The 57,092-nt window shown below is 41.4% G+C and overlaps 1 protein-coding gene and 4 pseudogenes across 5 annotated transcripts; all 5 read left to right on the top strand.

Moving 5' to 3' along the window:
• Nucleotides 1-4,545: 4,545 nt before the first annotated feature.
• On the top strand, nucleotides 4,546-8,432 carry LOC113009562 (TBC1 domain family member 2A-like; annotated as a pseudogene).
• Nucleotides 8,433-17,552: 9,120 nt separating this feature from the next.
• Nucleotides 17,553-21,438, top strand: LOC145419324 (TBC1 domain family member 2A-like; annotated as a pseudogene).
• A 10,256-nt stretch (nucleotides 21,439-31,694) lies between these two features.
• LOC113017591 (TBC1 domain family member 2A-like) lies at nucleotides 31,695-34,130 on the top strand (annotated as a pseudogene).
• A 9,867-nt stretch (nucleotides 34,131-43,997) lies between these two features.
• On the top strand, nucleotides 43,998-51,192 carry LOC113031730 (uncharacterized). Of its 5 annotated transcripts, none has more exons than XM_080305246.1 (5): nucleotides 43,998-45,033; nucleotides 46,091-46,171; nucleotides 46,899-47,056; nucleotides 47,482-47,539; nucleotides 48,478-51,192. In XM_080305246.1, the coding sequence occupies exon 5, from the start codon at nucleotides 49,037-49,039 to the stop codon at nucleotides 50,024-50,026; it is 990 nt and encodes a 329-aa protein (XP_080161372.1). In that variant the 5' UTR covers nucleotides 43,998-45,033; nucleotides 46,091-46,171; nucleotides 46,899-47,056; nucleotides 47,482-47,539; nucleotides 48,478-49,036; the 3' UTR covers nucleotides 50,027-51,192. The 5 variants fall into 5 exon arrangements, with proteins under 5 accessions (XP_080161372.1, XP_080161365.1, XP_080161363.1 ...); XM_080305239.1 differs by having other exon boundaries at nucleotides 46,091-46,178; nucleotides 47,485-47,539; XM_080305237.1 differs by having other exon boundaries at nucleotides 46,091-46,178.
• On the top strand, nucleotides 50,321-53,933 carry LOC145420623 (TBC1 domain family member 2A-like; annotated as a pseudogene).
• Nucleotides 53,934-57,092: the final 3,159 nt, after the last annotated feature.

The raw sequence follows: 57,092 nt of genomic DNA, 5'->3' as shown, positions 1-57,092 counted from the left end.
CATGCGTTCTCGGCGGCTCTAGTGACCCTCGAACTCTCGGCTAGCTATCGAGGTGGTGGATAACATACGTCTCCCCCACAAGAGCACGAATCTACAACTTTTCTACTACTGGTTTTACAAGGCGTACACGGTAAAAACATTATGCTGTTATTTGTTAAGCACTTGTGCATCTTGTGAAAAGAAATAAGTGGCTGAGATGGATGTCATATGTGCTATTGATATTATTTTACTCGTTTCTAGTTTTCACGGTGCTCCATGATTGTGAGAGGAATAAAAAAGAATTGTGGACATCAGTACGAAGCATGGATTCTTTTGACCAGAGTAGATACACTGGTCCCTTGAATATACTAATCTTTTTGAGGTGGGTGACTGTTCCTGTGTATTTACAGAAACAATGGTTGTGATAACCTCAGCTGTTTCAGAGGGTGACTGTTCGTTGCTTTGCGCACTTTTAAATCTGTACACAATGGTTTGTTCCCTTTATGTGTTCTGAGGTTTAAACAAAGATGTACTAGATGTATTATACCGGTCCCTCGAATCTACAAATCTTTTAGATGTGGATGACTGTTCATTTTCATCTGTGTTTACAGAAACACTGGGTGTTGGAACCTCAGTAGTTTCTTTTTGGCTGACAGACTCTGGAGCTGTACAAGAGGAATAAAGAGCTGCAATGCTTTTGTGAACCTGACCTGGGAAGGGAGAGAAATATATTTTTGTTTTGTTTTTGTTTGTCTTCTTGTTTTATTTGATTCCTTGTGGGATTTGGATCCAACAAGTAAAGTATGCATATTATGCACACACACAAACACACATGCAGCTATTACCATTTCATGTATTCTTGAATAAAGACATTGATCTGACACATTTAAAATGCAGCCAATTGTTTTTATTGTTATATTATTAAGAAAAAAGAAAAGGTGGGGTTGGGGGGATGTAAAGAAGAGCTTAAAGGAAAGGGCTAGAGGAGAGAAAACCCCAACAATTAGCAGGGCATTTTTTTACTTGGACAAATTGTTAATAAAGTTTCCATATCTGTAACAATGATGACAGTATAATTGTTTATAAACAATTATATTGACAATTATATGTGTCCAGTATGTTGGCTCATTTTCTTTTACTTTTTGCATTTGAAAATAAAAGTTGGGCTGATTTTGACACCATTACAAGAAGTGTTGTTAATGATTCTTTTTGAATTAAAATCAGGTTACCACAAATTGTTTTTGAATTTAATTTAATTTGAAATGATTGTCAGTGGGTAAACAATTCGTAATGCAAAGTCAGAAACATCGAGTTATTCTTGTACTGCATGCTTGCAATAAATAAGTTGTCCTAACAGTCAGTCAAAGGAGCTTGGAAAGAAAAGCGTCTGGACTTCTTTGAGTTGAAGTGACTGATATATATATTTTTTATCTGTTTGTTTTGTTGGTTTTTGTTTTTTGCCCTTTATCACCATTCCTCTTCCCTGCTGTTTTTCTTTCCCTCTTTCTTTCTCCCCTTTCTTTCCCCCAGTCATGTCTGTCCTATGTGTAGCAAGTGAAAATAAAATAAACAATAAAAACAAAGGTGAATCAAATAGACCAATACGGCAAGGCCGGGATGGTCCATTTGGTAAAGTAAATCCGTTAGTTATATTTAACATAATGTTAAATGGCAACATTCTGTTTACAATGTTACCATTTTACATTGTGTTAAATGGTAACATTCTGTTTACAATGTTACCATTTCACATTGTGTTAAATGGTAACATTCTGTTTACAATGTTACCATTTTACATTGTGTTAAATGGTAACATTCTGTTTACAATGTTACCATTTTACATTGTGTTAAATGGTAACATTCTGTTTACAATGTTACCATTTTACATTATGTTAAATGGTAACATTCTGTTTACAATGTTACCATTTTACATTATGTTAAATGGTAACATTCTGTTTACAATGTTAACATTTACATTATGTTAAATTGTAACATTATGTTTACGATGTTACCATTTTACATTATGTTAAATTGTCAGTAGGCCTGGTACCGGAACCGGTACTGGACCCCCTTTTACTTTCAGCCATCAGAAGAGGGTACACTGTGGTCATAACAATACTCAGACTGTAGCATTTAAAGGTCCCAAAGTGTACCAGGAAAATATCCCCCGCACGATTACACCAGCAGCCTGAATTGTGAATGTGAGGGAGGATGGATCCATGCTTTCATGTTGTTCACTCCAGGCTGATATAAAAATGATATAACTAATACTACTTCTACTAATAATGACAATAACAACATAATAATAATAATGTCAAAAATACCAGTAATAATAATAACAATAACAACATAAACAACAACATTACTACTAATAATAATAAAGATAAACAAATGTATTAAAAAATTAATAATGATAATAATAATAATAATAAAACTGATCATAACAGTAACAATATCAATCATAACAACAACAGTACTAACAACAATAATAACAATAACAATGAAGGTGTTGCTGCAGATCTGAGTCCCGACTCTGCTGCCTTTCTAGTGCGGCAAAGAAAGTAAGAAATAGAAAAAGAAAAACACAAATAAACTGAGTGTGAGGGTTTTTCTACAAGTTACACTGAATATTTGCACAGACATGCTGACTGTTTGCTGGGAGACGTCACCTGTCTTTTATAGAATAGCAGGTAAGCTGTTCTCTGCCGCTGCTCACACACAGACTCACACGTGGTCTGGCAGACCAACTCGTCATCGTACGTGAGCCGGCTGTCTGTGACGTCGTCTCTTCCGCTCATCTGGTGAACGCCGTCACAGACGTAATGTCCTGAGAGGAGAAGGCGCACTTATTAACGTCTCATAAACTTTCAAAGTTGACCTGCATTCAGCACATGTGTCTGAAAGCACCCACTCACCGCTGTAAGCTGCGGAGCCCAAACGACTGATCACGCTGACCAACAAATAGCGAGCAGTTTCCTGGGAGAGGGCAGCGGCACCACCCGTTAGCTTAGAAATGGGCTCCATCCATACTTGAAATGAACGGTGTGCCTTTTCCCTTACCTCTTCAGTAAAGGCTGTGTCCTGGCTGATCACCAGCTGCTGTGTCAGAACAATGGGGCTGTTCTTCTTCTCCACGGTGAACGATGGAGTGAACGTAAACCACTTCAGCTGGAGGATCAGCACACTGAAAGAGATGAGACAAAGAGGAGAGGCTCAAAGGAAGACGCAAGGAGGACATGACATGAACAAAACTGACACCGACTGAACTGTGGTGGTTTGAGGCCTTTGGGGACCGATTTGAGGTTACTCACTTTGGCAGGTTCAAGAACAACAGCTCCTCTTTGATCTTCTTAGCTCCGCACTGGCATTCGTAGTCCAACAGGCCGCCCTGCAGCAGGGAGCAGGAGGAACAGGTGCATTAGAGTTAAACTCTTTTACAGATGAATTCACATATTCGTGGGAGCAAGCCTGTTCACAGAATAGAGTCTAAACGAGCTCTTACTTTCAGACTCCAGCCCCGCCCTTCAGCAGCATCCTGCTGGCTGGCACAACCTTGCCATTGGCTGCTGCCAGGGACTCAACAGGTTAGAACAAAAATATAAATATTATATCTGAGTTCTTATGTGGACCCGCCTTCCAGGCAGAACCTCACCTTCCATGAATGTCCACAGGTTAGCGGCCCTCGCTCTGCTGGTCCTCCAAAGTAAGAAAAAATGAGGAAAAAATAAGGAGCAGACCAAGCAAAAGAGGGTATTTAAAGAGACAGTGCTCTTAAGGTGCATTTTTGGCGAGTTTTATTATCTAAATGTCATTGTGTCACTTTCTTATGAGGCTTCAGTGAACTGAAAAAGCTTCTGGGATGAGAGGCGAAACGTCTTCAAAAAAGTTAAAGAAGTCCGGTTGCTTTTTTCCCCCAAGCTCCTTAGAGTTCTCTGAAAATGGTCAGGTAGAAGGACTGGACTGAAAATGAGTAAAAAAGCAGCCAAAGCCCAAGGAAGTTGAAAGACTGGAAACTATTGCTGAGGTCATGTCAGTGTAAAAAGTTACCTACAAGTCTGGCACCTTGGAAGCAAAACATAAAGAAATAAGGTGTAAGGCCAAAGGTTTGGTCCTGCAGCCAACCGGACCATGAAATATAGAGCACAGGTGAACAAAGTGAGGCAGCAGTTTGCTGATTTCCACCTTGTGCCTTTCATGTTGATCAGCTTAGTAGTTTGCCAGCTTTCTAGCTGTTAAAGACTTTTGGCGAGAGGTTATTCATATTTGAACTCTAATTGAACCCCTCTTTTTTTACTGTTTTTTTGTTTGTTTGTTTTTGGGGGTTTTTGTTGTCTTAGATGGCCTGACTCAGCAGGTGGGGGCAGTTTCTGAGTTTACCTTCGTTCAAACAGTGCAGAAATGGTTTCGCTATGCTCCAGACCGGATGGGTGGTGCAGGACGCCCGATATCCAGCCCCATCATGGAGTAAACTAAAAACAGTAAATAATACATTTAACAAACAAGCAAGCTCTAAATTTAAGCGGAGAGACTGCAGACATAGCCGCACCATTCCAGGGATTTTTGGTTAGCATGAGGGGTCTAGCCAGGACCCTTACTGGATACTGGGTGGGAATCGAACGTGCGACTCCAAAGATGTGTAGTATTACCACTACACTATCCAGCTGCCGCTACACTATCCAACAAAAAAAGTTTTTAGAAAATTTGATAAAGTCTGATGCTTAATATTGTAGGGATATTAATCTCCCTATGATATTAATACGGATTAATAACACAGAGAAGTCATACTTCTGTTATGACAGAATTAATTGGGTAAATTATATTTACAATTGTAACATTGTAAACTTAATGTTACGATTTTACATTATGTTGCAATTTAACATAATGTGAAATTGTAACATTGTAAACATAATGTTACAATTTTACAATTGTAACATCCATCCATCCATCCATCTTCATCCGCTTTATCCGAGGTCGCGGGGGCAGCAGCCTAAGCAAAGAGGCCCAGACCTCCCTCTCCCCAGCCACCTCCTCCAGCTTATCCGGGGGAACACCGAGGCGTTCCCAGGCCAGCCGAGAGATATAATCTCTCCAGCGTGTCCTGGGTCTGCCCCGGGGCCTCCTCCCGGTGGGACATGCCTGGAACACCTCACCCAGGAGGCGCCCAGGGGGCATCCTTGTCAGATGCCCGAACCACCTCAGCTGGCTCCTTTCGATGTGGAGCAGCAGCTGCTCTACTCTGAGCCCCTCCCGGACGGCCGAACTTCTCACCCTATCTCTAAGGGAGAGGCCAGCCACCCTTCGGAGGAAGCTCATTTCTGCCGCTTGTATACGCGATCTCGTTCTTTCGGTCACTACCCACAGCTCATGGCCATAGGTGAGGGTAGGGATTGTAACATTGTAAACATAATACAATTTTACATTATGTTACTGTCAGAGTCGGACGGTGCCCCGACCGGTCGACCTGTGTGTGTGTGTGTTTTTTTGTTCTCCTCTCTCGCTCCGCTTTTTCTCCGCTGCGATTGTTACGCGGTCGCGTAGCAACGGGAGACCTCCGACCCGTAAGTGCTGCCGCTCTGAGCTGCCTACTAAGCCTGGACGCGATCGAGACGGAGAGACGGAAGGGGACACTTCACTGATTCTAGGGAGTTTTGTGGACACACGAGGGGAGACGGGGAGAGGAGCACTGAAGGGACTTGCACTGTGGATAACTGTGGATTGATTTTGGCTTCACTGTAAATAAAGACACTGTTCAACTTAAACGAGAGGTCCGCGTCTAGGTTCGCTAACTCACCACCCTTAACAGCTACAATTTAACATCATGTAAAATTGTAACATCATGTTACAATTTGTAAATTGTAACATTGTAAACATAATGTTACAATTTTATATGATGTTAAACTGTAACATAAAGTAAAATTGTAACATTATGTTTACGATGTTACAATTTTACATTATGTTAAATTGTTACATAATGTAAAATTGTAACATTATGTTTACAATGTTACAATTTGTAAATTGTAACATTGTAAACATAATGTTACAATTTTACTTTATGTTAAACTGTAACATAATGTAAAATTGTAACATTATGTTTACAATGTTACAATTTTACATTATGTTACATTGTAACATAATGCTTAACAGATAATGGTTATCCTCTTTTTATATCATACATCATTGTCTCTGTAGGAGGGTCTGGAGCACTCCCTGCTGAGCCGCTGGGTTCAGTACCTTGCAGGCAGGTCCGACGATGACTTCATCATCTCACCTGAGCTCAAAATTCTGGTGCGTGAAGGCGTCCCTCGGGAGTATCGGCAGAGAGTGTGGCGCTGTTTGGTCCGAGCCAGAACTTTGACAAGCCAAGAGTGCCACACGCAACGCTATCAGCAGGTACAGCTGTAGAGAGAGAGAGTGCTTTATCCGCACCTGAGCACAGGTGGCTCCTCCTTCTTCCTGTTGGGAATGCTGGCGAGCACTCAGTAATCCTGTTCTGTTTCCAGCTGTGTGAGAAGAGTCGGACAGCTCCTAATCCTGCCTCCAGGCAGGTCCAGCTGGACCTTCACCGAACCCTGACGACCAATCAGCACTTCTCCTCGCCGTCCAGCCCCGCCCTCCAGCCCCGCCCTCCAGCAGCTCCGCCGCATCCTTCTGGCCTTCTCCGGGCATAACCCTGCCATTGGCTACTGCCAGGTACTCAACAGGTCAGAACAAAAGTATAAATTTTATATCTGAGTTCTTATGTGGACCCGCCTTCCAGGCAGAACCTCACCTTCCATCAATGTCCACAGGTTAGCGGCCCTCGCTCTGCTGGTCCTCCAAAGTGACGAAGACGCCTTCTGGTGTCTGGTGGCAGTGGTGGAAGCCATCATGCCTCAGGACTACTACACCAAGAATCTGGTGGCCTCTCAGGTCAGCAGACACACTCACCTGCTTGCCTGCTGTGATCTGTTTTAGTGATCAGTGAGGCTGATCTCTGTGAGTCTTTGTGCTCAGGCGGACCAGCGCGTGCTGAAGGACTTCATGGCGGAGAAGCTTCCTCGCCTGGCATCTCACTTTGAGGATCACAACATTGACGTCTCTCTGGTCACCTTCAACTGGTTCCTGGTGGTTTTTGTGGAGAGTCTGCCCAGCGACATCCTGATGCCTCTGTGGGACGCCTTCCTGTATGAGGGTACCAAGGTACCATACACCCGAACACACCATGACAGAAATGCAGACAACACTTGAATGCACCACAGTAGTGTCCATGGAAACAAAAATGATTTTGTTTTCACCTTTAGATGTCTTTATTTACATTTTAGGAGTAATAAGACATTGTTTACTAAGCATGGGGAACTGTCATGTGACATGAAATAGGAGTGGGAAAGCAGATCATTCTAGTAACAACCTCACAGTCTACCACAAGCAGCGTAAATCCAGACGATGAGCGGGACAATGGCTTTGGGCTTGTTTCTGCAATGTGACAAATGCAGCGCAGCTTTTACATCGTTTGTCTCAGGAAATAAAATCACAGTTCAGACACAGAAATATATACCACACAGGGATAAATGCTGACAACAGCTTCAGCCACGTAGATCCAACCCAAAAGTTTAATTTAAACTTAAAGCTCAACTACCAAGTAAGTTAATATTATCTGGCAACTGAGGAACCAAGTGGCTTATTGGAAATCGATCAGAGCTGTAATGAGTAAAGGGCCCAACTGCACCACAACTGAAAGAGTAATTTTATGACTCACCTCCTCAAAGTTTCCAATTAATTGTGTGGCGTGAGTGTCCTGTTATGAAATGCGTGTCTGTGCTGCAGGTGATCTTCAGATACACTCTGGCTCTGTTCAAATACAAAGAGGACGACATCCTGAAGATTCACGACAGCGTGGAGATCTACCAGTACCTACGCTTCTTCACAAAGACCGTCTCCAATGCCAGGTACGCACTCGCCTCCACCCGCCTTAATCTACGAGCTGTTACACTCTCAGAAGTGTAGCGGATGTAGCTGTTGAATCTTTGAGCTTCAAACCCTTTTTACTGAAATTTTGTGAGAAGTTTAAATTTCCCTGATCACAGTAACAACGATTTAAAGATTTTTAAGTATCTGCAGCTCTCGGATACATGTGGTCCAGTCAGTCCAGTATTTCCTGCTCAAACTGCAGTACCTGAAGTATCAAGCAGCATAAAACAGAAACACTCAAGCTGATCAGTTTCCAGTTCCTCTGTGTTGGTGATCGAGTCCTTTCCACCTGCGTGTGTCCATGCAGGAAGCTGACCAGCATCGCCTTCAACGACATGAACCCATTCCCCAGCCGGCTGCTGAGGAACCGGCGAGTGCTCCACCTGGAGCGCCTGCAGGCAGAGCTGCGTGAGCTGGAGGAGCAGCACAAGGAGTTCATCACCGAGAGCGTCGTACGGAAAGACAAAGAGCTCGACGTCATGGTGAGCGAGGATGACGAGGACCTCTGATCACACGGGACGCTTCAGCTGCTCACTTCGAGACGACGATGAGTTTTCCATGAGTTCAAGAGAATTTTACTAAACCGGCTGTTAACTGGTTTCCTTCACACCAAACACAGGATTGTGTCAGGTTCACCATCTCTACTAACACTACAAGGAAACAGACGCATACAGATTTAACTGCATCACATCTCTGAAACAAGCTTGCAGTAAACAAATGTGTACTGTGTTCACGTGTGTAATAAGTCAGGCTGCAGAAATGTGCAGATGTATTTCAGTGAATTCATTTGGATTAATATGTGATAGCTTATTTATTTCATTGCATCTTTTGCTTTATACCTAAAAATGCGTGACATTTCTAAATGTAGTCACATCCCTATGAAACATGGTTGATTATCAGCTGTAGTCACAGCTGGTGATAAAGTAATTAAATGTCCAGCTATTCAAAAATAGGGCATTCTGCACAATGAGTACTTTTTGGTACTTGAAGTATATTTTGATGCTGATGCTTCAGGGCATTGTGCTGCATTGTCGAAGCTCTCTGGGCTTCCGGTTAGAACGACCTCACAGTGTTTTATTTTGATCTGGTGTAAAGTGCATTGTGCAGAAATGACAGCATGATAGTCACATGATAAAACTGACTTTTCTTTTCTTTTTTTTAATTTTACTGGGTGTGCATCTTGTTCAAATGTCTTTTTCAGCATTTGTACATAAATATTCTGTATATAAATATTTGATTTTCATTTATTTTACAGAGTCCTTTATTTTGTTTCACAAATATGACATTCATGTCAAATGACATCTGCAGACTTTATAATGACCAGCAGGGGGCAGTGTATTGCAGTCTATGAGAACATTTACTGAGACCTGTTTCATGCACTAGTTTCATGTCTCATTGAATCCAACATGATGTTGATTTTGTAAATTAAGGTCACATCTTCATCACATCTAATTTCAAAACACTGATCAATTTTTTTTAAAAATGAATTCCATACCAATTGCAGGAATAAAATAGGAATAAATAACAAACGAGAAATACATACAAAACAAGAGAAAGGCACACATGAGAGAACAGGTCACATGACAGCACAGCATTATCTACCCACAATTTGAACTAAATAACAGATAGCACAGGCAATGAAAACAAACGGAAATCAGAATAAATTTAAAAACTTTTATTGATGTTAACTTGAAGTGCTGAATTAGCCCTGTTGTCAGTTCAAATCACTTCAATCTATAGCGCACTTTAAGGTCTTTAGACCTTAAAAAGGAATACACTGCAAGGTAAGCTTGCAGCATCTTACTTTAAGGTCAACTGTGAAACTTTGTGGAAAGCCTGAGACAAGTTGATGAGTCAGTGAAGCGCACTTCCTTCTGATGACGGCTATACTGAGGTGAGTTTTTAAGCATATCCTGAACTTTATTCATTATTAGACTTCTGACACCTGGCAAATAAACTCTAATGCGATATGAGAACATAACAGCAAAAAGCCAGTAGCTGGTACATGAATGGATAAAAATTGGATCCCTCTTATATTACGTTGTTTTGAACCTAACCGCATCCACTGAATTAATGCAGTTTTCAGGACAGTAAAAACAGAGAACTCTGATATACACAATTTCTGATTGCTGATAGTGTTTCTTAATGCAAAATGGGCTTCCATTTAAAATGCAATTGCTTTATGTTCGATCTTTAGCGAAGAAGGGTCATTTTTGATTCTGTGGACAAGGGATGCAAATGGAATGTGAAGGCAACAGGTAGTAGGGTGAATTAGGGTTTCGTGTGGTCTTCAGTGCATGAATTTTATTGCCACTTTATTTCAACTTTTTATTAATGTACTCAAAAGAAAAACAAGAACCACAAAGGAGATTCTTGTGATTCTTGTTTGTGCTATCTGTTTGTGAAAGAAAGCACATTTTACCACATCATACTGTGTTTGCTGCCATTTATTTTACTCGTCCTGCCTGAGTGTCTGGGCTGCGTTTGTCTGTGCACCTTTGTTCTGGCCTTCTGCTGATGGGTTTCACATGCTGGGCTTTCCCTCTTGGTCCACACCCAGCAGCCTGCTGCTGACCACACACAGCCTACAAACTGATCCATCCATGCATCCATCCATGCATGCATGGCCTGGTTATTGTTGAGTTATCACCTCCAGCTCCTTGCTCATAACCAGGTAGATACTGGGCTGGGCCTGATCTCTGAGCTCAATAACAATGACAAAAATGCCAAACACTTTACTCTTCATGGTAAAAAATGTTTATAATACAGTAAAAACTGGATGTAGCCAAAATCAGTGTTTTATATACAGTGTAAGTGAACAACATTGCTACACTGCTGGTGTTTGATTGATAGAGGCTTTCTTTATAAGAACTATGATATCATTTCTTTTGCTGATTAACAGTTTTTATATAATTTTTATATCATATATAGCTTTCAAGAAGCCAAAGATCACTGGACGAAAAGACTACAGACCTGTGGCTCTGACATCTGGTCAGGAAGTCTTTTGAGCGCCTGGTTCTCTCCTATCTTAAGACCCTCACGGCCCCCCTCCTGGACCCCCTGCAGTTTGCATACAGAGCCAACAGGTCTGTAGACGATGCCATCAACATGGCCCTACACTTTGTCCTGCAGAATCTATGCTAGGATCCTGTTTGTGGACTTCAGCTCTACCTTCAACACCATCCTTTCAGACCTTCTTCAAGGATTGCTTTCCCAGATGAATGTGCCTGATCCCATCTGCCGGTGGATCACTGACTTCCTGACGGACAGGAAGCAACCAGTGAGGCTGGGGAAGAATGTCTTGGACTCCCGGACCATCAGCACGAGCTCCCCTCAGGGCTGTGTTCTTTCTTCTATGCCCTTCTCCCTGTACACCAACTGCCGCACCTCCAACCACCAGTCTGTCAAATTAATTAAGCTTGCAGATGACACCACCATTATTGGACTCCTCTCAGACGGGGATAAGTCTGCCTACAGGATGGAGGCTGAACATCTGGTGTCCTGATGCAGCCGCAACAACCAGGTGCTGAATAAGTGTTATTTTCATTTACCACTGGCCCAAGTACATTTTTATTGGCTTGTGAACAAAGCTGTAGTTTTTGTATTTTTAAATATTAACGCAATTTAATTGAGACATTATTTATATTATTTCACTTTCAATGTGAAAAATGCTGTAAAAACGTTGAAAATAATGGTCACCCCTGTTCGCTGCAATGTAAAATAGTACAACTGCTGTCAGCCTTCATTAAGTTGCATCATTTAAACATTTGCATATTTTTATTCAACTTCTGCAGGATGCTTTGATGAAAGACTCCCTTTTCCCAAGTAGAGGCTTTACTAGAGGTCACAGGAACAGCGCTGCTGTTTTGGATGCGGAAAAATGTTGTCTTTCACTCTACCTGAGCTCAGTGTTTCAGTAAGGGCTCCGCCTCATTGTAGCTGACGCTGAAATGTTTGTCTGGGTTGCCATGACAACACCAGAAGTGCATCTGAGATCGTGTCCAAATTCATGGGCTGCATCCTCCTGAGGACTCGGTGTTCTGACAAAACGTCTTACTTTGGCAAAACGTCCTACCGTAAGTAGTTCATGCGTTCTCGGCGGCTCTAGTGACCCTCGAACTCTCGGCTAGCTATCGAGGTGGTGGATAACATACGTCTCCCCCACAAGAGCACGAATCTACAACTTTTCTACTACTGGTTTTACAAGGCGTACACGGTAAAAACATTATGCTGTTATTTGTTAAGCACTTGTGCACCTTGTGAAAAGAAATAAGTGGCTTAGATGGATGTCATATGTGCTATTGATATTATTTTACTCGTTTCTAGTTTTCACGGTGCTCCATGATTGTGAGAGGAATAAAAAAGAATTGTGGACATCAGTACGAAGCATGGATTCTTTTGACCAGAGTAGATACACTGGTCCCTTGAATATACTAATCTTTTTGAGGTGGGTGACTGTTCCTGTGTATTTACAGAAACAATGGTTGTGATAACCTCAGCTGTTTCAGAGGGTGACTGTTCGTTGCTTTGCGCACTTTTAAATCTGTATACAATGGTTTGTTCCCTTTATGTGTTCTGAGGTTTAAACAAAGATGTACTAGATGTATTATACCGGTCCCTCGAATCTACAAATCTTTTAGATGTGGATGACTGTTCATTTTCATCTGTGTTTACAGAAACACTGGGTGTTGGAACCTCAGTAGTTTCTTTTTGGCTGACAGACTCTGGAGCTGTACAAGAGGAATAAAGAGCTGCAATGCTTTTGTGAACCTGACCTGGGAAGGGAGAGAAATATATTTTTGTTTTGTTTTTGTTTGTCTTCTTGTTTTTTTTTTATTCATATTTTGAATGGACAGAAACGTTAACAAATATACAACTGGAATAATCATACTGTCAGTTCTCTGTCCGTTTCTTAACAACAACCAACAAATAAGGACTAACAGTAACTAAGACAAACAGACAAACAAACAAACAAACAAACAAAAAAAAACAAAACAAAACAAAACAAAACAAAAAACCCAGGAGAAACAAAATGATATACCGCCTCCTGGGAAACATCAGCAAAAACAAAAGTAATGGGGGCAAAACACCCAGGTGCCTAAAAACAAAACATAACCTTGACCACTGATGACATTAAGACAATTTCTTCCCTCTACTGACTTTCAAAGTAAAAAAAAAAAAAAAAAAAAAAAAGACAACAACAAAAATACCAATGACACATGAACCCCCCCCCCCCCCCCCCAAAAGAACATTTATCATAATATCTAGGAGACATTGTCGATGTACACCAAAAAAGGACCCCAGACCTGCTCAAAAATGTCTTCTCTCCCCTTAATTCTGTACATAACCCGTTCATATGATGCCATCTTAGACATTTGTTCAGTCCATTCCATGAGAGAACAGGGGCTGGATGACTTCCAGTGCCTAAGTATTATCCTGCATCCAGTTATGAAAGCCAGACGCATCCACAATCTCTGTTTTTTTGAAAGGATAATTTGTCTTCTTGTTTTATTTGATTCCTTGTGGGATTTGGATCCAACAAGTAAAGTATGCATATTATGCACACACACAAACACACATGCAGCTATTACCATTTCTTGTATTCTTGAATAAAGACATTGATCTGACACATTTAAAATGCAGCCAATTGTTTTTATTGTTATATTATTAAGAAAAAAGAAAAGGTGGGGGTGGGGGGATGTAAAGAAGAGCTTAAAGGAAAGGGCTAGAGGAGAGAAAACCCCAACAATTAGCAGGGCATTTTTTACTTGGACAAATTGTTAATAAAGTTTCCATATCTGTAACAATGATGACAGTATAATTGTTTATAAACAATTATATTGACAATTATATGTGTCCAGTATGTTGGCTCATTTTCTTTTACTTTTTGCATTTGAAAATAAAAGTTGGGCTGATTTTGACACCATTACAAGAAGTGTTGTTAATGATTCTTTTTGAATTAAAATCAGGTTACCACAAATTGTTTTTGAATTTAATTTCATTTGAAATGTTTGTCAGTGGGTAAACAATTCGTAATGCAAAGTCAGAAACATCGAGTTATTCTTGTACTGCATGCTTGCAATAAATAAGTTGTCCTAACAGTCAGTCAAAGGAGCTTGGAAAGAAAAGCGTCTGGACTTCTTTGAGTTGAAGTGACTGATATATATATTTTTTGTCTGTTTGTTTTGTTGGTTTTTGTTTTTTGCCCTTTATCACCATTCCTCTTCCCTGCTGTTTTTCTTTCCCTCTTTCTTTCTCCCCTTTCTTTCCCCCAGTCATGTCTGTCCTATGTGTAGCAAGTGAAAATAAAATAAACAATAAAAACAAAGGTGAATCAAATAGACCAATACGGCAAGGCCGGGATGGTCCATTTGGTAAAGTAAATCCGTTAGTTATATTTAACATAATGTTAAATGGTAACATTCTGTTTACAATGTTACCATTTTACATTGTGTTAAATGGTAACATTCTGTTTACAATGTTACCATTTTACATTGTGTTAAATGGTAACATTCTGTTTACAATGTTACCATTTTACCTTGTGTTAAATGGTAACATTCTGTTTACAATGTTACCATTTCACATTGTGTTAAATGGTAACATTCTGTTTACAATGTTACCATTTTACATTGTGTTAAATGGTAACATTATGTTTACAATGTTACCATTTACATTATGTTAAATGGTAACATTCTGTTTACAATGTTACCATTTTACATTGTGTTAAATGGTAACATTATGTTTACAATGTTACCATTTTACATTGTGTTAAATGGTAACATTCTGTTTACAATGTTACCATTTTACATTGTGTTAAATGGTAACATTCTGTTTACAATGTTACCATTTTACATTGTGTTAAATGGTAACATTCTGTTTACAATGTTACCATTTCACATTGTGTTAAATGGTAACATTCTGTTTACAATGTTACCATTTTACATTGTGTTAAATGGTAACATTATGTTTACAATGTTACCATTTACATTATGTTAAATGGTAACATTCTGTTTACAATGTTACCATTTTACATTGTGTTAAATGGTAACATTATGTTTACGATGTTACCATTTTACATTATGTTAAATTGTCAGTAGGCCTGGTACCGGAACCGGTACTGGACCCCCTTTTACTTTCAGCCATCAGAAGAGGGTACACTGTGGTCATAACAATACTCAGACTGTAGCATTTAAAGGTCCCAAAGTGTACCAGGAAAATATCCCCCGCACGATTACACCAGCAGCCTGAATTGTGAATGTGAGGGAGGATGGATCCATGCTTTCATGTTGTTCACTCCAGGCTGATATAAAAATGATATAACTAATACTACTTCTACTAATAATGACAATAACAACAAAATAATAATAATAATAATGTCAAAAATACCAGTAATAATAATAACAATAACAACATAAACAACAACATTACTACTAATAATAATAAAGATAAACAAATGTATTAAAAAATTAATAATGATAATAATAATAATAAAACTGATCATAACAGTAACAATATCAATCATAACAACAACAGTACTAACAACAATAATAACAATAACAATGAAGGTGTTGCTGCAGATCTGAGTCCCGACTCTGCTGCCTTTCTAGTGCGGCAAAGAAAGTAAGAAATAGAAAAAGAAAAACACAAATAAACTGAGTGTGAGGGTTTTTCTACAAGTTACACTGAATATTTGCACAGACATGCTGACTGTTTGCTGGGAGACGTCACCTGTCTTTTATAGAATAGCAGGTAAGCTGTTCTCTGCCGCTGCTCACACACAGACTCACACGTGGTCTGGCAGACCAACTCGTCATCGTACGTGAGCCGGCTGTCTGTGACGTCGTCTCTTCCGCTCATCTGGTGAACGCCGTCACAGACGTAATGTCCTGAGAGGAGAAGGCGCACTTATTAACGTCTCATAAACTTTCAAAGTTGACCTGCATTCAGCACATGTGTCTGAAAGCACCCACTCACTGCTGTAAGCTGCGGAGCCCAAACGACTGATCACGCTGACCAACAAATAGCGAGCAGTTTCCTGGGAGAGGGCAGCGGCACCACCCGTTAGCTTAGAAATGGGCTCCATCCATACTTGAAATGAACGGTGTGCCTTTTCCCTTACCTCTTCAGTAAAGGCTGTGTCCTGGCTGATCACCAGCTGCTGTGTCAGAACAATGGGGCTGTTCTTCTTCTCCACGGTGAACGATGGAGTGAACGTAAACCACTTCAGCTGGAGGATCAGCACACTGAAAGAGATGAGACAAAGAGGAGAGGCTCAAAGGAAGATGCAAGGAGGACATGACATGAACAAAACTGACACCGACTGAACTGTGGTGGTTTGAGGCCTTTGGGGACCGATTTGAGGTTACTCACTTTGGCAGGTTCAAGAACAACAGCTCCTCTTTGATCTTCTTAGCTCCGCACTGGCATTCGTAGTCCAACAGGCCGCCCTGCAGCAGGGAGCAGGAGGAACAGGTGCATTAGAGTTAAACTCTTTTACAGATGAATTCACATATTCGTGGGAGCAAGCCTGTTCACAGAATAGAGTCTAAACGAGCTCTTACTTTCAGACTCCAGCCCCGCCCTTCAGCAGCATCCTGCTGGCTGGCACAACCTTGCCATTGGCTGCTGCCAGGGACTCAACAGGTTAGAACAAAAATATAAATATTATATCTGAGTTCTTATGTGGACCCGCCTTCCAGGCAGAACCTCACCTTCCATGAATGTCCACAGGTTAGCGGCCCTCGCTCTGCTGGTCCTCCAAAGTAAGAAAAAATGAGGAAAAAATAAGGAGCAGACCAAGCAAAAGAGGGTATTTAAAGAGACAGTGCTCTTAAGGTGCATTTTTGGCGAGTTTTATTATCTAAATGTCATTGTGTCACTTTCTTATGAGGCTTCAGTGAACTGAAAAAGCTTCTGGGATGAGAGGCGAAACGTCTTCAAAAAAGTTAAAGAAGTCCGGTTGCTTTTTTCCCCCAAGCTCCTTAGAGTTCTCTGAAAATGGTCAGGTAGAAGGACTGGACTGAAAATGAGTAAAAAAGCAGCCAAAGCCCAAGGAAGTTGAAAGACTGGAAACTATTGCTGAGGTCATGTCAGTGTAAAAAGTTACCTACAAGTCTGGCACCTTGGAAGCAAAACATAAAGAAATAAGGTGTAAGGCCAAATGTTTGGTCCTGCAGCCAACCGGACCATGAAATATAGAGCACAGGTGAACAAAGTGAGGCAGCAGTTTGCTGATTTCCACCTTGTGCCTTTCATGTTGATCAGCTTAGTAGTTTGCCAGCTTTCTAGCTGTTAAAGACTTTTGGCGAGAGGTTATTCATATTTGAACTCTAATTGAACCCCTCTTTTTTTTACTGTTTTTTTGTTTGTTTGTTTTTGGGTTTTTTTGTTGTCTTAGATGGCCTGACTCAGCAGGTGGGGGCAGTTTCTGAGTTTACCTTCGTTCAAACAGTGCAGAAATGGTTTCGCTATGCTCCAGACCGGATGGGTGGTGCAGGACGCCCGATATCCAGCCCCATCATGGAGTAAACTAAAAACAGTAAATAATACATTTAACAAACAAGCAAGCTCTAAATTTAAGCGGAGAGACTGCAGACATAGCCGCACCATTCCAGGGATTTTTGGTTAGCATGAGGGGTCTAGCCAGGACCCTTACTGGATACTGGGTGGGAATCGAACGTGCGACTCCAAAGATGTGTAGTATTACCACTACACTATCCAGCTGCGCTACACTATCCAACAAAAAAAGTTTTTAGAAAATTTGATAAAGTCTGATGCTTAATATTGTAGGGATATTAATCTCCCTATGATATTAATACGGATTAATAACACAGAGAAGTCATACTTCTGTTATGACAGAATTAATTGGGTAAATTATATTTACAATTGTAACATTGTAAACTTAATGTTACGATTTTACATTATGTTGCAATTTAACATAATGTGAAATTGTAACATTGTAAACATAATGTTACAATTTTACAATTGTAACATCCATCCATCCATCCATCTTCATCCGCTTTATCCGAGGTCGCGGGGGCAGCAGCCTAAGCAAAGAGGCCCAGACCTCCCTCTCCCCAGCCACCTCCTCCAGCTTATCCGGGGGAACACCGAGGCGTTCCCAGGCCAGCCGAGAGATATAATCTCTCCAGCGTGTCCTGGGTCTGCCCCGGGGCCTCCTCCCGGTGGGACATGCCTGGAACACCTCACCCAGGAGGCGCCCAGGGGGCATCCTTGTCAGATGCCCGAACCACCTCAGCTGGCTCCTTTCGATGTGGAGCAGCAGCTGCTCTACTCTGAGCCCCTCCCGGACGGCCGAACTTCTCACCCTATCTCTAAGGGAGAGGCCAGCCACCCTTCGGAGGAAGCTCATTTCTGCCGCTTGTATACGCGATCTCGTTCTTTCGGTCACTACCCACAGCTCGTGGCCATAGGTGAGGGTAGGGATTGTAACATTGTAAACATAATACAATTTTACATTATGTTACTGTCAGAGTCGGACGGTGCCCCGACCGGTCGACCTGTGTGTGTGTGTGTTTTTTTGTTCTCCTCTCTCGCTCCGCTTTTTCTCCGCTGCGATTGTTACGCGGTCGCGTAGCAACGGGAGACCTCCGACCCGTAAGTGCTGCCGCTCTGAGCTGCCTACTAAGCCTGGACGCGATCGAGACGGAGAGACGGAAGGGGACACTTCACTGATTCTAGGGAGTTTTGTGGACACACGAGGGGAGACGGGGAGAGGAGCACTGAAGGGACTTGCACTGTGGATAACTGTGGATTGATTTTGGCTTCACTGTAAATAAAGACACTGTTCAACTTAAACGAGAGGTCCGCGTCTAGGTTCGCTAACTCACCACCCTTAACAGCTACAATTTAACATCATGTAAAATTGTAACATCATGTTACAATTTGTAAATTGTAACATTGTAAACATAATGTTACAATTTTATATGATGTTAAACTGTAACATAAAGTAAAATTGTAACATTATGTTTACGATGTTACAATTTTACATTATGTTAAATTGTTACATAATGTAAAATTGTAACATTATGTTTACAATGTTACAATTTGTAAATTGTAACATTGTAAACATAATGTTACAATTTTACTTTATGTTAAACTGTAACATAATGTAAAATTGTAACATTATGTTTACAATGTTACAATTTTACATTATGTTACATTGTAACATAATGCTTAACAGATAATGGTTATCCTCTTTTTATATCATACATCATTGTCTCTGTAGGAGGGTCTGGAGCACTCCCTGCTGAGCCGCTGGGTTCAGTACCTTGCAGGCAGGTCCGACGATGACTTCATCATCTCACCTGAGCTCAAAATTCTGGTGCGTGAAGGCGTCCCTCGGGAGTATCGGCAGAGAGTGTGGCGCTGTTTGGTCCGAGCCAGAACTTTGACAAGCCAAGAGTGCCACACGCAACGCTATCAGCAGGTACAGCTGTAGAGAGAGAGAGTGCTTTATCCGCACCTGAGCACAGGTGGCTCCTCCTTCTTCCTGTTGGGAATGCTGGCGAGCACTCAGTAATCCTGTTCTGTTTCCAGCTGTGTGAGAAGAGTCGGACAGCTCCTAATCCTGCCTCCAGGCAGGTCCAGCTGGACCTTCACCGAACCCTGACGACCAATCAGCACTTCTCCTCGCCGTCCAGCCCCGCCCTCCAGCCCCGCCCTCCAGCAGCTCCGCCGCATCCTTCTGGCCTTCTCCGGGCATAACCCTGCCATTGGCTACTGCCAGGTACTCAACAGGTCAGAACAAAAGTATAAATTTTATATCTGAGTTCTTATGTGGACCCGCCTTCCAGGCAGAACCTCACCTTCCATCAATGTCCACAGGTTAGCGGCCCTCGCTCTGCTGGTCCTCCAAAGTGACGAAGACGCCTTCTGGTGTCTGGTGGCAGTGGTGGAAGCCATCATGCCTCAGGACTACTACACCAAGAATCTGGTGGCCTCTCAGGTCAGCAGACACACTCACCTGCTTGCCTGCTGTGATCTGTTTTAGTGATCAGTGAGGCTGATCTCTGTGAGTCTTTGTGCTCAGGCGGACCAGCGCGTGCTGAAGGACTTCATGGCGGAGAAGCTTCCTCGCCTGGCATCTCACTTTGAGGATCACAACATTGACGTCTCTCTGGTCACCTTCAACTGGTTCCTGGTGGTTTTTGTGGAGAGTCTGCCCAGCGACATCCTGATGCCTCTGTGGGACGCCTTCCTGTATGAGGGTACCAAGGTACCATACACCCGAACGCACCATGACAGAAATGCAGACAACACTTGAATGCACCACAGTAGTGTCCATGGAAACAAAAATGATTTTGTTTTCACCTTTAGATGTCTTTATTTACATTTTAGGAGTAATAAGACATTGTTTACTAAGCATGGGGAACTGTCATGTGACATGAAATAGGAGTGGGAAAGCAGATCATTCTAGTAACGACCTCACAGTCTACCACAAGCAGCGTAAATCCAGACGATGAGCGGGACAATGGCTTTGGGCTTGTTTCTGCAATGTGACAAATGCAGCACAGCTTTTACATCGTTTGTCTCAGGAAATAAAATCACAGTTCAGACACAGAAATATATACCACACAGGGATAAATGCTGACAACAGCTTCAGCCACGTAGATCCAACCCAAAAGTTTAATTTAAACTTAAAGCTCAACTACCAAGTAAGTTAATATTATCTGGCAACTGAGGAACCAAGTGGCTTATTGGAAATCGATCAGAGCTGTAATGAGTAAAGGGCCCAACTGCACCACAACTGAAAGAGTAATTTTATGACTCACCTCCTCAAAGTTTCCAATTAATTGTGTGGCGTGAGTGTCCTGTTATGAAATGCGTGTCTGTGCTGCAGGTGATCTTCAGATACACTCTGGCTCTGTTCAAATACAAAGAGGACGACATCCTGAAGATTCACGACAGCGTGGAGATCTACCAGTACCTACGCTTCTTCACAAAGACCGTCTCCAATGCCAGGTACGCACTCGCCTCCACCCGCCTTAATCTACGAGCTGTTACACTCTCAGAAGTGTAGCGGATGTAGCTGTTGAATCTTTGAGCTTCAAACCCTTTTTACTGAAATTTTGTGAGAAGTTTAAATTTCCCTGATCACAGTAACAACGATTTAAAGATTTTTAAGTATCTGCAGCTCTCGGATACATGTGGTCCAGTCAGTCCAGTATTTCCTGCTCAAACTGCAGTACCTGAAGTATCAAGCAGCATAAAACAGAAACACTCAAGCTGATCAGTTTCCAGTTCCTCTGTGTTGGTGATCGAGTCCTTTCCACCTGCGTGTGTCCATGCAGGAAGCTGACCAGCATCGCCTTCAACGACATGAACCCATTCCCCAGCCGGCTGCTGAGGAACCGGCGAGTGCTCCACCTGGAGCGCCTGCAGGCAGAGCTGCGTGAGCTGGAGGAGCAGCACAAGGAGTTCATCACCGAGAGCGTCGTACGGAAAGACAAAGAGCTCGACGTCATGGTGAGCGAGGATGACGAGGACCTCTGATCACACGGGACGCTTCAGCTGCTCACTTCGAGACGACGATGAGTTTTCCATGAGTTCAAGAGAATTTTACTAAACCGGCTGTTAACTGGTTTCCTTCACACCAAACACAGGATTGTGTCAGGTTCACCATCTCTACTAACACTACAAGGAAACAGACGCATACAGATTTAACTGCATCACATCTCTGAAACAAGCTTGCAGTAAACAAATGTGTACTGTGTTCACGTGTGTAATAAGTCAGGCTGCAGAAATGTGCAGATGTATTTCAGTGAATTCATTTGGATTAATATGTGATAGCTTATTTATTTCATTGCATCTTTTGCTTTATACCTAAAAATGCGTGACATTTCTAAATGTAGTCACATCCCTATGAAACATGGTTGATTATCAGCTGTAGTCACAGCTGGTGATAAAGTAATTAAATGTCCAGCTATTCAAAAATAGGGCATTCTGCACAATGAGTACTTTTTGGTACTTGAAGTATATTTTGATGCTGATGCTTCAGGGCATTGTGCTGCATTGTCGAAGCTCTCTGGGCTTCCGGTTAGAACGACCTCACAGTGTTTTATTTTGATCTGGTGTAAAGTGCATTGTGCAGAAATGACAGCATGATAGTCACATGATAAAACTGACTTTTCTTTTCTTTTTTTTTAAATTTTACTGGGTGTGCATCTTGTTCAAATGTCTTTTTCAGCATTTGTACATAAATATTCTGTATATAAATATTTGATTTTCATTTATTTTACAGAGTCCTTTATTTTGTTTCACAAATATGACATTCATGTCAAATGACATCTGCAGACTTTATAATGACCAGCAGGGGGCAGTGTATTGCAGTCTATGAGAACATTTACTGAGACCTGTTTCATGCACTAGTTTCATGTCTCATTGAATCCAACATGATGTTGATTTTGTAAATTAAGGTCACATCTTCATCACATCTAATTTCAAAACACTGATCAATTTTTTTTAAAAATGAATTCCATACCAATTGCAGGAATAAAATAGGAATAAATAACAAACGAGAAATACATACAAAACAAGAGAAAGGCACACATGAGAGAACAGGTCACATGACAGCACAGCATTATCTACCCACAATTTGAACTAAATAACAGATAGCACAGGCAATGAAAACAAACGGAAATCAGAATAAATTTAAAAACTTTTATTGATGTTAACTTGAAGTGCTGAATTAGCCCTGTTGTCAGTTCAAATCACTTCAATCTATAGCGCACTTTAAGGTCTTTAGACCTTAAAAAGGAATACACTGCAAGGTAAGCTTGCAGCATCTTACTTTAAGGTCAACTGTGAAACTTTGTGGAAAGCCTGAGACAAGTTGATGAGTCAGTGAAGCGCACTTCCTTCTGATGACGGCTATACTGAGGTGAGTTTTTAAGCATATCCTGAACTTTATTCATTATTAGACTTCTGACACCTGGCAAATAAACTCTAATGCGATATGAGAACATAACAGCAAAAAGCCAGTAGCTGGTACATGAATGGATAAAAATTGGATCCCTCTTATATTACGTTGTTTTGAACCTAACCGCATCCACTGAATTAATGCAGTTTTCAGGACAGTAAAAACAGAGAACTCTGATATACACAATTTCTGATTGCTGATAGTGTTTCTTAATGCAAAATGGGCTTCCATTTAAAATGCAATTGCTTTATGTTCGATCTTTAGCGAAGAAGGGTCATTTTTGATTCTGTGGACAAGGGATGCAAATGGAATGTGAAGGCAACAGGTAGTAGGGTGAATTAGGGTTTCGTGTGGTCTTCAGTGCATGAATTTTATTGCCACTTTATTTCAACTTTTTATTAATGTACTCAAAAGAAAAACAAGAACCACAAAGGAGATTCTTGTGATTCTTGTTTGTGCTATCTGTTTGTGAAAGAAAGCACATTTTACCACATCATACTGTGTTTGCTGCCATTTATTTTACTCGTCCTGCCTGAGTGTCTGGGCTGCGTTTGTCTGTGCACCTTTGTTCTGGCCTTCTGCTGATGGGTTTCACATGCTGGGCTTTCCCTCTTGGTCCACACCCAGCAGCCTGCTGCTGACCACACACAGCCTACAAACTGATCCATCCATGCATCCATCCATGCATGCATGGCCTGGTTATTGTTGAGTTATCACCTCCAGCTCCTTGCTCATAACCAGGTAGATACTGGGCTGGGCCTGATCTCTGAGCTCAATAACAATGACAAAAATGCCAAACACTTTACTCTTCATGGTAAAAAATGTTTATAATACAGTAAAAACTGGATGTAGCCAAAATCAGTGTTTTATATACAGTGTAAGTGAACAACATTGCTACACTGCTGGTGTTTGATTGATAGAGGCTTTCTTTATAAGAACTATGATATCATTTCTTTTGCTGATTAACAGTTTTTATATAATTTTTATATCATATATAGCTTTCAAGAAGCCAAAGATCACTGGACGAAAAGACTACAGACCTGTGGCTCTGACATCTGGTCAGGAAGTCTTTTGAGCGCCTGGTTCTCTCCTATCTTAAGACCCTCACGGCCCCCCTCCTGGACCCCCTGCAGTTTGCATACAGAGCCAACAGGTCTGTAGACGATGCCATCAACATGGCCCTACACTTTGTCCTGCAGAATCTATGCTAGGATCCTGTTTGTGGACTTCAGCTCTACCTTCAACACCATCCTTTCAGACCTTCTTCAAGGATTGCTTTCCCAGATGAATGTGCCTGATCCCATCTGCCGGTGGATCACTGACTTCCTGACGGACAGGAAGCAACCAGTGAGGCTGGGGAAGAATGTCTTGGACTCCCGGACCATCAGCACCAGCTCCCCTCAGGGCTGTGTTCTTTCTTCTATGCCCTTCTCCCTGTACACCAACTGCCGCACCTCCAACCACCAGTCTGTCAAATTAATTAAGCTTGCAGATGACACCACCATTATTGGACTCCTCTCAGACGGGGATAAGTCTGCCTACAGGATGGAGGCTGAACATCTGGTGTCCTGATGCAGCCACAACAACCAAGTGCTGAATAAGTGTTATTTTCATTTACCACTGGCCCAAGTACATTTTTATTGGCTTGTGAACAAAGCTGTAGTTTTTGTATTTTTAAATATTAACGCAATTTAATTGAGACATTATTTATATTATTTCACTTTCAATGTGAAAAATGCTGTAAAAACGTTGAAAATAATGGTCACCCCTGTTCGCTGCAATGTAAAATAGTACAACTGCTGTCAGCCTTCATTAAGTTGCATCATTTAAACATTTTCATATTTTTATTCAACTTCTGCAGGATGCTTTGATGAAAGACTCCCTTTTCCCAAGTAGAGGCTTTACTAGAGGTCACAGGAACAGCGCTGCTGTTTTGGATGCGGAAAAATGTTGTCTTTCACTCTACCTGAGCTCAGTGTCTCAGTAAGGGCTCTGCCTCATTGTAGCTGACGCTGAAATGTTTGTGTGGGTTGCCATGACAACACCAGAAGTGCATCTGAGATCGTGTCCAAATTCATGGGCTGCATCCTCCTGAGGACTCGGTGTTCTGACAAAACGTCTTACTTTGGCAAAACGTCCTACCGTAAGTAGTTCATGCGTTCTCGGCGGCTCTAGTGACCCTCGAACTCTCGGCTAGCTATCGAGGTGGTGGATAACATACGTCTCCCCCACAAGAGCACGAATCTACAACTTTTCTACTACTGGTTTTACAAGGCGTACACGGTAAAAACATTATGCTGTTATTTGTTAAGCACTTGTGCATCTTGTGAAAAGAAATAAGTGGCTGAGATGGATGTCATATGTGCTATTGATATTATTTTACTCGTTTCTAGTTTTCACGGTGCTCCATGATTGTGAGAGGAATAAAAAAGAATTGTGGACATCAGTACGAAGCATGGATTCTTTTGACCAGAGTAGATACACTGGTCCCTTGAATATACTAATCTTTTTGAGGTGGGTGACTGTTCCTGTGTATTTACAGAAACAATGGTTGTGATAACCTCAGCTGTTTCAGAGGGTGACTGTTCGTTGCTTTGCGCACTTTTAAATCTGTACACAATGGTTTGTTCCCTTTATGTGTTCTGAGGTTTAAACAAAGATGTACTAGATGTATTATACCGGTCCCTCGAATCTACAAATCTTTTAGATGTGGATGACTGTTCATTTTCATCTGTGTTTACAGAAACACTGGGTGTTGGAACCTCAGTAGTTTCTTTTTGGCTGACAGACTCTGGAGCTGTACAAGAGGAATAAAGAGCTGCAATGCTTTTGTGAACCTGACCTGGGAAGGGAGAGAAATATATTTTTGTTTTGTTTTTGTTTGTCTTCTTGTTTTATTTGATTCCTTGTGGGATTTGGATCCAACAAGTAAAGTATGCATATTATGCACACACACAAACACACATGCAGCTATTACCATTTCATGTATTCTTGAATAAAGACATTGATCTGACACATTTAAAATGCAGCCAATTGTTTTTATTGTTATATTATTAAGAAAAAAGAAAAGGTGGGGTTGGGGGGATGTAAAGAAGAGCTTAAAGGAAAGGGCTAGAGGAGAGAAAACCCCAACAATTAGCAGGGCATTTTTTTACTTGGACAAATTGTTAATAAAGTTTCCATATCTGTAACAATGATGACAGTATAATTGTTTATAAACAATTATATTGACAATTATATGTGTCCAGTATGTTGGCTCATTTTCTTTTACTTTTTGCATTTGAAAATAAAAGTTGGGCTGATTTTGACACCATTACAAGAAGTGTTGTTAATGATTCTTTTTGAATTAAAATCAGGTTACCACAAATTGTTTTTGAATTTAATTTAATTTGAAATGATTGTCAGTGGGTAAACAATTCGTAATGCAAAGTCAGAAACATCGAGTTATTCTTGTACTGCATGCTTGCAATAAATAAGTTGTCCTAACAGTCAGTCAAAGGAGCTTGGAAAGAAAAGCGTCTGGACTTCTTTGAGTTGAAGTGACTGATATATATATTTTTTATCTGTTTGTTTTGTTGGTTTTTGTTTTTTGCCCTTTATCACCATTCCTCTTCCCTGCTGTTTTTCTTTCCCTCTTTCTTTCTCCCCTTTCTTTCCCCCAGTCATGTCTGTCCTATGTGTAGCAAGTGAAAATAAAATAAACAATAAAAACAAAGGTGAATCAAATAGACCAATACGGCAAGGCCGGGATGGTCCATTTGGTAAAGTAAATCCGTTAGTTATATTTAACATAATGTTAAATGGCAACATTCTGTTTACAATGTTACCATTTTACATTGTGTTAAATGGTAACATTCTGTTTACAATGTTACCATTTCACATTGTGTTAAATGGTAACATTCTGTTTACAATGTTACCATTTTACATTGTGTTAAATGGTAACATTCTGTTTACAATGTTACCATTTTACATTGTGTTAAATGGTAACATTCTGTTTACAATGTTACCATTTTACATTGTGTTAAATGGTAACATTATGTTTACAATGTTACCATTTTACATTATGTTAAATGGTAACATTCTGTTTACAATGTTACCATTTTACATTATGTTAAATGGTAACATTCTGTTTACAATGTTAACATTTACATTATGTTAAATTGTAACATTATGTTTACGATGTTACCATTTTACATTATGTTAAATTGTCAGTAGGCCTGGTACCGGAACCGGTACTGGACCCCCTTTTACTTTCAGCCATCAGAAGAGGGTACACTGTGGTCATAACAATACTCAGACTGTAGCATTTAAAGGTCCCAAAGTGTACCAGGAAAATATCCCCCGCACGATTACACCAGCAGCCTGAATTGTGAATGTGAGGGAGGATGGATCCATGCTTTCATGTTGTTCACTCCAGGCTGATATAAAAATGATATAACTAATACTACTTCTACTAATAATGACAATAACAACATAATAATAATAATGTCAAAAATACCAGTAATAATAATAACAATAACAACATAAACAACAACATTACTACTAATAATAATAAAGATAAACAAATGTATTAAAAAATTAATAATGATAATAATAATAATAAAACTGATCATAACAGTAACAATATCAATCATAACAACAACAGTACTAACAACAATAATAACAATAACAATGAAGGTGTTGCTGCAGATCTGAGTCCCGACTCTGCTGCCTTTCTAGTGCGGCAAAGAAAGTAAGAAATAGAAAAAGAAAAACACAAATAAACTGAGTGTGAGGGTTTTTCTACAAGTTACACTGAATATTTGCACAGACATGCTGACTGTTTGCTGGGAGACGTCACCTGTCTTTTATAGAATAGCAGGTAAGCTGTTCTCTGCCGCTGCTCACACACAGACTCACACGTGGTCTGGCAGACCAACTCGTCATCGTACGTGAGCCGGCTGTCTGTGACGTCGTCTCTTCCGCTCATCTGGTGAACGCCGTCACAGACGTAATGTCCTGAGAGGAGAAGGCGCACTTATTAACGTCTCATAAACTTTCAAAGCTGACCTGCATTCAGCACATGTGTCTGAAAGCACCCACTCACCGCTGTAAGCTGCGGAGCCCAAACGACTGATCACGCTGACCAACAAATAGCGAGCAGTTTCCTGGGAGAGGGCAGCGGCACCACCCGTTAGCTTAGAAATGGGCTCCATCCATACTTGAAATGAACGGTGTGCCTTTTCCCTTACCTCTTCAGTAAAGGCTGTGTCCTGGCTGATCACCAGCTGCTGTGTCAGAACAATGGGGCTGTTCTTCTTCTCCACGGTGAACGATGGAGTGAACGTAAACCACTTCAGCTGGAGGATCAGCACACTGAAAGAGATGAGACAAAGAGGAGAGGCTCAAAGGAAGATGCAAGGAGGACATGACATGAACAAAACTGACACCGACTGAACTGTGGTGGTTTGAGGCCTTTGGGGACCGATTTGAGGTTACTCACTTTGGCAGGTTCAAGAACAACAGCTCCTCTTTGATCTTCTTAGCTCCGCACTGGCATTCGTAGTCCAACAGGCCGCCCTGCAGCAGGGAGCAGGAGGAACAGGTGCATTAGAGTTAAACTCTTTTACAGATGAATTCACATATTCGTGGGAGCAAGCCTGTTCACAGAATAGAGTCTAAACGAGCTCTTACTTTCAGACTCCAGCCCCGCCCTTCAGCAGCATCCTGCTGGCTGGCACAACCTTGCCATTGGCTGCTGCCAGGGACTCAACAGGTTAGAACAAAAATATAAATATTATATCTGAGTTCTTATGTGGACCCGCCTTCCAGGCAGAACCTCACCTTCCATGAATGTCCACAGGTTAGCGGCCCTCGCTCTGCTGGTCCTCCAAAGTAAGAAAAAATGAGGAAAAAATAAGGAGCAGACCAAGCAAAAGAGGGTATTTAAAGAGACAGTGCTCTTAAGGTGCATTTTTGGCGAGTTTTATTATCTAAATGTCATTGTGTCACTTTCTTATGAGGCTTCAGTGAACTGAAAAAGCTTCTGGGATGAGAGGCGAAACGTCTTCAAAAAAGTTAAAGAAGTCCGGTTGCTTTTTTCCCCCAAGCTCCTTAGAGTTCTCTGAAAATGGTCAGGTAGAAGGACTGGACTGAAAATGAGTAAAAAAGCAGCCAAAGCCCAAGGAAGTTGAAAGACTGGAAACTATTGCTGAGGTCATGTCAGTGTAAAAAGTTACCTACAAGTCTGGCACCTTGGAAGCAAAACATAAAGAAATAAGGTGTAAGGCCAAATGTTTGGTCCTGCAGCCAACCGGACCATGAAATATAGAGCACAGGTGAACAAAGTGAGGCAGCAGTTTGCTGATTTCCACCTTGTGCCTTTCATGTTGATCAGCTTAGTAGTTTGCCAGCTTTCTAGCTGTTAAAGACTTTTGGCGAGAGGTTATTCATATTTGAACTCTAATTGAACCCCTCTTTTTTTTACTGTTTTTTTGTTTGTTTGTTTTTGGGTTTTTTTGTTGTCTTAGATGGCCTGACTCAGCAGGTGGGGGCAGTTTCTGAGTTTACCTTCGTTCAAACAGTGCAGAAATGGTTTCGCTATGCTCCAGACCGGATGGGTGGTGCAGGACGCCCGATATCCAGCCCCATCATGGAGTAAACTAAAAACAGTAAATAATACATTTAACAAACAAGCAAGCTCTAAATTTAAGCGGAGAGACTGCAGACATAGCCGCACCATTCCAGGGATTTTTGGTTAGCATGAGGGGTCTAGCCAGGACCCTTACTGGATACTGGGTGGGAATCGAACGTGCGACTCCAAAGATGTGTAGTATTACCACTACACTATCCAGCTGCGCTACACTATCCAACAAAAAAAGTTTTTAGAAAATTTGATAAAGTCTGATGCTTAATATTGTAGGGATATTAATCTCCCTATGATATTAATACGGATTAATAACACAGAGAAGTCATACTTCTGTTATGACAGAATTAATTGGGTAAATTATATTTACAATTGTAACATTGTAAACTTAATGTTACGATTTTACATTATGTTGCAATTTAACATAATGTGAAATTGTAACATTGTAAACATAATGTTACAATTTTACAATTGTAACATCCATCCATCCATCCATCTTCATCCGCTTTATCCGAGGTCGCGGGGGCAGCAGCCTAAGCAAAGAGGCCCAGACCTCCCTCTCCCCAGCCACCTCCTCCAGCTTATCCGGGGGAACACCGAGGCGTTCCCAGGCCAGCCGAGAGATATAATCTCTCCAGCGTGTCCTGGGTCTGCCCCGGGGCCTCCTCCCGGTGGGACATGCCTGGAACACCTCACCCAGGAGGCGCCCAGGGGGCATCCTTGTCAGATGCCCGAACCACCTCAGCTGGCTCCTTTCGATGTGGAGCAGCAGCTGCTCTACTCTGAGCCCCTCCCGGACGGCCGAACTTCTCACCCTATCTCTAAGGGAGAGGCCAGCCACCCTTCGGAGGAAGCTCATTTCTGCCGCTTGTATACGCGATCTCGTTCTTTCGGTCACTACCCACAGCTCGTGGCCATAGGTGAGGGTAGGGATTGTAACATTGTAAACATAATACAATTTTACATTATGTTACTGTCAGAGTCGGACGGTGCCCCGACCGGTCGACCTGTGTGTGTGTGTGTTTTTTTGTTCTCCTCTCTCGCTCCGCTTTTTCTCCGCTGCGATTGTTACGCGGTCGCGTAGCAACGGGAGACCTCCGACCCGTAAGTGCTGCCGCTCTGAGCTGCCTACTAAGCCTGGACGCGATCGAGACGGAGAGACGGAAGGGGACACTTCACTGATTCTAGGGAGTTTTGTGGACACACGAGGGGAGACGGGGAGAGGAGCACTGAAGGGACTTGCACTGTGGATAACTGTGGATTGATTTTGGCTTCACTGTAAATAAAGACACTGTTCAACTTAAACGAGAGGTCCGCGTCTAGGTTCGCTAACTCACCACCCTTAACAGCTACAATTTAACATCATGTAAAATTGTAACATCATGTTACAATTTGTAAATTGTAACATTGTAAACATAATGTTACAATTTTATATGATGTTAAACTGTAACATAAAGTAAAATTGTAACATTATGTTTACGATGTTACAATTTTACATTATGTTAAATTGTTACATAATGTAAAATTGTAACATTATGTTTACAATGTTACAATTTGTAAATTGTAACATTGTAAACATAATGTTACAATTTTACTTTATGTTAAACTGTAACATAATGTAAAATTGTAACATTATGTTTACAATGTTACAATTTTACATTATGTTACATTGTAACATAATGCTTAACAGATAATGGTTATCCTCTTTTTATATCATACATCATTGTCTCTGTAGGAGGGTCTGGAGCAAAGAGGAGAGGCTCAAAGGAAGATGCAAGGAGGACATGACATGAACAAAACTGACACCGACTGAACTGTGGTGGTTTGAGGCCTTTGGGGACCGATTTGAGGTTACTCACTTTGGCAGGTTCAAGAACAACAGCTCCTCTTTGATCTTCTTAGCTCCGCACTGGCATTCGTAGTCCAACAGGCCGCCCTGCAGCAGGGAGCAGGAGGAACAGGTGCATTAGAGTTAAACTCTTTTACAGATGAATTCACATATTCGTGGGAGCAAGCCTGTTCACAGAATAGAGTCTAAACGAGCTCTTACTTTCAGACTCCAGCCCCGCCCTTCAGCAGCATCCTGCTGGCTGGCACAACCTTGCCATTGGCTGCTGCCAGGGACTCAACAGGTTAGAACAAAAATATAAATATTATATCTGAGTTCTTATGTGGACCCGCCTTCCAGGCAGAACCTCACCTTCCATGAATGTCCACAGGTTAGCGGCCCTCGCTCTGCTGGTCCTCCAAAGTAAGAAAAAATGAGGAAAAAATAAGGAGCAGACCAAGCAAAAGAGGGTATTTAAAGAGACAGTGCTCTTAAGGTGCATTTTTGGCGAGTTTGTAAAATCATTGTACATCATTGTCTCTGTAGGAGGGTCTGGAGCACTCCCTGCTGAGCCGCTGGGTTCAGTACCTTGCAGGCAGGTCCGACGATGACTTCATCATCTCACCTGAGCTCAAAATTCTGGTGCGTGAAGGCGTCCCTCGGGAGTATCGGCAGAGAGTGTGGCGCTGTTTGGTCCGAGCCAGAACTTTGACAAGCCAAGAGTGCCACACGCAACGCTATCAGCAGGTACAGCTGTAGAGAGAGAGAGTGCTTTATCCGCACCTGAGCACAGGTGGCTCCTCCTTCTTCCTGTTGGGAATGCTGGCGAGCACTCAGTAATCCTGTTCTGTTTCCAGCTGTGTGAGAAGAGTCGGACAGCTCCTAATCCTGCCTCCAGGCAGGTCCAGCTGGACCTTCACCGAACCCTGACGACCAATCAGCACTTCTCCTCGCCGTCCAGCCCCGCCCTCCAGCCCCGCCCTCCAGCAGCTCCGCCGCATCCTTCTGGCCTTCTCCGGGCATAACCCTGCCATTGGCTACTGCCAGGTACTCAACAGGTCAGAACAAAAGTATAAATTTTATATCTGAGTTCTTATGTGGACCCGCCTTCCAGGCAGAACCTCACCTTCCATCAATGTCCACAGGTTAGCGGCCCTCGCTCTGCTGGTCCTCCAAAGTGACGAAGACGCCTTCTGGTGTCTGGTGGCAGTGGTGGAAGCCATCATGCCTCAGGACTACTACACCAAGAATCTGGTGGCCTCTCAGGTCAGCAGACACACTCACCTGCTTGCCTGCTGTGATCTGTTTTAGTGATCAGTGAGGCTGATCTCTGTGAGTCTTTGTGCTCAGGCGGACCAGCGCGTGCTGAAGGACTTCATGGCGGAGAAGCTTCCTCGCCTGGCATCTCACTTTGAGGATCACAACATTGACGTCTCTCTGGTCACCTTCAACTGGTTCCTGGTGGTTTTTGTGGAGAGTCTGCCCAGCGACATCCTGATGCCTCTGTGGGACGCCTTCCTGTATGAGGGTACCAAGGTACCATACACCCGAACACACCATGACAGAAATGCAGACAACACTTGAATGCACCACAGTAGTGTCCATGGAAACAAAAATGATTTTGTTTTCACCTTTAGATGTCTTTATTTACATTTTAGGAGTAATAAGACATTGTTTACTAAGCATGGGGAACTGTCATGTGACATGAAATAGGAGTGGGAAAGCAGATCATTCTAGTAACGACCTCACAGTCTACCACAAGCAGCGTAAATCCAGACGATGAGCGGGACAATGGCTTTGGGCTTGTTTCTGCGATGTGACAAATGCAGCGCAGCTTTTACATCGTTTGTCTCAGGAAATAAAATCACAGTTCAGACACAGAAATATATACCACACAGGGATAAATGCTGACAACAGCTTCAGCCACGTAGATCCAACCCAAAAGTTTAATTTAAACTTAAAGCTCAACTACCAAGTAAGTTAATATTATCTGGCAACTGAGGAACCAAGTGGCTTATTGGAAATCGATCAGAGCTGTAATGAGTAAAGGGCCCAACTGCACCACAACTGAAAGAGTAATTTTATGACTCACCTCCTCAAAGTTTCCAATTAATTGTGTGGCGTGAGTGTCCTGTTATGAAATGCGTGTCTGTGCTGCAGGTGATCTTCAGATACACTCTGGCTCTGTTCAAATACAAAGAGGACGACATCCTGAAGATTCACGACAGCGTGGAGATCTACCAGTACCTACGCTTCTTCACAAAGACCGTCTCCAATGCCAGGTACGCACTCGCCTCCACCCGCCTTAATCTACGAGCTGTTACACTCTCAGAAGTGTAGCGGATGTAGCTGTTGAATCTTTGAGCTTCAAACCCTTTTTACTGAAATTTTGTGCGAAGTTTAAATTTCCCTGATCACAGTAACAACGATTTAAAGATTTTTAAGTATCTGCAGCTCTCGGATACATGTGGTCCAGTCAGTCCAGTATTTCCTGCTCAAACTGCAGTACCTGAAGTATCAAGCAGCATAAAACAGAAACACTCAAGCTGATCAGTTTCCAGTTCCTCTGTGTTGGTGATCGAGTCCTTTCCACCTGCGTGTGTCCATGCAGGAAGCTGACCAGCATCGCCTTCAACGACATGAACCCATTCCCCAGCCGGCTGCTGAGGAACCGGCGAGTGCTCCACCTGGAGCGCCTGCAGGCGGAGCTGCGTGAGCTGGAGGAGCAGCACAAGGAGTTCATCACCGAGAGCGTCGTACGGAAAGACAAAGAGCTCGACGTCATGGTGAGCGAGGATGACGAGGACCTCTGATCACACGGGACGCTTCAGCTGCTCACTTCGAGACGACGATGAGTTTTCCATGAGTTCAAGAGAATTTTACTGTTAGGTATTTTAGTACCATGGGAGCATTTACTGGATATTGTTTTATAGTGACATTATGCAGGAAAACTCTGTCATTCAATAAGGCCCCTTTGTTTTAGTTATTTTTCTCTTTGACCCAAGAATTGATGTGTGAGAATCACAGGCTGGTACAAGGTTGAAATACCACAGAGATCACTCCCTCAGCTACATTAGTTTCTTAATCTTTTAGACGCCTGTTGAAGGCCAAATGGTTTGTTTCAGATTTCACTAATGTAAGAACTCTTCGTTTTGTGCCTTGAAAATATGTCGCTGAGATAATCACAATTGTAGCTGAACTAATAAACTACACAAAGGATGCTTCTTCACCCAAGGGCAGGAAGACGCTGCCTTATCTTGGTCTGTACTGGTTTAAACTGATAATCTGCTGTCTCATGAATTTTACCCTCTATATAAACTGTTGTACTTGTGAATAAAGTTGAGTCACTTTGGGAAGACAATCTAAAGCAGTCTCTGTTTTCTTGTTCTCCCAAGCTGCTCCCGAGCTGCTCGTACTAACACGCTGAATGGCATACTTGAATATTACTTGAGAATATATTTGACTGTGTTACAGACTAAGGGACATTCTCTGCTGATAGGTGAAGGTACATTCTCTGCTGATAGACGTCCACGCCTCGGAGGAAGCCGATCCACGGAGTAGGCCCTGGAAACAGTTTCCTTCATTTACTAAACCGGCTGTTAACTGGTTTCCTTCACACCAAACACAGGATTGTGTCAGGTTCACCATCTCTACTAACACTACAAGGAAACAGACGCATACAGATTTAACTGCATCACATCTCTGAAACAAGCTTGCTGTAAACAAATGTGTACTGTGTTCACGTGTGTAATAAGTCAGGCTGCAGAAATGTGCAGATGTATTTCAGTGAATTCATTTGGATTAATATGTGATAGCTTATTTATTTCATTGCATCTTTTGCTTTATACCTAAAAATGCGTGACATTTCTAAATGTAGTCACATCCCTATGAAACATGGTTGATTATCAGCTGTAGTCACAGCTGGTGATAAAGTAATTAAAATGTCCAGCTATTCAAAAATAGGGCATTCTGCACAATGAGTACTTTTTGGTACTTGAAGTATATTTTGATGCTGATGCTTCAGGGCATTGTGCTGCATTGTCGAAGCTCTCTGGGCTTCCGGTTAGAACGACCTCACAGTGTTTTATTTTGATCTGGTGTAAAGTGCATTGTGCAGAAATGACAGCATGATAGTCACATGATAAAACTGACTTTTCTTTTCTTTTTTTTTAATTTTACTGGGTGTGCATCTTGTTCAGATGTCTTTTTCAGCATTTGTACATAAATATTCTGTATATAAATATTTGATTTTCATTTATTTTACAGAGTCCTTTATTTTGTTTCACAAATATGACATTCATGTCAAATGACATCTGCAGACTTTATAATGACCAGCAGGGGGCAGTGTATTGCAGTCTATGAGAACATTTACTGAGACCTGTTTCATGCACTAGTTTCATGTCTCATTGAATCCAACATGATGTTGATTTTGTAAATTAAGGTCACATCTTCATCACATCTAATTTCAAAACACTGATCAATTTAAAAAAAAAATGAATTCCATACCAATTGCAGGAATAAAATAGGAATAAATAACAAACGAGAAATACATACAAAACAAGAGAAAGGCACACATGAGAGAACAGGTCACATGACAGCACAGCATTATCTACCCACAATTTGAACTAAATAACAGATAGCACAGGCAATGAAAACAAACGGAAATCAGAATAAATTTAAAAACTTTTATTGATGTTAACTTGAAGTGCTGAATTAGCCCTGTTGTCAGTTCAAATCACTTCAATCTATAGCGCACTTTAAGGTCTTTAGACCTTAAAAAGGAATACACTGCAAGGTAAGCTTGCAGCATCTTACTTTAAGGTCAACTGTGAAACTTTGTGGAAAGCCTGAGACAAGTTGATGAGTCAGTGAAGCGCACTTCCTTCTGATGACGGCTATACTGAGGTGAGTTTTTAAGCATATCCTGAACTTTATTCATTATTAGACTTCTGACACCTGGCAAATAAACTCTAATGCGATATGAGAACATAACAGCAAAAAGCCAGTAGCTGGTACATGAATGGATAAAAATTGGATCCCTCTTATATTACGTTGTTTTGAACCTAACCGCATCCACTGAATTAATGCAGTTTTCAGGACAGTAAAAACAGAGAACTCTGATATACACAATTTCTGATTGCTGATAGTGTTTCTTAATGCAAAATGGGCTTCCATTTAAAATGCAATTGCTTTATGTTCGATCTTTAGCGAAGAAGGGTCATTTTTGATTCTGTGGACAAGGGATGCAAATGGAATGTGAAGGCAACAGGTAGTAGGGTGAATTAGGGTTTCGTGTGGTCTTCAGTGCATGAATTTTATTGCCACTTTATTTCAACTTTTTATTAATGTACTCAAAAGAAAAACAAGAACCACAAAGGAGATTCTTGTGATTCTTGTTTGTGCTATCTGTTTGTGAAAGAAAGCACATTTTACCACATCATACTGTGTTTGCTGCCATTTATTTTACTCGTCCTGCCTGAGTGTCTGGGCTGCGTTTGTCTGTGCACCTTTGTTCTGGCCTTCTGCTGATGGGTTTCACATGCTGGGCTTTCCCTCTTGGTCCACACCCAGCAGCCTGCTGCTGACCACACACAGCCTACAAACTGATCCATCCATGCATCCATCCATGCATGCATGGCCTGGTTATTGTTGAGTTATCACCTCCAGCTCCTTGCTCATAACCAGGTAGATACTGGGCTGGGCCTGATCTCTGAGCTCAATAACAATGACAAAAATGCCAAACACTTTACTCTTCATGGTAAAAAATGTTTATAATACAGTAAAAACTGGATGTAGCCAAAATCAGTGTTTTATATACAGTGTAAGTGAACAACATTGCTACACTGCTAGTGTTTGATTGATAGAGGCTTTCTTTATAAGAACTATGATATCATTTCTTTTGCTGATTAACAGTTTTTATATCATTTTTATATCATTTATAGCTTTCAAGAAGCCAAAGATCACTGGACGAAAAGACTACAGACCTGTGGCTCTGACATCTGGTCAGGAAGTCTTTTGAGCGCCTGGTTCTCTCCTATCTTAAGACCCTCACGGCCCCCCTCCTGGACCCCCTGCAGTTTGCATACAGAGCCAACAGGTCTGTAGACGATGCCATCAACATGGCCCTACACTTTGTCCTGCAGAATCTATGCTAGGATCCTGTTTGTGGACTTCAGCTCTACCTTCAACACCATCCTTTCAGACCTTCTTCAAGGATTGCTTTCCCAGATGAATGTGCCTGATCCCATCTGCCGGTGGATCACTGACTTCCTGACGGACAGGAAGCAACCAGTGAGGCTGGGGAAGAATGTCTTGGACTCCCGGACCATCAACGCGAGCTCCCCTCAGGGCTGTGTTCTTTCTTCTATGCCCTTCTCCCTGTACACCAACTGCCGCACCTCCAACCACCAGTCTGTCAAATTAATTAAGCTTGCAGATGACACCACCATTATTGGACTCCTCTCAGACGGGGATAAGTCTGCCTACAGGATGGAGGCTGAACATCTGGTGTCCTGATGCAGCCGCAACAACCAGGTGCTGAATAAGTGTTATTTTCATTTACCACTGGCCCAAGTACATTTTTATTGGCTTGTGAACAAAGCTGTAGTTTTTGTATTTTTAAATATTAACGCAATTTAATTGAGACATTATTTATATTATTTCACTTTCAATGTGAAAAATGCTGTAAAAACGTTGAAAATAATGGTCACCCCTGTTCGCTGCAATGTAAAATAGTACAACTGCTGTCAGCCTTCATTAAGTTGCATCATTTGAACATTTGCATATTTTTATTCAACTTCTGCAGGATGCTTTGATGAAAGACTCCCTTTTCCCAAGTAGAGGCTTTACTAGAGGTCACAGGAACAGCGCTGCTGTTTTGGATGCGGAAAAATGTTGTCTTTCACTCTACCTGAGCTCAGTGTCCCAGTAAGGGCTCCGCCTCATTGTAGCTGACGCTGAAATGTTTGTGTGGGTTGCCATGACAACACCAGAAGTGCATCTGAGATCGTGTCCAAATTCATGGGCTGCATCCTCCTGAGGACTCGGTGTTCTGACAAAACGTCTTACTTTGGCAAAACGTCCTACCGTAAGTAGTTCATGCGTTCTCGGCGGCTCTAGTGACCCTCGAACTCTCGGCTAGCTATCGAGGTGGTGGATAACATACGTCTCCCCCACAAGAGCACGAATCTACAACTTTTCTACTACTGGTTTTACAAGGCGTACACGGTAAAAACATTATGCTGTTATTTGTTAAACACTTGTGCACCTTGTGAAAAGAAATAAGTGGCTGAGATGGATGTCATATGTGCTATTGATATTATTTTACTCGTTTCTAGTTTTCACGGTGCTCCATGATTGTGAGAGGAATAAAAAAGAATTGTGGACATCAGTACGAAGCATGGATTCTTTTGACCAGAGTAGATACACTGGTCCCTTGAATATACTAATCTTTTTGAGGTGGGTGACTGTTCCTGTGTATTTACAGAAACAATGGTTGTGATAACCTCAGCTGTTTCAGAGGGTGACTGTTCGTTGCTTTGCGCACTTTTAAATCTGTATACAATGGTTTGTTCCCTTTTTGTGTTCTGAGGTTTAAACAAAGATGTACTAGATGTATTATACCGGTCCCTCGAATCTACAAATCTTTTAGATGTGGATGACTGTTCATTTTCATCTGTGTTTACAGAAACACTGGGTGTTGGAACCTCAGTAGTTTCTTTTTGGCTGACAGACTCTGGAGCTGTACAAGAGGAATAAAGAGCTGCAATGCTTTTGTGAACCTGACCTGGGAAGGGAGAGAAATATATTTTTGTTTTGTTTTTGTTTGTCTTCTTGTTTTTTTTTTTGTTTTTTTTTTATTCATATTTTGAATGGACAGAAACGTTAACAAATATACAACTGGAATAATCATACTGTCAGTTCTCTGTCCGTTTCTTAACAACAACCAACAAATAAGGACTAACAGTAACTAAGACAAACAGACAAACAAACAAACAAACAAAACAAAAAAAACAAAACAAAACAAAACAAAACAAAAAACCCAGGAGAAACAAAATGATATACCGCCTCCTGGGAAACATCAGCAAAAACAAAAGTAATGGGGGCAAAACACCCAGGTGCCTAAAAACAAAACATAACCTTGACCACTGATGACATTAAGACAATTTCTTCCCTCTACTGACTTTCAAAGTAAAAAAAAAAAAAAAAAAAAAAGACAACAACAAAAATACCAATGACACATGAACCCCCCCCCCAAAAGAACATTTATCATAATATCTAGGAGACATTGTCGATGTACACCAAAAAAGCACCCCAGACCTGCTCAAAAATGTCTTCTCTCCCCTTAATTCTGTACATAACCCGTTCATATGATGCCATCTTAGACATTTGTTCAGTCCATTCCCTGAGAGAACAGGGGCTGGATGACTTCCAGTGCCTAAGTATTATCCTGCATCCAGTTATGAAAGCCAGACGCATCCACAATCTCTGTTTTTTTGAAAGGATAATTTGTCTTCTTGTTTTATTTGATTCCTTGTGGGATTTGGATCCAACAAGTAAAGTATGCATATTATGCACACACACAAACACACATGCAGCTATTACCATTTCTTGTATTCTTGAATAAAGACATTGATCTGACACATTTAAAATGCAGCCAATTGTTTTTATTGTTATATTATTAAGAAAAAAGAAAAGGTGGGGTTGGGGGGATGTAAAGAAGAGCTTAAAGGAAAGGGCTAGAGGAGAGAAAACCCCAACAATTAGCAGGGCATTTTTTTACTTGGACAAATTGTTAATAAAGTTTCCATATCTGTAACAATGATGACAGTATAATTGTTTATAAACAATTATATTGACAATTATATGTGTCCAGTATGTTGGCTCATTTTCTTTTACTTTTTGCATTTGAAAATAAAAGTTGGGCTGATTTTGACACCATTACAAGAAGTGTTGTTAATGATTCTTTTTGAATTAAAATCAGGTTACCACAAATTGTTTTTTAATTTAATTTCATTTGAAATGTTTGTCAGTGGGTAAACAATTCGTAATGCAAAGTCAGAAACATCGAGTTATTCTTGTACTGCATGCTTGCAATAAATAAGTTGTCCTAACAGTCAGTCAAAGGAGCTTGGAAAGAAAAGCGTCTGGACTTCTTTGAGTTGAAGTGACTGATATATATATTTTTTGTCTGTTTGTTTTGTTGGTTTTTGTTTTTTGCCCTTTATCACCATTCCTCTTCCCTGCTGTTTTTCTTTCCCTCTTTCTTTCTCCCCTTTCTTTCCCTCAGTCATGTCTGTCCTATGTGTAGCAAGTGAAAATAAAATAAACAATAAAAACAAAGGTGAATCAAATAGACCAATACGGCAAGTCCGGGATGGTCCATTTGGTAAAGTAAATCCGTTAGTTATATTTAACATAATGTTAAATGGTAACATTGTAAACAGAATGTTGCCATTTAACATTATGTTAAATGGAAACATTCTGTTTACAATGTTACCATTTTACATTGTGTTAAATGGTAACATTCTGTTTACAATGTTACAATTTCACATTATGTTAAATGGTAACATTCTGTTTACAATGTTACAATTTCACATTATGTTAAATGGTAACATTCTGTTTACAATGTTACCATTTTACATTGTGTTAAATGGTAACATTCTGTTTACAATGTTACCATTTAACATTGTGTTAAATAGTAACATTCTGTTTACAATGTTACCATTTTACATTATGTTAAATTGTAACATTATGTTTACAATGTTACCATTTACATTATGTTAAATTGTAACATTATGTTTACGATGTTACCATTTTACATTATGTTTAATTGTCAGTAGGCCTGGTACCGGAGCCGGTACTGGACCCCCTTTTACTTTCAGCCATCAGAAGAGGGTACACTGTGGTCATAACAATACTCAGACTGTAGCATTTAAAGGTCCCAAAGTGTACCAGGAAAATATCCCCCGCACGATTACACCAGCAGCCTGAATTGTGAATGTGAGGGAGGATGGATCCATGCTTTCATGTTGTTCACTCCAGGCTGATATAAAAATGATATAACTAATACTACTTCTACTAATAATGACAATAACAACAAAATAATAATAATAATGTCAAAAATACCAGTAATAATAATAACAACAAATATAACATCATAAACAACAACATTACTACTAATAATAATAAAGATAAACAAATGTATTAAAAATTAATAATGATAATAATAATAATAAAACTGATCATAACAGTAACAATATCAATCATAACAACAACAGTACTAACAACAATAATAACAATAACAATGAAGGTGTTGCTGCAGATCTGAGTCCCGACTCTGCTGCCTTTCTAGTGCGGCAAAGAAAGTAAGAAATAGAAAAAGAAAAACACAAATAAACTGAGTGTGAGGGTTTTTCTACAAGTTACACTGAATATTTGCACAGACATGCTGACTGTTTGCTGGGAGACGTCACCTGTCTTTTATAGAATAGCAGGTAAGCTGTTCTCTGCCGCTGCTCACACACAGACTCACACGTGGTCTGGCAGACCAACTCGTCATCGTACGTGAGCCGGCTGTCTGTGACGTCGTCTCTTCCGCTCATCTGGTGAACGCCGTCACAGACGTAATGTCCTGAGAGGAGAAGGCGCACTTATTAACGTCTCATAAACTTTCAAAGCTGACCTGCATTCAGCACATGTGTCTGAAAGCACCCACTCACCGCTGTAAGCTGCGGAGCCCAAACGACTGATCACGCTGACCAACAAATAGCGAGCAGTTTACTGGGAGAGGGCAGCGGCACCACCCGTTAGCTTAGAAATGGGCTCCATCCATACTTGAAATGAACGGTGTGCCTTTTCCCTTACCTCTTCAGTAAAGGCTGTGTCCTGGCTGATCACCAGCTGCTGTGTCAGAACAATGGGGCTGTTCTTCTTCTCCACGGTGAACGATGGAGTGAACGTAAACCACTTCAGCTAGAGGATCAGCACACTGAAAGAGATGAGACAAAGAGGAGAGGCTCAAAGGAAGACGCAAGGAGGACATGACATGAACAAAACTGACACCGACTGAACTGTGGTGGTTTGAGGCCTTTGGGGACCGATTTGAGGTTACTCACTTTGGCAGGTTCAAGAACAACAGCTCCTCTTTGATCTTCTTAGCTCCGCACTGGCATTCGTAGTCCAACAGGTCGCCCTGCAGCAGGGAGCAGGAGGAACAGGTGCATTAGAGTTAAACTCTTTTACAGATGAATTCACATATTCGTGGGAGCAAGCCTGTTCACAGAATAGAGTCTAAACGAGCTCTTACTTTCAGACTCCAGCCCCGCCCTTCAGCAGCTCCGCAGCATCCTGCTGGCTGGCACAACCTTGCCATTGGCTGCTGCCAGGGACTCAACAGGTTAGAACAAAAATATAAATATTATATCTGAGTTCTTATGTGGACCCGCCTTCCAGACACAACGTCACCTTCCATGAATGTCCACAGGTTAGCGGCCCTCGCTCTGCTGGTCCTCCAAAGTAAGAAAAAATGAGGAAAAAATAAGGAGCAGACCAAGCAAAAGAGGGTATTTAAAGAGACAGTGCTATTAAGGTGCATTTTTGGCGAGTTTTATTATCTAAATGTCATTGTGTCACTTTCTTATGAGGCTTCAGTGAACTGAAAAAGCTTCTGGGATGAGAAGCGAAACGTCTTCAAAAAAGTTAAAGAAGTCCGGTTGCTTTTTTCCCCCAAGCTCCTTAGAGTTCTCACAAAATGGTCAGGTAGAAGGACTGGACTGAAAATGAGTAAAAAAGCAGCCAAAGCCCAAGGAAGTTGAAAGACTGGAAACTATTGCTGAGGTCATGTCAGTGTAAAAAGTTACCTACAAGTCTGGCACCTTGGAAGCAAAACATAAAGAAATAAGGTGTAAGGCCAAATGTTTGGTCCTGCAGCCAACCGGACCATGAAATATAGAGCACAGGTGAACAAAGTGAGGCAGCAGTTTGCTGATTTCCACCTTGTGCCTTTCATGTTGATCAGCTTAGTAGTTTGCCAGCTTTCTAGCTGTTAAAGACTTTTGGCGAGAGGTTATTCATATTTGAACTCTAATTGAACCCCTCTTTTTTACTGTTTTTTTGTTTGTTTGTTTTTGGGGTTTTTTGTTGTCTTAGATGGCCTGACTCAGCAGGTGGGGGCAGTTTCTGAGTTCACCTTCGTTCAAACAGTGCAGAAATGGTTTCGCTATGCTCCAGACCGGATGGGTGGTGCAGGACGCCCGATATCCAGCCCCGTCATGGAGTAAACTAAAAACAGTAAATAATACATTTAACAAACAAGCAAGCTCTAAATTCAAGCGGAGAGACTGCAGACGTAGCCGCACCATTCCAGGGATTTTTGGTTAGCATGAGGGGTCTAGCCAGGACCCTTACTGGATACTTGGTGGGAATCGAACGTGCGACTCCAAAGATGTGTAGTATTACCACTACACTATCCAGCTGCGCTACACTATCCAACAAAAAAAGTTTTTAGAAAATTTGATAAAGTCTGATGCTTAATATTGTAGGGATATTAATCTCCCTATGATATTAATACGGATTAATAACACAGAGAAGTCATACTTCTGTTATGAAAGAATTAATTGGGTAAATTATATTTACAATTGTAACATTGTAAACTTAATGTTATGATTTTACATTATATTAAATTGTAACATGATGTAAAATCGTAACATTGTAAACTTAACGTTACAATTTTACATTATGTTGCAATTTAACATAATGTGAAATTGTAACATTGTAAACATAATGTTACAATTGGAACATCAGTCCATCTATCCATGCATCTTCATCCGCTTTATCCGAGGCCGGGTCGCGGGGGCAGCAGCCTAAGCAAAGAGGCCCAGACCCAACACGCTGTGTACTCACCTTTGCTAAGTACATGTGAGATCTTGAATAAAAAAAACAAAACAAAACAAAACACGCTTTTCTTTTCTGTTTTATTGAAAGCACTTTACAGAAAGTGTAATTGTTTGTAATGAAGAAAGAAGTAGGTAGGTTTGCATGTGTAATTAGTGTGTTATTGCAGAAGAAGCTTAATGTGTACTTTGGAAAACCGATGAGAAAAAAAGCTGGCTGAAGAAGAAATGATAAATGTCCTTTTTTTTCAAGCCTTCTCTGGCCAGCCGTTTCAGTGCCACGGCCCTTGCTTGGTGGGCGGGGAGACGTGCACTGGCGTTTCCTTTTTGCTTTTTCCTGCTCTCGCCAAGTCCTCCGCCCGCTCTACATCTCTCTTATTAGCTTTTATTACCCGAAAATCACAATCAAGAGATGTTGAATAAAAAAAAAAAGAAAAGAAAAGCTACTTTTGTTTTGTGTTTTATTGAAAGCACTTTACAGAAAGTGTAATTGTTTGTAATGAAGAAAGAAGTAGGTAGGTTTCCATGTGTAATTAGTGTGTTATTGCAGAAGAAGCTTAATGTGTACTTTGGAAAAACGATGAGAAAAAAAGCTGGCTGAAGAAGAAATGATAAATGTTCTTTTTTTTCAAGCCTTCTCTCAGCCGGCAGTTTCAGTGCCACGGCCCTCGCTTGGGGGGTGGGGAGACGTGCCCCCCAAGGAGACCTGCTAGATTGTTCAGAAGGTTGTTCTCATCCATCCAGATGGAGGATCACTAACAGGAGCGTGGAAGACTCCAGAATCCACTCTGGCTGGAATCCGGTGGATATGCAGTGTGTACAGGTACAGGACCATTTAAACGGACAGCATTTATAGAATGACTATTAAAAGTCAGCGAGTGTCAGTAATGTTAATGTGGTTATGTTAGTAATACACCGAGTGCTAATATAAGAGCTTTAAGATGCATTTGTAGATATTATTACTGTTTTACCGTCTTTATGGTGCTAGCTTAAAGTTACGGTGTAAACGTTAGCTTATATTGGAGGAAAGCTGTTACTGGTTAAACGATGTTAGCACAGAAATATTAGCTTCTGTCATGACTGATGAAGTTACTAGTTAATAAAGTTTTCAGTAAAGTGATTAATCGCAGCCACAGGTTGACAGCAAATATCTCGATTAGCTTCAGTGCATCTGTAATAAATATGTGCAAGTTTCAGTGCTTCGTTTAAACTGTATGATACTTATACTGACCCAGGGTCAGTGTAAAATACAATCCTAGCTGTGTGAACAAAGCCACTGTAAATTTAATCCTGCATGACAAACCTCAGGATGCAGGTTATTATTACTCTTTCCTGCTGGCACACCTGAGAGTCAGCTAGAAACTTATAGTGACGTGGACATCATGCAAAGACTGCCAGACTCTGTAATACTGCAAATGATCAGTGACTCAGGTTAACACTAAACTTCAAACGGTACCTCTGTGTGCTGAACATCTAGGATTGAGTCAGGCTGCATTGACTGTGGGACTTTAATGTGTTAAAAGCAGGTTGAAGACGGCTCAGAAACATTTGAAGATTAAAATTTAGCATTATGGCTGCTGGTGGTTTGTAATATCTACTCAGCTGTATTTTTGTTACTAATTTATGTTTGTTGTTGTTTAACACAGATTTCAGAAGAGCAAATATGCTTAATAGTTTAACTAGATTTCATTTGTCAGTGTTTGACTGCTGAGTCACCGGAAGAACTCATTTCATTCATTCTCCATATGATGTTAATTTACAGAAATGTTTCACAGGAACTGATTTCTCCCAAAGGTTGAACTAGTGTGTTTCCATAGATTACCTCTGTATGAATGTACTTCTTAAATGAAGGCAAGTGTTTGTCCTTTTTTGTTCCTCAGGTACAGTACGTGATATCAAGGGCAGGTGGTCAACACTGGGGACAAGAAGCAGACATACTTCCAAGAGGGAGCTGCAGTGAGGTCAGAGGTCAGAATCTGAAACAGCTCAGGTTTATATTTTAGAGGTTATAAAAAATCAAAATGTATTTATAAAGAAACCTTTAAATAATAGTCATAATTATGATTATTATAAGAAATATCAAACATTTAAGTGGATTTTCTGTTACACATATTGTGTTAGCCCTGCGATAAACTGGCAGCCTGTCTTTGTCCTGTATCAGCTGGGATAGGCTTCATCCTCCCGCAACCTTGAATTGGATACATTTTATTCCAATTATGTAATCTGATCATTTACAAACTCAAGGTATCTAATCAAAATGTAAGTAATAATTATAAAATGGGAAAGCAGAAATAAGTGTGACATAAATGTAAATGTGTGAGCTGACATAGAGCTACATGCAGTCTGAAAAACCTTTGTTGTCAAGTTTGCAGGTATATCAGCACGAGACATTCTTACATAGAAGAGACATTAAAGTCTCTAACTCAGTGAAGCATTATTGGTCCCGTCTGTTTGGATAAATATAGTAAGTTGATGTATGTCCATTTATTGACACATTTTCTTAAGTGCTTATCCAGTTCAGGATCACAGTGGAGCTGCAGCTGGATATGTTCACTAAATAAACCTTACAAAAGTTAACAATAAACCTGCATCCATGTACGTTGTTGTCCACAGGATGAGAAAATCAAACTGGAACACTGTGGAACATGTTAATAAATGTTTGTGTGTTTATGCCTGTGTCTTTCACAGGAGGCGCTGGAAGGTTTCCCTAATAGTTCCTGGTGAATCAAAGCAGAACCATAAAGGTTGCTGGACTGCATGATGGCCTTACCCCTGAGCAGTCATCCTGTTAAAGGATGAACCAGTTAGAAGCTGTTTTCAAAGTAGCTGAGCAGATTTCATCTCAAGTAAGCGATTAACTGTTTGTTCATCTGTTCCGCCACTTAAAGAGCATTTAAGGACGTCTTTTGAGTGTCCAGTTGAATTAATTCTACTGGCTCTCATGGTCATTTGTTATTATAGTCATATTTTTCATGTTCATCCAGCTATTTAGTAAATTCTATCTATTTAGTAATATCCGTCAGCTATAAAATGTAATATAAATATAAAAATATCTAAATATCTCCTGCCCTTTATGTTTTAATGATGTAAGTCTGTTATCGTGTTACATTAGCATTCCTCACATATCAATGAGATGCTGTACAGTACAATCCTACTGACACAGCAGAGGGATAACGACAGCTATTCAACATCGTTACACGACACATTCGAGCTGCATGACGCAGACAAAGTGACTAAATCATCTTTTTGTGGTTTATTGTCTTCAAACCAGCAGACAAAGCCGATGGCAGAAGATGTCGGAGAAGAACTTCAGGCCGTGGACTGAAAAGGTATTTTTTTCTTGTTATCAAAAGACATTTGGAGTGGCAGCTTCTACAACTGGTTGTGCTAAAGTAAAGCTTACAGTCTAAGAAATCACAGTGTTGATATTCAGCACAAAGAGAAAAGCTCACTTGTTTGAATTTATTTACAATCATAGTTTTATAAATTCTGACTGTAAACAGCTTTTACAGCTTTGATATTGTTTGACACTCGATATCAGGTGATAGGGTTTAATTTAAAGGTTTCTGTGTCCCAATGAGCCATTTACACTGATCAGTGTCAGTTTAACTGTAACACATTCATTATTTAGATTCAACAAAGAAATAACTGAATGTAAAAAATGGCAGCCCTCAGGCAGGTTTATAGAGATACATGCATGCATTATGAAATTTATGTATCCCAGATAATTGTTATTCATCTAGTCATGGCAGACCTACCTCTTCCTCCCAAGTTAACTGCAACCCAAAATAACTAGTGGGGCTATTTACACACTCACAACCAGTGTGGGGTAAAAAGAGCCACCAAAAAACTGTCAGCCACAGATGTGCTAGAAGAGTTAGAAGCTCTACTTATGGAGAAACTTTCTAAGTCTAACAGGGGACAGGAACTCCTGCCCAAATAACATGATATAAGCCCACATACAGCCCAGCCATAAAGTGAACCAAGTTAAAGACAGCATGGGACCAAATGCATGTAACCAGCCTGCACCCACCTGACATTTCTTCCTCCTGAATTAAATGAATGAAGGGATGAAAGTTAAATGACTACAAACCTAAAGCCACTAGTTCCCACACTGGAGCTCCCTGACACTGTGTGTTAACTGTATTTAGCTTGTATCAACAGTTGTAACAGGCTAAGCCACCTGAGACACTGCATTGAATTTGTTCCTGTCTTACTGGTTTCAGCTGACTGGTTTCAACTCAGATATTCTGCTTTTTCCTTTCAGTAGATCAAAGCAGCTCGTGCTCCTTCTGCTTCCAATTTAGAAGAAGAAGAAGAAGGCGAAGGCTTCAGCGAAGTGGCGTTCATGGTCTCAGTGAACAGTCACGGTCACACACTGCATGTGGTTTTAAAAGCAACATGTCTGTTCACCACAACAATGGAGATGTGTAATATTAGTGCAGCTATGGTTTGTTCTTGAACATCAGTTCTGTTTTCTACTTTGATCACTCAGACCAAAAAAGTGTTGTTTTCAGATTCTTTCTTTTAAATCTATAAAGCACCTGTTCATTTTTTTTATTACAATTAGTTTCACATAAATGTTAGTGTTTCCTTTTATGATCTTTTAATGCTTACACTACACTGTACATGAAATCAAACCTAATAATGAGGCAGATAACATTCCTGTTACGATCCAGACTAGTGGTCTTACTGGGGCCGGTGAACAGGACTGTAAGCTTGCCATTGTGCCAGTTAAAGTAAAATCAAAGAGAGGTCAAAGAATAGTGGAAACGTATGCCTTTCTGGACCAAGGGAGTTCAGCATCCTTTTGTACAGCGGGTCTTATGGACAAGCTGAATATTGCTGGGAGGAGGACAAAGATTCTCCTGCGCACCATGGGACAGGAGAAAGTGGTGGACAGTTTCATTGTACCTGAACTTGAAGTTGCTGGATTGGACAGTGACATGTACTGTGATATGCCTAACCTCTTCACTCAGCATAAAATGCCTGTAGATATTGGTAACATCCCAAATCAACAGGACCTGGTTGACTGGCCACATTTGAAGCATGTTCATTTGCCAGAAATTAAGGCCAATGTTGAGCTTTTGATTGGCATGAATATGCCCAGAGCTCTAGAACCTTTGGAGGTCATCCGGAGTGTAGGTGATGGACCCTTTGCCATTAGGACTGTGCTCGGCTGGACTGTGAATGGGCCACTTAATCGAGAATGCTGTGGAAGGCCAGGATGTTTGGCAACAGTTACCGCCAACAGAGTTTCTGCTGTCACACTGGACAAGCTATGGAAACAGCAGTTCAAGATGGATTTTCCTGAGAGCAGCAATGATGAACAGATGGGGCTGTCAAAGGAAGACTTGAAGTTCCTGGAATTGGCCAGCAAGATGGTGACTTTGGGGGATTGGCACTACAGCATTGCCCTGCCACTAAAAGACCGAGACATAAGAATGCCTGACAACTGTGCAATTGAGCAACGAGCCTTAGGTTTGAAGAAAAGGTTCATCAGAGATAAAGACTTTCATAAAGACTACACTGCCTTCATGACAGATCTTATATCTAGAGGATATGCAAAGAGAGTCCCAGTCACAGAATTAGAGCGCCAGAAATGGGGAAGGATTAAACGTAACTTTGTTCCTGGAGATGTGGTCCTTATAGTGGATGATTCTGCACCTCGTGGTTCTTGGCTCATTGGGAGAGTCACCGGAGCTGCACCAGATGAAAGGGGGCTTGTGCGTCAGGTCTGGATTAAGACCCCAACCAGCCATGTGTGCAGACCTATCACAAAGATATGCCTTCTTCAGGAGGCCTCTGACCCATGACTATGACATTTTTGACACAGTGTGACATAACTAACTTTGAATTGACTTTAATGTTATGAGATGTACATCAGACTGACTATATTTAGGCTAAGTGCTGGTAACCTCTGGCCTATGACTGACTGACCATGTGCAGACAGAAGAAAAGAAGAGAAGACATGAGAAAATAACTTTGGTGGACTTTTGAGTATGTTATGTTGTCTCACTGGGTGTCTGTGATATGATGAAGTGTGTGTTGTGAGTTATGGTGTTGGATGTGTAATTATTACTGTAAAAATGTAATAATTAGGGGCCGGAATGTTGTGGATAGGCGTAGCTTTGGGTCACGTGGTGTCAGTAATAGTGATTGCTATATCACCTGTTCACGGCCCGAGGGAAATTTTGTGAATGAGTGGGTGATGGGGGAAGTCGACTTTTGCTGACCGCTCAAGCGTCCCAAGGCGTTCCCAGGCCAGCCGAGAGATATAATCTCTCCAGCGTGTCCTGGGTCTGCCCCGGGGCCTGCTCCCGGTGGGACATGCCTGGAACACCTCACCCAGGAGGCGCCCAGGGGGCATCCTTGTCAGATGCCCGAACCACCTCAGCTGGCTCCTTTCGATGTGGAGCAGCAGCTGCTCTACTCTGAGCCCCTCCCGGACGGCTGAACTTCTCACCCTATCTCTAAGGGAGAGGCCAGCCACCCTTCGGAGGAAGCTCATTTCTGCCGCTTGTATACGCGATCTCGTTCTTTCGGTCACTACCCACAGCTCGTGGCCATAGGTGAGGGTAGGGATTGTAACATTGTAAACATAATACAATTTTACATTATGTTACTGTCAGAGTCGGACGGTGCCCCGACCGGTCGACCTGTGTGTGTGTGTTTTTTTGTTCTCCTCTCTCGCTCCGCTTTTTCTCCGCTGCGATTGTTACCTCCGACCCGTAAGTGCTGCCACTCTGAGCTGCCTACTAAGCCTGGACGCGATCGAGACGGAGAGACGGAAGGGGACACTTCACTGATTCTAGGGAGTTTTGTGGACACACGAGGGGAGACGGGGAGAGGAGCACTGAAGGGACTTGCACTGTGGATAACTGTGGATTGATTTTGGCTTCACTGTAAATAAAGACACTGTTCAACTTAAACGAGAGGTCCGCGTCTAGGTTCGCTAACTCACCACCCTTAACAGCTACAATTTAACATCATGTAAAATTGTAACATCATGTTTACAATGTTACAATTTGTAAATTGTAACATTGTAAACATAATGTTACAATTTTATATGATGTTAAACTGTAACATAATGTAAAATTGTAACATTATGTTTACAATGTTACAATTTTACATTATGTTAAATTGTTACATAATGTAAAATTGTAACATTATGTTTACAATGTTACAATTTGTAAACATAATGTTACAATTTTATATGATGTTAAACTGTAACATAATGTAAAATTGTAACATTATGTTTACAATGTTACAATTTGTAAATTGTAACATTGTAAACATAATGTTACAATTTTATATGATGTTAAACTGTAACATAATGTAAAATTGTAACATTATGTTTACAATGTTACAATTTTACATTATGTTAAATTGTAACATAATGCTTAACAGATAATGGTTATCCTCTTTTTATATCATACATCATTGTCTCTGTAGGAGGGTCTGGAGCACTCCCTGCTGAGCCGCTGGGCTCAGTACCTTGCAGGCAGGTCCGACGATGACTTCATCATCTCACCTGAGCTCAAAATTCTGGTGCGTGAAGGCGTCCCTCGGGAGTATCGGCAGAGACTGTGGCGCTGTTTGGTCCGAGCCAGAACTTTGACAAGCCAAGAGTGCCACATGCAACGCTATCAGCAGGTACAGCTGTAGAGAGAGAGAGTGCTTTATCCGCACCTGAGCACAGGTGGCTCCTCCTCCTTCCTGTTGGGAATGCTGGCGAGCACTCAGTAATCCTGTTCTGTTTCCAGCTGTGTGAGAAGAGTCGGACAGCTCCTAATCCTGCCTCCAGGCAGGTCCAGCTGGACCTTCACCGAACCCTGACGACCAATCAGCACTTCTCCTCGCTGTCCAGCCCCGCCCTCCAGCCCTGCCCTCCAGCAGCTCCGCCGCATCCTTCTGGCCTTCTCCGGGCATAACCCTGCCATTGGCTACTGCCAGGTACTCAACAGGTCAGAACAAAAGTATAAATTTTATATCTGAGTTCTTATGTGGACCCGCCTTCCAGGCAGAACCTCACCTTCCATGAATGTCCACAGGTTAGCGGCCCTCGCTCTGCTGGTCCTCCAAAGTGACGAAGACGCCTTCTGGTGTCTGGTGGCAGTCGTGGAAGCCATCATGCCTCAGGACTACTACACCAAGAATCTGGTTGGCCTCTCAGGTCAGCAGACACACTCACCTGCTTGCCTGCTGTGATCTGTTTTAGTGATCAGTGAGGCTGATCTCTGTGAGTCTTTGTGCTCAGGCGGACCAGCGCATGCTGAAGGACTTCATGGCGGAGAAGCTTCCTCGCCTGGCATCTCACTTTGAGGATCACAACATTGACGTCTCTCTGGTCACCTTCAACTGGTTCCTGGTGGTTTTTGTGGAGAGTCTGCCCAGCGACATCCTGATGCCTCTGTGGGACGCCTTCCTGTATGAGGGTACCAAGGTACCATACACCCGAACACACCATGACAGAAATGCAGACAACACTTGAATGCACCACAGTAGTGTCCATGGAAACAAAAATGATTTTGTTTTCACCTTTAGATGTCTTTATTTACATTTTAGGAGTAATAAGACATTGTTTACTAAGCATGGGGAACTGTCATGTGACATGAAATAGGAGTGGGAAAGCAGATCATTCTAGTAACGACCTCACAGTCTACCACAAGCAGCGTAAATCCAGACGATGAGCGGGACAATGCCTTTGGGCTTGTTTCTGCAATGTGACAAATGCAGCACAGCTTTTACATCATTTGTCTCAGGAAATAAAATCACAGTTCAGACACAGAAATATATACCACACAGGGATAAATGCTGACAACAGCTTCAGCCACGTAGATCCAACCCAAAAGTTTAATTTAAACTTAAAGCTCAACTACCAAGTAAGTTAATATTATCTGGCAACTGAGGAACCAAGTGGCTTATTGGAAATCGATCAGAGCTGTAATGAGTAAAGGGCCCAACTGCACCACAACTGAAAGAGTAATTTTATGACTCACCTCCTCAAAGTTTCCAATTAATTGTGTGGCGTGAGTGTCCTGTTATGAAATGCGTGTCTGTGCTGCAGGTGATCTTCAGATACACTCTGGCTCTGTTCAAATACAAAGAGGACGACATCCTGAAGATTCACGACAGCGTGGAGATCTACCAGTACCTACGCTTCTTCACAAAGACCGTCTCCAATGCCAGGTACGCACTCGCCTCCACCCGCCTTAATCTACGAGCTGTTACACTCTCAGAAGTGTAGCGGATGTAGCTGTTGAATCTTTGAGCTTCAAACCCTTTTTACTGAAATTTTGTGAGAAGTTTAAATTTCCCTGATCACAGTAACAACGATTTAAAGATTTTTAAGTATCTGCAGCTCTCGGATACATGTGGTCCAGTCAGTCCAGTATTTCCTGCTCAAACTGCAGTACCTGAAGTATCAAGCAGCATAAAACAGAAACACTCAAGCTGATCAGTTTCCAGTTCCTCTGTGTTGGTGATCGAGTCCTTTCCACCTGCGTGTGTCCATGCAGGAAGCTGACCAGCATCGCCTTCAACGACATGAACCCATTCCCCAGCCGGCTGCTGAGGAACCGGCGAGTGCTCCACCTGGAGCGCCTGCAGGCGGAGCTGCGTGAGCTGGAGGAGCAGCACAAGGAGTTCATCACCGAGAGCGTCGTACGGAAAGACAAAGAGCTCGACGTCATGGTGAGCGAGGATGACGAGGACCTCTGATCACACGGGACGCTTCAGCTGCTCACTTCGAGACGACGATGAGTTTTCCATGAGTTCAAGAGAATTTTACTAAACCGGCTGTTAACTGGTTTCCTTCACACCAAACACAGGATTGTGTCAGGTTCACCATCTCTACTAACACTACAAGGAAACAGACGCATACAGATTTAACTGCATCACATCTCTGAAACAAGCTTGCAGTAAACAAATGTGTACTGTGTTCACGTGTGTAATAAGTCAGGCTGCAGAAATGTGCAGATGTATTTCAGTGAATTCATTTGGATTAATATGTGATAGCTTATTTATTTCATTGCATCTTTTGCTTTATACCTAAAAATGCGTGACATTTCTAAATGTAGTCACATCCCTATGAAACATGGTTGATTATCAGCTGTAGTCACAGCTGGTGATAAAGTAATTAAAATGTCCAGCTATTCAAAAATAGGGCATTCTGCACAATGAGTACTTTTTGGTACTTGAAGTATATTTTGATGCTGATGCTTCAGGGCATTGTGCTGCATTGTCGACGCTCTCTGGGCTTCCGGTTAGAACGACCTCACAGTGTTTTATTTTGATCTGGTGTAAAGTGCATTGTGCAGAAATGACAGCATGATAGTCACATGATAAAACTGACTTTTCTTTTTTTTTTTAATTTTACTGGGTGTGCATCTTGTTCAAATGTCTTTTTCAGCATTTGTACATAAATATTCTGTATATAAATATTTGATTTTCATTTATTTTACAGAGTCCTTTATTTTGTTTCACAAATATGACATTCATGTCAAATGACATCTGCAGACTTTATAATGACCAGCAGGGGGCAGTGTATTGCAGTCTATGAGAACATTTACTGAGACCTGTTTCATGCACTAGTTTCATGTCTCATTGAATCCAACATGATGTTGATTTTGTAAATTAAGGTCACATCTTCATCACATCTAATTTCAAAACACTGATCAATTTAAAAAAAAATGAATTCCATACCAATTGCAGGAATAAAATAGGAATAAATAACAAACGAGAAATACATACAAAACAAGAGAAAGGCACACATGAGAGAACAGGTCACATGACAGCACAGCATTATCTACCCACAATTTGAACTAAATAACAGATAGCACAGGCAATGAAAACAAACGGAAATCAGAATAAATTTAAAAACTTTTATTGATGTTAACTTGAAGTGCTGAATTAGCCCTGTTGTCAGTTCAAATCACTTCAATCTATAGCGCACTTTAAGGTCTTTAGACCTTAAAAAGTAATACACTGCAAGGTAAGCTTGCAGCATCTTACTTTAAGGTCAACTGTGAAACTTTATGGAAAGCCTGAGACAAGTTGATGAGTCAGTGAAGCGCACTTCCTTCTGATGACGGCTATACTGAGGTGAGTTTTTAAGCATATCCTGAACTTTATTCATTATTAGACTTCTGACACCTGGCAAATAAACTCTCATGCGATATGAGAACATAACAGCAAAAAGCCAGTAGCTGGTACATGAATGGATAAAAATTGGATCCCTCAGGGAGGCACCACCACTTGATCTTCTCCACCGTCGTGGTTGGTGTTCTTCGTCGTCGTTGGCCAAGGTTGAGTCGGAGATCCATCACAAGTAGCCGATGTTGAGGGCCAATATTGGTTGATGGTATGACTTTTACGTTCGTGACTAGGCTGAGATGGGGTCTTCGGACTAGCCAGTAGTCGATTTGGGTGTCTCTGCCGCCGCTGGAGTACGTGATGAGGTGTGCCGGCTTCTTTTTGAAGAAGGTGTTGGTCACGGCAAGATCGTGGGCCTCTGCGTAGTCCAGTACCCGGCAACCGTCGTCGTTTCTGGTCCCAAATCCTTGGCCGCCATGGAATCGGTGATATCCGTTTCTCCCCTTGCCTACATGTCCATTTAGGTCGCCGCCTACCGCCACGTGTTCCTCAGGGCTAATGGTTTGCAGGTGGTCGTCGAGGGCGCGCCAGAATTCTGTCTTCTCCTCGTCGGGGCAGTTGGTCTGTGGTGCATAGCAGGAGATCAGGGGGGGGCTAGAGGGGCTTGAGCACCCGCCCCTTTCCTGATGAGTGCCCAAAGTGCCCTTTTGTTGAGGCAACTTTTAATTTTTTTTTATTTATTTATTATTATTTTTATGTGTGTGTGCGTGCGGAGTCCTCTCTGTGCCCCTCAACAATAATATTTAACTATTAATCATAGTTTTGCTAAATAAAAGGATCTGGCTTGCATCAGTCACATGATCACATTTAACCAATGATCGCCCTCGACGGCAGAACGCGCTGGTTACGAGCCGGGAACGAGCTCACAAAGAGCACGCGCATTTGTTGCGGTCCGGAGCTGTAGGAGAAACACAAGTTAACTCAGAGACACAGACTGATGCGACAAACCCAGTAAGTAGGTGTACAGCGCACACTGTAGTGTGTAGCACACAGGAGTATTAGCTTATTACATACACGTTGGTAAGCTGTCTTGTTGCAACTGACGAACTGAAACAAACGAGCGTGCTGTGTGTGCAACAGCGTGACAAACATTACCTGTCCTTTTATTAACTGCACAAGTAGTGCTGGTCATAGCTGCTGGCTACCTGTGTAAGGCTGTCATGGGTCTGTAGCTCTGTCACCGTTTTAGGGAACATATTTAGTTTTAAAGTAAGTTTCTGGGCATTTCCTGCCTTTCTGGAGGGATTATATTTCACTAAAAAACGATCTAATATGCATGTCCACATAATAATTATTATAATTATAATATATTAAAAAACACACGCTGTATTTTAAAGAACATACATTAAGAAGCAGATTATATTAGATTTATATTTTAAATAAGACAAAAGTTGGATTTTACAGCAGTAAAATGATTGTATCTCTACAGTTTAAAAATGTAATAAGCTTTGCCCTGCACAGAGTGGATAGTGAAACAAATGGAATCATCATAAATACATTATTTCATATTTATTACTTCCCCCTCCTCATTGCTTTATTATTGTAGCTCTAGTAATAAATAATAATTTAAGGATGCCCATAGTATATACAGTATTCTGAAGAAGGTCTAAAATGTCACTGTGTGTGCATGTGTGTGTTTTATTTAGCTGGATTTAAAAAAATATTACTCATGATATAACATTGTGCAGACATGGCTGGTAAGGACATGAGGAGGAAACAGTAGGA

The sequence above is a fragment of the Astatotilapia calliptera genome, chromosome 2 (genome assembly GCF_964374335.1).
Source record: "Astatotilapia calliptera chromosome 2, fAstCal68.1, whole genome shotgun sequence".
Classification (NCBI taxonomy): domain Eukaryota; kingdom Metazoa; phylum Chordata; class Actinopteri; order Cichliformes; family Cichlidae; genus Astatotilapia; species Astatotilapia calliptera.
Note: the sequence above shows the minus strand (reverse complement) of the source record. Positions and strands in the feature narration are given on the sequence as shown.

What these genes read in the sequence shown, in the direction of transcription:
- LOC113031730 (XM_080305246.1), top strand. Translation starts at nt 49,037, where the DNA reads ATGGACAAGCTGAATATTGCTGGGAGGAGGACAAAGATTCTCCTGCGC.